The sequence below is a fragment of the Trachinotus anak genome, unplaced genomic scaffold (assembly GCF_046630095.1).
Source record: "Trachinotus anak isolate AG129_WGS33_773 ecotype Australia unplaced genomic scaffold, CSIRO_AGI_Tana_v1 ptg000020l, whole genome shotgun sequence".
In the NCBI taxonomy this organism is placed as follows: Eukaryota; Metazoa; Chordata; class Actinopteri; order Carangiformes; family Carangidae; genus Trachinotus; species Trachinotus anak.
In genome coordinates this window covers 8,497,230-8,569,318 of record NW_027273871.1, presented here as the reverse complement: position 1 = coordinate 8,569,318, position 72,089 = coordinate 8,497,230, and the positions used below count along the sequence as shown (strand labels likewise).

Sequence of the window (72,089 nt, the reverse complement as noted above, 5' to 3'; positions counted from 1 at the left end):
TGGTTTCATGATAGGTTGAAGTAATTTGAGCTAATTATGCATAAAGTCCTCTGCATGCTTTCTTTCTCACTTCATTGACTGATGGATTGAAACTTATTTACAGGCCTAAATACTCATCATCAGAGCAGGTTTCTATGGTGAGGTCCAGGTCTGTTGATAAACTCTGCTGCCTCGTCTCTCTCCATGTTCTTCACGTTGTCCGTCTTGTATTTCTTTCTCCCGTCATTTCCTCCATATGCGTAATCAGTCCAGATCTTTAAAACGTGCATTGTTTGCAGGCATGTGTGAGCACATTGCTGAGCCTGAGTCAGCGAGGTAACGTAGGCCGGGACACGTCAGAGCCCAAGTCACTGCTCACGCCCACTAAACAGACGTAGAAAAATGCTGCTGGGGTAGGAATAAAGGTGAGTGGAAAACTCCTCTGACTTTCTCTGGTCCCACAGCAGCCACTCTCTGGCTGAGACACACCAGATTTTGACAGCCTGCAATTCACACCGTCTGATGTCTGAAACCTGAGAACAGGTCCATACGACCGATATCAATACCACAAAAACCAGAGCTGGGCCTCATTCAACAACATTTTCATATCCTTGTCCTAAAACTCTTTCGATGAGTTTTTTTTCATCCAAGTTCGATTCACCAAACTTTCTGAACTGGACAAAGTTGGTGTAAATTGCTCGTTTCAGACTGATGAACGCCACCTGTTCTAGCACTTCATGTCCTGCTGAGGAAGTTTCATTCACAAACTGTCGAACAGACTAACAAGAATTTCAAGTCCTGCGGTCAGAAAATAAACCACAACAAATCAGAATCAGTATTAGACCCAGAACAAAATCATCTACTGTCTTTGTATTGTAATATAGCTCTCGTATGAAACATACTCTATAAATAAAGTTTTTATTATTATTATTGTTATTATTATTATTATTATTATTATTATTATTATCATCATCATCTACAGTATATTTGTCAGTGACGAGTCATCTGTGGCATCAGAGCAGAGCTGTGATCCCCGCTGCAGATCCAGGCTGCAGCGGGGGGTGTTAACATGGATGAGACTGGACAGGGACCTGCGTAAAGACCCCGAGGCAGCTGTCACAGAGACAACGTGCAAAACAAAAGCCTCTTAGTAACTTGATAAGACATAATCACAGTGAGGATATGGTGATAAGAATATTCATTTTGCAATAAATTTGTCACATATTTTAATTAAACCAATTTCTGCATAATATTTAAAGTCTAAATTCATTCAGATTAAGTGACAGTAATTCTTAAAGCAAACACGTGTGTTTTCCCCTCTGAAGAAAGGTCATGTGGACAAGTACAACAGCTCTGGATCCCTCTCACTACAGATGAAAACCAGGTGAAATCACAAGTGAAATCACAGGTGAATCTCTAAACCATCAACTTTTAGTGTTCAGTTGGTTCCATTTCCACTGTAGTGGCTGCAAAACCTCTGTGGATTATCTAAGAAGAGGGAGGCTGGATCTTTTCATTAATCTGATCAAACTCACTTATATTAAAAGCAGTATTTAAGTAAGTACTTCATGTTTTACAACAGAGGGAAGACAATAAAAAGAGGACACAGACATGATCATGTGTAAAAAGCAGGACACACAGTGCATGAAACACAAAACCCATTGTGCAGATTTCAACCCTGAGGTCTGATTTTGTAAAATCTGTGGACTTGGCTGAACAGGAAGTGTAGTCATGTCCTCAACATCCTGTCCCGTCTCTACAGGAGACTTTTCTGAGCTTCCTGGTGTGTCTGAAAACGGATCTGTCAGACTGATGTGTATTTGTGTTCATGAGAAGAGCTCTGAAACTAATCACACAGCGCTCTGCACCATAAGAGGACAAAATCAAACTGAGAGCTGTGATGAGAGAGACATTCAATGCTTCCCATGAAACTGAGCTGTAATCACATCCTGCTTGTTTCTGGTTCAAGAATGGAAAATGAATGATGCTTTGCTTTTTTCATCTCCACATGTTATCACTGTCAGTGAGCAGGAACGATGTGTTTGATAAGGAGACACCCAGATGGATGCTGCTTTTCTGCCAAACTTCTCAGAGCTCTGTCGTGCCACAGCTAGTCCCAAAGCCTCTGTGGCAGTTTGGCAAGAGAGTTTAAAAAGCTGCATCAGATAAAGCAACAGCCAAAACCTCCCCTCCTGCTTCCATGAGCCGTGGCTTCACCTGCTGCTTGTAGCTCCTCAAACACTCAGGATGGTTGATGAGTCCTGTTCCAGCCAAGAGCGAAGAATCCTGGTGTCGGTTTGAGCAGCACATGACAAAACTTGTGCAGTCTCATTTTTAGACCCAGAATAAAATCTATTAAACATTTTAAAGACACAGAGACCGTTTTTATCTCCTCACACCTCCACTATTGTGACAGCCTCTTCATCTGCCTCAGCCAAATCTTTATTAGTCGGCTCCAGACTGTACAGATCTCAGCTGCCAGACGTTCAACAGGATCCAGGAGAAGTGAACAGTTTTAGCCCTACACTGGCTCCCAGTACACTTTTTTTTTTTTTTTTTTAACTTATTTTAAGATCCTACTGTTGTCTTTTAAAGCTCTTCACAGCCTCCCTCTCTCTCTCTCTATGCTACATGGCTGACCTCCAGCTCGAAGCCTGGAATCCTCGCAATCAGAGCCCTGAAAGTCTGGAACAAGCTCCCTGAGGAGCTCAGCAGAATCACCTGTTTTTAAATCGCTTCCTAAATCAAACTTTTATTGTGGAGCTCTTCCTGATTTTATTTAATTTTATTGACCACCCAGAAAATGTGTCTCCCTGAGAGATTTTACTGGCTTGCACTTTTACTGGTGAAATTGTATTTGATTGTTTTTATTGACTCAATTCTTTATTTTTATGGTTCTATTAATTTTTACTGACTTACTGATTTTCTCTTTGCTCTCTGATTTGCTTGTTTTAACCTTTGCCTTTATATGACCAGCATGTTTAATTCTGCTGCTTTGTGTAAAGCACTTTGTAATGTGGGTTTAGAAAAGTGCATAGTGCTATAAATATGAATAAATAAATATTAAAGTGCTATAAAGATCATTATTACAGGAAGGTGGCTGCTATTTTTGTTTCTGGTCTCAGATTTGTTTCACTTAGCTTCATTTTTGACATTTGTGTTTGCACTCTTTCCTTGATAATGGTTTGGTTGCGGTTGCTAAAACACAACAGTGTGATAGTGAAGTTGAATCACTAAGCTTTACGCTTCCACCAATCAGGATCCGTCAGTCGAGCCTGGAATGCTGCTGGTGACGCAGAGGGAGGAAGTGCTCTGCTCACCACTGTTGGGTGCGTGTGGACGATCAAACTATTTTCTCTCTGCAAGCGTTTGTTCAAACATGTAACTGCATTGTCTCGGGTCCAGCTCTTCCCTCAGGCAGCTGCTGAATGTGTGCAAATAATCATCCAATTATAGGCAACCATCTGAGTGACACGCAGTGCTGGGACCATAACATGGTTTGTTTATAGAACCTTTCTTAATAACACTATTTCTATGCTTTAACGGTTACTTGACGTCAGTTTTTTTTTTTTTTTTTTTCTGGCCTGATGCAGTGTGTATGCTTGTGATTGTCAGTGCATTTACAGTGACTTAGTCGGAAAAGAGATGGATTTATTCAAAATTTCATTTTCCCACCTTAGAGTCCAGGACTCAGTTCCTCTTGGCGGCAGTTTCTAAAGAGCATATTGTCTGTTTGCAGGCGGGAAACCTCGTGGCTAAGCCTAATACTTAGTGTATTTGGGGGATAATGGTAAAATCCAAAGCAAATGTAGTGGAAAAATATTGAATCTCATAAATACAATAAGAACATAATCCCTCAACAGCCTCCCACTTACTGGCCATAAGCGCCACCATCACCTCAGTTGAGTTTTTATTTCCTTTTTTTTTTTTTTCATGTTCTTGAAAAATTCCAGCAGCAATTTTATTAGATCAGCTCTGGAAAAAAAGGAAGCAGTTTATGTATTTGAAAGCAACAAACCTTATTAGGGAAATGAAAAGAAATGTGTGCATTAGGGGAGGCAAACATTTATGCATCAGTATAGCATGTCCACAGAGTATTCCATAGAAAGACACAAGGAAACAGGAACACATTTGTTATTCAGCAGTTGCTTTGTCTCCACATATGCTGAAATACCCCAGATGTTTACACATTATTCAACTGGAGAACTGCACGTCATGCTTATATGAGACATACACCAGTCAGTGTTGTGTTTACCTGAGCGCCGCTTTACTCACCCACTTACTCTCTCCATCTGGTTATAACTGGATCATGGGGTGCAGGTAAATGTAAGGCAGCCCTCTCTTTATATTATTGAATGTCCAGCCTACAAACAGCTGCCTTCACTTCCTCTGGCTGATTAGACCTCGTTAAGTTGCAGCAGAAATATGATGAGTTTATCAGGTTCACCAGACTCCAGTTATTTAAAAGAAACATCTGTACCAACAGATCAGCGATTTACAAACAGTAGCTCCAAGGCAGAGGGCTGTGTGCCCTTAAACTGATGTTGGTGGTTTTTCAGTGGGTGTTTCTTAAAGTAGCTAAAACACGTTTTTATGGATGGCTGGGCTGGTACTCCTTGCTGCCTCTCTAACTGATTCAAATCTACTGCAGGTAACACACTGACTATTGATAAGTACCTCAAATAACCCCACATCAAGTAACCAAACTATCACTTTAAGTCACTATGTCCAAAAGCTTTTTGGTAAACCTGTGAAGGTGCACGAGCGCAACTATGCTTTCCTTCCATCTCCTTTGTACAACAAAAGCTGTGGATTATTGGCTGTTCTTTCCTAAGTTGCCTGGAAATTTGGTTGTTATGCCTTTAGTTCATGTGACACTGCTGAAAGGCAAATTGGCAGTGAGCCAACTTCAATACCAAGAAGATGTGTGAACTCTATACCAAGAAGCTCTCAAAGGTGACTCCAGTAAACTGCACATACCAAGCAAGTTTAATAACTGGGCTGCTCAAAAAAGACCTGGAAGTATCTCCCAAAACACAAAGTTCAGACATTGTGCTCTGAAGTGCAACAGACACACACCAGCTTCATTGTACTGAAGATATCAGGTATTAATTTGAGGTATTTACAACATGAGATGGCTGTGTCCCAATCAGGAGCCACATTCTTCGGAGGATTAGGTCTTCATGGACCTTCGTGGCCGTCTACAGAGGATTCTTGCTGTCCGTCACCAGCTGTGCCCTCCCTTACAGTTGTGTTGCAACTTTGACAACTAGTTTTTAATATTTGAAGGCCTTAGGTTTTAACAGTTGTACCCTTAGCTGTTGAACGGAGCTGAAACCTAATACTTACATTTACGCACTGCTGTGACAGAATGGGTCTTCAAACGCAGCCTCTGCAGGATGCAGTGCCTGACTCAGGCCACAGTTTATCTGTGTACTGGGAACTACTGGGAGCCAATACAACATAAAATGTGTCCAAATATGCACATATTTTAAGGTGAATGTTCATATACAAAATGAATTGTGGATTTACTGCATCAAAGACAAGAAAACCTATGTGCTGCAGAAAAATTATCGATTCATATTTTCATACTCTCTGCTCCTTTGCACAGTAGCTAATGGGAGATGCAGCAGTACCTGGATATTTAATTCACCTGTTTAATTATGTAGCTTCAGGGCCGTCACCTTCCTGAATGCAGTTGCTTTGGCTTGATTTCTTACCGATATTAACTTCATCATAGCAGAAATATGTCACGAATTCCCTTTTGCAAAATTTTTCATTTGAGTTTGTCTTTTTTACCTCAGCTTAAAAGACAAGATTTGGTGAAAACAAATCCAAGTTTTTGTTTCGCAGCAAAAATATCCTCCATTTATTTTTAGCTGTGTCTATTCACTGCTCCGACCTTAATGTGTCAGTCAGCGGGTTCTGGGAGTCTGGTGTCCATTCCACAGTCAACCAGGCATAACGCATTATCTCACTCATTATTAATGGCTCTCAATGACAACACTGCTGTGGGTAATTGTCTTGCAGACACATGATGTGTCACCTGCTACTGTCTCAACAACAATTCATGCGTCCAGCTGGAGCAGTAAAGGAAACTGTCTTTCTACTAAAAAGTACCTCATAGGCTTGTTTGTGCAAGAAGCTTCTTACAACCCAAAGTTGGGTTTTTATTGAGCAGCATTATTGTGTGAGACGGCATCAGTCTTTACAGCAAACGCACCTGAGTGTCATGTTAATGGTCATGTCTCAGCACCCTCTAGTGGCTGCAGTAATAATGACAGGAGCAAAGGGGGACGTGAGGTGACATTCTGGAGTCTTTGTAGTGAGGATGTTTGGGTGGATGGATGGGTCAATAAACACTGGACTTTTTCAGTAGCGATATTTAAAGGTTCTGTAAATGAGATTTTAAACAATAATAAAGAAGTAAACAACTATTTTCTAGGTAAAGACAGACAGACAGTAATGGCGCCTTGTGCGTAGAACGAACTCAAACCGCTCCGTTGTAATCCGAGTTTCTCCGTTTGGGCAACTGGTCTGAACATCTGCATGTTAGTGCACATACATGTGCATGTTGTGCGTTTGAGTTCCTCCTGTTAAAATGTTGGCCCTCCCCACATTTAAACATAGGCACTGCCCACACGCGAGCTGACACAGTGCCGTATGCAGCCTTCACGTCAAAGAGACCTTCCAGAATGTCCTCCACTTAAGCCGCTTTTTTATCTAAAAAGACTCAGACAAAAAAATTAGACCAGAGCACAGGTGGACTGATCGTGGGGACAACTGGCTCAATTCAGTGGACTGTCATTTGTGCAGCCGTGATCCCAGCGGATAAAGCTGAGGTTGATTTCTTTCCCAGTCGGACTGCTGTTGGATCCTGTTTTTGCCAGCTCCATCAGTGTCATTTGTTCAAACACTGTCCAAGCGGTGCCTGAATTTTTTTTTTTTTTTTTTCCTAGTCCGATCATGAAGCCATACTGGTCTGGCCTTACCGAGTTGGAGGGCGGAGGTGTGGCTGACGAAGCATTTGTTTTGGTCTGAGATGCTAGTGTGACACCAAGTGGCAGTGACGATTGTTTACAGAACCTTTTCACAGTTTACCAGGGACATATCTCGTTGTCATAAGGACACTAATTCAGTAAACTCCTATGGATCAACCACTTATATGGTCATGTAGGTTGGGGGACTTGATGCATTTTAGACGTCCATGAACTAAAAGTACAGGTATCACTTCACTTTCTTCTCATCTACATTTTAGCTTTTAGACACTAGTTGATTTTCATCACGTTGACAATGCAGTGAAAACTCCAGAGTTTTGTCTCTGTGCATTCTGCTGCAAGCTTTGCAAAATATCATGACAACTGTTAAACCGCAAAGTACCAGTATGTGATATTTTTGCATTAAGTCAAGATTGGCTGATATCATATACATGATGTAAATTAAACTGTGATGCAAAATTTTAAAAATCAGATGAAAGGATATGAATTTAAGAGCCACATAATACAGGCAAAGATCTGCAGTACATTTCCTGTTTTCAACTCATACCCAAACTTAAATCATGTTTTTTGTCATCATGACAACAAAGTTCCCTAAACAAAGTCATTTTAATCCAGACAGCAATATAACGTTAAAAAGTGACTTATTTTAACCCAGACCATGACCTCTCCCTAAAACTAACCAAACTGTTTTTGGTTTTTGTGCCTAAACCTCACCAAACCTTTACCACAGTGTTGTCACAGAATAAAGCAGCAATGATTTTAATGGGGGAAGCTTCAGTGTGTGATTCCAGAGGTTGTGGAGATGCAACATATATTGTTGTGTTAAATTGGAGGAGTTGTTGAAAAGTCCTGATTCAATTCAATTCAATTCAATTTTATTTGTATAGCGCCAAATCATAATATACATTATCTCAAGGCACTTTACAGGGTAAGGTCAAGACCTTACTTTGTTACAGAGAAAAACCCAACAGTTCCCACAACGAGCAAGCGCTTGGCGACAGGGGGGAGGAAAAACTCCCTTTTAACAGGAAGAAACCTCCAACAGAACCGGGCTCAGGGTGGGCGGCCGTCTGCCTCGACCGGTTGGGTTCTGATGACAGAACATGGTTGTTGATTGAGATCAGTGGTTTAGGAATCAAAGAAGTGACTTTTTTTTTTTTTTTTTTTTTTTTTTTTAAAGCTTCTTCACCCCTTTCATAGAGTCGTCACATCTGTGGACAAAGGTTGTGGATGAACCCACAGAAACACAGTGGAAACACAATGGAGACACAATGAAGTGCTGTAATTCTACACAGACAAACACAATAATAACATCACACACACACACACACACACACACACACACACACACTCACTGATCGTCTCAGGTCTCCAGGGGTTTGCCTTCCAGTAAATGAAGCACCATTTGGCTGTCACAGATTCAGTGGCGCATCATTTTACATCGTGGTCCACGGCGCTGCTCTTGACACGCAGGAGTGCCGTGACAGGGTGAAATTACACTGGTGTGACACTGTGACGCCCGCATGAGAGCCAGAGAACCTGATGCTGACAGATCAGGAGCTGTGTGTGTTTGTGTGTGTGGTCCAGGTATGTTGTGTGTTTACACTAACATTATGGGGACTTGCCTTCGTTATGGGGACAAACAGTAAGTCTTCATAATGTAAATCATTCGGTTTTAAGGTGAAGACATATTTTAAGGTTGGGTTTAGGTTAAGGTTGTTAAGGAAGGTAAAGGTGTTATAGGAAACTGTGGATGTCCAGTTGTCTCTGACATTTCATCAATGAATGTGAATCTGTGCCAACAGACATTTTTATAATATTTGGCTGAACGTGAATCATTTACCTTGATGACTGCTCTTCCACAAGTTTCCTGTCAGACATGACTGTGAAATCAGCTTTTCTGATCTGAGTCAGTCCTACTATCAGTTTTATCTACTTTGTGTACCACAGGTCTTTAGATGACGCTGGCGTTCGCTTATCAAGACAAAAAAAACCTTTGTCTTTTTGTGCTGTTAACAAAGTGTTTGTCAGTGTTTTACACACATGGTGTTGTATATTGGTATTGTCACGCTTGGAAATCGTATTCTACAACAGGAATAACAGGTTGAAGAAGGATTAGAACAAATGTTCTACACACACACACACACACACACACACACACACACACACACACACACACGCATTCATCCTGAAAGTGATTTCCATGAGTTTCCAGAGAAGCTCTGTTATCTCTTTGCTTCAAGTAGCCTAGTGAAAAGATGCATAAAATGATTTGAAACAAATTGTGGTGAAACAAACCAAACAAAGTTTAAATGAAATATGATTAAAATCAGAATATTATCAGTTCTCTTAACTCAAGCTAAATAATTCTGCTGGAAATGCAAAACAGAGGCTGTTTACAGGAAGGAACAGAGCAGGACTGGACTTTTGTATCACATTTAATATATCACATTATTCTGCTCTTTCAAGGTTAGTGTGGCTCTTTACAAACTATATCCACCTGACTTACACTAATGTACAGTCTACTATCAGCACCACTGTGTGTTATATCATCAGCACACAGTATAGCTATAGGTCTGTCTTTAGTCTCTACTATTTACTGTACACACCAACAATGAAGAGCTGATAATAGCTCAGCCAGCCTCTCTTTTCTCCTGGTAGTTGCCTCTCACCCCCCCCCCCCCCCCCCCCACCCCCCCACCCCCCTCCCACCCACCCACCCACCCAGCCTCTCCCCCAGACAGGTGGAGGGGTAACAAGATATGGTGGGAACTTTCTGCCTTTAGGGGTTAAAATGACAATCTGAAATCTGCTGCTTACTGGGTAAACTGGAGTAACGGATCTCCTTTTTCTTTGGTGAGGAGTCTTTGTTTAATTCAAGTCTGTTAGTCAGAATCAGGAAAACTTGAATGTTAGCTACAATTACTCAACTCTGACTTAGGAAAGAGGAAGTTAAAAGTAAAAAATACTAATAGATATTAATAAAATAATAATTATGTGAAACAATATGTGAAAAAATGTGTAAATATAATGTGCAAGGTGGAATAACAATATGGGCAAAAGTGCAAAGGTAAACTGAATCAAAGTGTAATGTGCGTCGACAGTCGGTTTAACTTGTAGTTGAACTGCGAGGACTGATGGGAGGTGCAGACAGGGGAGGAGTTATCACACCTGTGGTGGTCGATCTGAGTCTGTGAGGAAGGTGGAGGACGTCTGAAGCAGGACTGCAGTGTGGCGGTGCTGACGGTGTTATACTGGTGGAGGAATGGTGTGGGTTGCCTCAGCCATTTATCAGTTACCGGAAACAAATAGCTCAGCATTCAGTGTGTGCTCTCCCCCCTCCTCCCCCTCTGCATGATGATGTCACCAACTCACTCATATCTCACCTGAAGGAATTCCAGGACTTCCTGAGAACCAAATATGGTCACATATCCTGCAGGATTATCCGTAACCTGTGGGAGTTGTGAAACACTTTTCTTCCTTCTTCCTGTGTGAAAAACTTGGCCAGAGAGAAATGTTTTGTGATATTAAGTCTGACGTGAATTTTGTTTTGTAGCTTTTTGTAATTTTCAATTTTCAGATTCAATTTCATTTTTCAATAAAAATAAAAGTATTTTCCACTAGTACATTTCCTGGACACAGAATTAGTCCCCAGTCTTACCATATTGCACAATACAGTAATTCATGGCCATATATACGACTATAGTTCCTGTTCGATAAGACATTCTGTGTCTGTAAAACTCTGTTCTTAATGTCAGTGGTTAAATACGTTTCTCAGGCCTGTAGTTTATCTCAGGGTTCAAATTACAGGGGATAATGGGGGGGTCAGACCTACCTCTCTATTTAGACTTGGCCCTCCTAAAGGAAGCAAAAACAACAGTTAAGGGCTTAAAACATATATATATATATATCTTCTTATCTGTGATTATAAATATTACAATATATTTCCCATATTCATCCCTGGAAGAATCTTGTGGCACCCCTAAAGTGGACTGTACCATTTCTGTAACATCTCATCTCCCAGCCTCACACGATCAGTGGCTGCATCCTCAATGCTCTATTCTACTCTATTCTACTCTACTCTACTCTATTCTACTCTACTCTACTCTACTCTACTCTACTCTATTCTACTCTATTCTAGTCTATTCTACTCTATTCTACTCTACTCTACTCTATTCTACTCTACTCTACTCTACTCTACTCTATTCTACTCTACTCTACTCTACTCTACTCTATTCTACTCTATTCTAGTCTATTCTACTCTATTCTACTCTACTCTACTCTATTCTACTCTATTCTAGTCTACTCTATTCTACTCTATTGTACTCTACTCTACTCTACTCTATTCTACTCTACTCTACTCTACTCTACTCTACTCTACTCTACTCTATTCTACTCTATTCTACTCTATTCTACTCTACTCTACTCTACTCCTGTGTGTCACACAAGCGAATTGAGACACTGTAGGTAAATGTAAGTAGCAGTAGCTAACTATATAGCTGGTTTATTACACTTTACTCTCCTACATTCAGAGTCTCTGAATTATACTGTATCAAGTATCTACAGATGAATGCTAATGTTAGCTAGTTTCTAACTTTACTGTTACTGTACAGTTTAGCTAACTAATGTAAGCTAGTTCATAAATTTACCGTAAGATACAGTTAAGCCAACCTATGTTAGCTGGTCTCTAACTTTAGCCTTAAGTTAAATTTTAGTTGAGTAATGTTAGCTAGTTTCTATCTTTAGCCTTAAGTTACAGTTTAGCTAATGTTAGCTAGCTGATAGCAGGCCCTTTCATTTCCAATGTTTACGTTTCATTACCAATATAAAATGTCATATTATCTAATGTTAGCAAACACTGGTGCTCCGTCATGAGCAGTGACACACTGGAACATAAGTTGTTGTAGAGACATGTTTTGATACATTTTAGAATTTATTATTTCATTTCATTTTTATATTATTTTAGTCTTTTCCCTTTAACACTGGTTTTTACAATAATGGTTTTTATAATAGGCACCGTCGTTGTTATCAGGAATTCAGGAGTTCTCACTGGTTGGGACATTGAACAATATTAAAATACATGTGTGGCCAACACCTCGGTTCACTGAAGCACGTGCCTGCACCATACTGGGTTCTGTTTCACCCTGGAGAAATAGTTGATCCACCCTGATTGTCATTGTATAATCCACACACACACACACACACACACACACACACACACACACACACACACACACACACACACAGCACCTTTTTACAAGTCATAGATGTCTCGCAGCCACAGACTATTACGGTGATAATAAACTGTATCTCTGTCACTTATCAAAAAGCTGTTGATAAAAGAAATGAAGATTTCCTTTGATTTCTTGAACATTTCCCACTTTAAAAAGTTTTCTGAGTAATTCAAAATTCAGATCCTCATATAGAATCATGATTCTTGACAAAAAAATATTTGTGGATTTGACTAGTTGCTAATTGGCCATATCACAGGTTTGGTTTGTGCTTGGCAGCCTGTTTGTTGTGCTGTTAAGCCATAAACTGTGTGGAGCCATAGATCCTCCACCCTGAGACATCACTGGAGCTCATTATAATTTCTTGATTTTATCAATGCTGAGTAATGTTTTAGCACAAAGCTGTATAGTTTTGACCTTAAGATATAAAGGATCAAGGCTGTAAACTGTCTGACTGTCCCCCATAAACACACCATGGATAAAGTGATTGCTGCAGGGACCTGTGAATCTGCTTTGTCTGGACGGAGCTTTAAGATGACAAATTGTGGTTTGGCGTCACAGGAAGTGAGGTCATCAGGATATAAAATAGTCTGACACAAGATATTAATGTAATACTATGAACTTTAACTGTTGTTGAACTTTACTGAGAAATAAGGGAAAATGGGGAAACTTTGAGATGATTTATTTTCTTGTTTGTTTTGATTAGTTTTTTTAAATGAGATAACAAACAAGGACAAAAACAATAAAACAATTGTAATTCTAGAGTGTGAAAGTTAATCATTGGCTTCAAAACAATAGTTTGATAGTAAATCTTAACTCAAGGTCTGCTTACACAAATTTTAGTTGTATTTTCTTTTTTTTTCTTTTTTTTTTAAATTCTAAATGCAATTCCCTTTTTTGCTTCCACCACCACATTTCTCATAATTCATTATTTACACTTCTTGGGGAAAACGTATCCTTTGACTTTCTAATCAAAAATTTTAAAATCTGTTATTGATATTTATCCATCTGCATTTTTTAAATTCTGCATTTTGTTTATGATGTACCGTTAGACAGAACATAAAGCTAAAGATTAGAGCAGCTTTAACATTTGTTTCTCTATTTATATTTATTTATTTTTAGTATTATTATTTATTTATTGGACTCAGGGATGAACTGATTGGATTTTGGTGATCAAAGATCAAAGGTCAAGGTCATAGTGTCCTCACAAAACATGTTTTTTACCTTGTGAACACAATATCTCCATAATGCCTTGAGGGAATTTTTTGAATTTGGTAAAATATTAACCTGGACTCAAGGAAAAACTGATTAGGTTTTGGTGGCTAAAGGTCAAAGGTGAAAGTCAGTGACCTCACAAAATATGATTTTGGATTTTAGGAAAGTAGTTTGAGTGGCAGAAGCAGAAAACATGAGGCAGTAATTGTAGTTTTTAACTTAAAGGATAATGATGATGCTAATGAGCTGTTGTGTTGATGCACGTTTATATTTGCAGCCTCTCTTCTTCTACCTGTGAAAAATCCAACAGAACCAAAGAAGAGAAAAACTTTTCCTCTCCCTTTTCGTCCCATCTCCTCCTCCTCTCCTGCCACCTTGAACTTGACACGGTCTCACCTCTGCACATAGTGCTGATAACTGACGTAATGAAGTATAGCAGCTCTGGGTTTACTCAGATCAATTCTTAAGCTCTTTCCTCAAAGAGAGGTAAACAGACCTGTATTAGAGGCGTCATTCCTGAGAACAATCGGAGGCTGTTCACAGGTTCCTCCCTCAGTCAATAAGAGGCCTCCGAGTCCAAACAGCCAATCTAAGGGTTTCATTTTATCACACCCACCATTCACTGCACAACTGCAGTGGAAAGATCCATTCACTCCCTTACTATCATTATCATCATTAACACATCCACCATGATTATCACAACAATACAACAACAGCATCTTCACTGTCCATCCCTTATGCTTCTGAAATCTTTTTATTCCGGTCAATATATTTGATCCCAGGAGTGATTCATAAAAAACTAACAAATGAAAACTAACTAGACAAACATTACTCAACACAAATACTCTTAATAGGGTGTGGGTGCTCACCAGCTTACATTTACTTCCTAACAGGTCAGCCCAGTATTCCTGGCTCTATTAAACCCAGTGCCAGTGCAGGGAGAAGCTGCCTTTATGTGGCAAGGCGTGAAATAAGTGAGGGGTGGATGAACGGTTTTCAACCTTTATACTAACATGTCTATATGGTGGTTTTATATAGTACAAGACATATCATGAGCAAAATAAGCAGCCAGTGCCTCGACTGAGTCTGGGCCTAAGGCTCAAACTTGTGAGCATCTTGATACTCTCTGCTCTTTCACCTGACAGCCTGCAGCAAGAGGGTGGGGTTGGGTGGTGCAAAAGGCCTGATCCAGAGTAAATGAGCTTCCAGCCCCAGTTTTCCAGTTTTATGTGGGAAAACCATGTTAAACAAAATATTAATCATAGCAGAGTGTAAAACATGTCTGGAGAGAAACTGTAATGTAAACAGGTATTTTAACAGTAACCTTAATAAGGTCTTTTAGTTGTCTAACTAACCATAGTTTATTTACCATAACCAACCCTAACCACCCTTTGACCTTAACCATTCCATAATTTGCATGTGTAGACTGTAAAAAGAAAATAAATGAAATACTGTCATTGAATCGGGGCAGGTAATCAAGGGTTGTGATGGGTCAGTAGAGCTCAGTCCATGAAGGACAGGTACATAGAGAGGGCCAGTAAGGAGACTGATGGGCAGCCCACTGGGATTGTCCCAGTCCAAACCTGTCTGAATGAGTTTGTCACAAACTATACAAATAGACTTTTCACTAGATAATTCCTCCCTGACTGAGTCATTTTGAAGAATACCTTTACTTCTACTTGGATCATTATCATGTAAAATCACTGTACCTTTGTTTGAGGACAGTGTTGGCTTCTCTACCTTCTCTTACATTAAGCTGCATAAACAGAAGTTCATTTGAATTATTGTTTCATATTGAAATAGCTTTAAGCTTTGAACAAAGTTCAGGCTGGAAGGTTTTGTTGCAGGACTCAGTGACTGGGACCAAACCAAGCTCTGGCCCCGCACTTTAATTAAACGTTTTGAAGTTTGACCTCCACGAATCAGACGGGCCATCTCCTGACGTGTGGTTCGGTGACTCTCCGTCTCTCTCCACCTCCTCCACCGTCTGCAGTTGGTCTTTGAAGCACAGCAGCAGAAGTGTCCACAGACACCTGAGGCTGATGTGGTGGAGCTGCTGCTCTGAAAAGTTCTCCTCAGTGTTTTCACATTAAATAAATGAATAACTGCAACACTGACATCTGTTAACATTTTACCTCATTAGCACTGTGTGTGTTTCACTGCGAAAACAAAGGCTAACCAGACCCCCCCACCCCACCCCCCAGCAGAGGTTAACCTGGAGCCTGTCTGTTGTCTGTCTGTTGTCTGGATGAGGCAGATAGCATCAGTCAGTGGTTCCTCTCCAGCAAGCAGGAGCCAAAAAGACGACCACTGTCTCAAACTGTCCACTCAGGCCCATAAACGTGTGGGACTGGTTCTAAAAGGCCATAAATCCTGTGCAGGTCGTCTCTCTGAAGCCCCCACACAAATAGTTTACATCTTTTTTGTTTGTGTTTGTTTTTATAACATTTTATATATATTTTTTTCATATAATCATAAACTCCAAAAGTATTTTGTCTGATTTTTTATTATTTAATATCTTTAATAACTTTGTTTACTGGTCTGTTTAGACTCTCTCAGCACTTGGTTACATTTAGAGAAAGATCCTGGACAAGTTTATTTCAGAAAACACAAATCCTGGGCTTTGTACACCTCCCACCCAACCAGACCACCTCTCCTTGCTCCTGTGCTGGTGTTAATAAATCCAGCTCTTTATTTATGCTAAAAAAATAAAGAAAATAAAAGATCTGAACCCAATCTGCCTCTGACTGTTTCTAAGCTCGTCCATCTGAGACCGGGTCTGTTTACCTGCTGGTGGCCACAAAACTAATCCACTGCAGGATGATTTCACTTTAGGACAATTTTCATTCAACATTTTTTCAATCATTTAAATCATATTCATTCAACTTAGTTTCCCACCCCCCAACACTGACAACCACTGGTTTACAGTTAATTTATCTCATACATGAGCCCATAAAGCAAAGAAAATACATGTGATTTTTTAAAATCTCATCACAAAAACAGGTTTAATTGTAATGAGAATTAAAGTGACATTAATTGCTTTAAATTAAACTATTAATTGTTTTTGACAATAGGAGATACTTTTTTGTTGACTCATCACAAGACATTATGAAATCGTCTCCAGGGAAACAGTTGGTTCCACTCACCTGTCCTGTCCTTTATCACAGGTGCAGTGACACGTTGTGTGGCAGAGGTTAAGTACTGTTGTGTACACATGATACAGATTTCTCAGGGATTTCCTTAGAACCTAAACAAGGAACTTATTTCATACAGTACTGTGCATATCAGATGTGTACAGACACAGTATACCAGAAGTCATGAGGTGTGTGCTTCGACTGCAGGTATATAACTGACACTATGGTTCATTATTAACATTACATGATATTAATATTAAGCCAGTTTACACAGAGTCGAGGCTTGATCAGCTGGTATGAGGGGTTCACAGCGGTGGATTCTCAGCTCCAAGGAGCTCATGCCAACAAAATGATGTCGCCACCTCCACCTCCTGCCATCTTGTCATATACAGAAAAGACCAGTTCTCCACCAGCACTGTTATATGACTCCTCAGTTCTGTCCTGTGATTGGTTGTTGGGGGCTGGAGCTCAAACTGGGTATCACTCACTTTCACACATGAAGGTAATTTATAGTCGCCAACAGGTCGGACAGTGGGTTCAGAGTTCATCACTCTTGAGTGGAGGTGACAATGTGAACTCATCACACCACTGGACAGTAAATATGTACAGTCACCAAAGCACTGTAGCATCATTAGCACCAAACAATAATAAGAAAGAACGGGAGAGACAGGGAGAGGGGTGACATGTGATCATCCTTCCCATATGAACTTTATCACCATGGTAACACTGCTTCATCAACAGATGTTGTTTTTGAAGGCTGAGTGGAAACAGGAACATTTGAACCTTGTGTTTCCTCATTGTGCTTGAAATGGGCGACTTGAAATGCATTCATCAAAGAAACGCTGGCACACGTGACGCCTCGTCTGTCTGATCAGCAGTTTTCCTCCGATGCTCTCATCACGCCTTCAGCAGCGCACATGGCCGACATGATCTGACTTGAACTTTAGGTAGGAACAATTCCTCTAAAAGTCAGTGCATTTTCTTTTTTTCCACTGCTGTTAGTCATCAGGTGGAACTTCCTCCTGCAGACACCATAACAGTGCTGTGCTGTGACTTACCTGATCCCACTCAGCTCATTTGCTTTTTATTATTTGTATCATTAATGAAGGTTGCTTTAAATTCACTGGGCTGTTTTTTCTTAAAGGGATAATCTGCTGAATCCCTGATGGTTTTATTGTTTTTATCTCTGCCGTCACTCAGACTTGAGCCCAGGAAATTAAATCTCACAACAGTCAATCAGTTGTTGGTGTTGATTAACAGCTCGTTATCAGCTCCTTGTGATGTGCTGTATTATAGGAGTTAGGGGGCAGGAACAGGGTTAGGGTTAGTATACGTGCATCCTCTTAACTTAAAGCTCCATCCAGTCTACAGGTAGATGTCCATGTGTTTGTGATTATAAAGCAGGTCTAGGTTCTATATTAATACTGTGAAAGTATCAAAGCCTCAGTCCACAGAGAAATGCACACAGCCTGTATTCAGAAACTGAGCCTTAAAACCAGCCGTCAGGACTTCTGGAACTTTGTGATATCACAACAAAGCAGTTGCCACTTCACGTCCCAAGCTCCGCCCACCTGGACCCACCACCCAACCTTGCAGGATTTGGTTTCTCTGAGTGTTTACCTGAAATCTGCTACATTTTTATTGGATCAATCAGAGGAGATGCTCAGATCCTCTGTTCTGATTGGCTCAACAACCTGTTGTAGTGAATTCAGAGAGAGGACTGAGAGAGGAGATGTAAAACTACACTGAGATGGTTTTTGGTTCTTAAAACCACAAATATCTTGTGATGGACACTTCAGATAAAACACAGGAGAAGAGTAAAACATGGGACCTTTAAAATCTTGAGTAGAAAACCTGCTGAGTGTAGAAACCGTGTCCTCACCTGCCCTCTGTGGAAGAACATCACCCTGCCAAGAGAGAGAGAGAGAGAGAGAGAGAGAGGGAGAGAGGAATGAAGAGTGTCAAGTTTCTTCTCTTCCTCAGATGTGGCTTCCTCACTTATTGGGAAATAAATGTTCCCATTTAGACAGTTTTCTCCTTTCATTCCAGGTCGGTCTCTGCTCTGTTTGTTTACTCTGGTTTCTACACAAACATTATAACAAACTGACAAAATTGACAATTGACAAAATTAAATTGTTGTACAGGTTTTGCCTTTTGTTCCAAGCTGCAGGCTGAGGGATTATCTGCTGTTGTCATCTTGTTTGATTTTCTATTAGTTTTTTATTTTGCCTGCTATGTTACCTGATACAGGTGAAAGAGTTTCATCAGCACAACAGGAAAATCACCTGTTTTATCAGGTTATTCAATCTTGTATTCATTTGACTGCCATGTAAAAAAGCAGCGGGTTTCCAGTACAGTCAATCTGTGAGAATTTGGCTGTTAAATGCAAAAATTTGATAGTTTGTGTTTGTTTTGTTTTTGTTTGTATCACCAGTTTATAGTTTGATGCATCAATAACTCTTGTGATTACCTTTGCACGATATGATGCATCAGAGTGATGCAACAGACCAGAGCGAAGGAGCCTCCTACTGAAGCTGAGAAGAAAGAACACGCCTGGAGCAAAATACTGCACTCACAGCTTTTATCATGACAAGTTTATGGCTTGTTTGTCTTCAAACGCAAGAAATAATCTTTCTTACTGTGTTCAACAATATATTCTGATAGATATTCTGGATGTTTTTTGCATCATTTTACACAAGGATCTACACAGTTGCAAGATTTGGGCTCTTCTCCAGAATTTAAAATAAATCTATGTGGATTTATTTGAATGAAGTGTGGCTGTGCAGTTTGTAATGACTGAGGAGCTAAATTCCTCCTTCATCAGGCAGAAACTAACATTTTAATCCAAAATTTCTAAACCTGTGGTAACCTGAACATGATATCAGAGCAACATAAGACATGAAATACTGTAATAAAAAGCATTAGATAGAAAACACCGTATCCCTCTGGAGTATGATAAGTTGATTGTACAGGGGCATTTAAACTTTAATTGTCTACAGTAACTCTGTCTGACAGTGGTGTGTTGACCTTTGGGCCCCATCCATAGAGAAATGCAGCAAATGTCTGGCTGGCTGTGAGTCGAAGCGAGGACTCACTGTTCAGGGCTTCTGAGCCCCTGACGTTCGCTCCTTCACCCTTCAGCCATCAGGTCGCCCCAGCTTGAGCAGTGTGTTTAGCCATATTTAGTAAAGTCTGGAATTTACTGGGCATATAAATGGACAGTGGAGAAGAGCATTATTCTGCTGAATGCACACTTCTTACAGCCATCTTTAAAGCACACAGGAAGTGAGTGCTTCATACTCACTGTGGGTGGAGGATCGTGTTCAAATCATTTCCCATGGTGTGATTTGTGTTTGTTTAATAGAAGGAGACAATTTTGAGCAGAGTAATTAAATCTTAATCACCAATAATGATGTAGTTGACAGAAGTGGTGCTTTGGCTCCAGACAGCTGCTCTGAAGTCACTCATCACTGTGAACTATGATAAACACTGAGTTGTTTGTCCTGCAGCCACAGCAGAGCTGCTGCGACACACAACTGCAACAAACTACTGATTAATGACATTTGGCTTAATTGTACATTGCTCAAGTTGTTGATGAGCTGTTAATGTGAGTTAAACATGTGCCCCTCTACAATCAATCAGTGTCGTCTCTGCAGCCAAAGCCTGATACAGTTTATTCCTCCATGGCAGCTATAACACACACTGTGGCACTGGGTGATATGTTCCTTCATTATTAGCGTGGGCACTGTCATTTATTTTACATCAGTCCTACATACATACATACCACCTACAGTATGTATCAATCCATGTAGAAAAATAGTCCCCAGTCTCCTCAACGTCCAGCTGTCTTCGTACATTACAGAGCCTCATGCAGGTGGCACTGCAATGTTGATCGGTCTTAAAGTTGGTTGAATACTTTGGTCCAGAATGAATTATCTTAAATTAAATGATTGACATTGTGACGTTCAGCAGATGATTGACGTGTAGGTATTTTAGGTCAGTTTTCTGCATCAAATCAACGTTGGTATTCGACATGTTCTGAAACTGAATTTTTGTCGCCAACGTAACAACCTACATTCAACCAACATCTAACGAGCTGGGGGCCGGCTACAGGGCTGTGGTCCCCACAGGACGAATCCCACTGACTTTGGTTCGTAGGTTTTGTTATAACAGGTCCGTCCCTGGTCTGTGCCCCCTCCTTGCACCGAGTTTGGTGCAAACTGGGTCAGTACTTTTTTTGTATAATCCTGCTAACAATGAAACTATATATTTGTGCCCCATGTTTAACAGTTTACATTTTTAGCAGGAACCAATAGGTTTGAAGCACAAGAGACAGGGCAGGGATGCTAAGTTAAGCCTGCTAAGTTAGCAAACAGCTCAGGATCTTCCCTTGAAGTCTAGAAGCTGCTGGATTGCGCAAAATGGTTTTAATATCCTATTTGCCCTCTTGGAAGTTCTCCCATCAACTCTTCTTAGTCTGCACAGTGTATTGTATTAGCTCTGTTATCATAACTTGTCGTATAATTAAAGTCTGCAAATATGTGGGTCAACCAGTGGGACGAACTCGACCAGATCACAAATGTTCCGGTTATAATATTCAGTATGAACAGAATCCACATTGGAGCAGAGTTTTCTCACGCTCTGTGTGTCAGTTCGGTGCCAGTGGATTCAGCTGGTGACTAAATGTTCCAGTGAAGTTTGCCTGTTGCATCAGCGCCTGCCAAACATTTTTCTCTGTTTAGTGCATGCTCCTGGTCTTCTGTAGTGTTACACTGATGTCTTATAGTTACTGTGGGTGTACGGAAGTTACTGCAAAGACATATCAAATATAGAGGTTAGAAATTAAAAGGTTACTAGAACGTATTTTGGTGGTGAAATGAAACTTTACTGATTTGATTTAATGATGTCTGATGAAAGTTAATGATATCTTCATGAGGCTGATGCACAGACACCCCACCCAGCTCCTTACCTTTAATAAGCCCCACCCTCCCAGGTCAATTGTGCCGACTTTATGTTGCTGCTGTGAGTCAACGACAGCTTTTACCTGACATGAACTGCACTTACATGGCGCTTTTCCAGTCTTAGTGACCGATCCGGCTTCAGGGATCGAACCACCGACCTCCTGGTTCGTGGACGACCTGCTCTACCTCCTGCCACAGCTGAGAGCCTCTGTCTGAACAGAGTCATCGGTTTGAAGGTCATTAAGTGTTTGGGATGAACACAGAGGAGTCAAATTTGGCCCCATGTACCTTAAATCGGTCTCCTAAGCCTCCTAAGACAAAATGTCTGTTAATGTCTCATGTAAAGCTCTTTGAATTGCCTTGTTAAAAAGTGGTACACAAATAAACTAACTGTGTCTTATGTCATTTAGAGATAAATGTTAATCTGTTACAGAGTGTTCTTCCTGGTTTCATCCGTTACCCCTTTTCCACCAAACTGGTTCCAGGGCTGGTGCTAAAGCTGGTTCGGGGTTGGTTCAACTGCGAACCGGTTTGCTTTTCCACAGGCGGGTGCCAGCCAGAGAGCTACGTCATCGCGTCAATGTATACGTATACGTCACGTCATTTCCTCAATAGAACAAGCGCCAAATTCAATCACCACAACAAAGATGGAGGACTACGTTGCGGTCATACCTGTCAAGTATCCCGTTTTGGCCGGGAAAGTCCCGTATTTTACCCTTCTTTCCCGCCGTCCTCCCGTATTAGTATTTTCCCGTAAATATCCCGTATTTTAACCTGCGTTATTAAAAAATAATAATACCAGGCCCGGGCGGAGTAAAAAAAAAAAAAAAAAAACATCCCCTGACCTCTGCCCTGAGCTCTGTCACTAGCCTCGCGATAATAAAAGATGGATGGACGCGACAGAGCGGGAACTCCTCCTGCAAAAAAACCCAAACCGTCTGTAAATACCGAGATCGATGGGACCGCGGAAGAGTAAAAATGAAAATAAAAACTGAAAGAAAAGCAATATGAAATGAAAAGAATGTGTGGAATGAAAATAAAATGTAACAAGCAATGTTGAACAGATAATATGCAAATAAGACATTAAATAAATACTTTTCATATATACCCTTTTGTGTTTTCATTCAGGCTGTAATGAATGTTCACAGCATGTCAGTGTCAACACAGGTAGGCTGAAGCGGTTGACAGGTGGTGATTTTAGCTTTCTTGTACACCTGTCTTAAAATGTAAGGGACACTGGAGCTTGGTCGGGGGGGTCAGACTGCTTGCGGTGGGCGCCGGAAAATTTCCCTTATTTTCAAATCCGAAACTTGACAGGTGTGGCTGCGGGTCAAGTGTTGCTGTTGGCTCTTCGAGCCTTTCTTGGGGAGCAACATTTGGCGATCCAGCAGGTAAATACTGCTCGACGATTATGCAGCGAACAGCGATAACGCTCGAGAAGACGGTCAATAATCCCGCCCCCGCTCGCTGACGTAATCCCGAAGCCCCCAACGTAACGTGGTTCTTTCTACGGGCCCAGCAAGGAGTTGGTGCTTGCCTAGCACCGGTTTGAGAGCCAGGAACCGGTGCTTTGTCTGTGGAAAACCAAAGAACTGGTGCTAAGTCTGGCTCTAGCTCCGAACCAGCCCTGGAACCAGTTTGGTGGAAAAGGGGTACATGTGATCCTCACTGGGAAACAGTCACTTCAGAGTGGAGCTGAACAAGTTAGTTTCAATATTGGGCTTTTTTTTTTTTTTTTCTTTCTCATTTGTCACTTTCAATGATTTAGTATCTATGGTGGTTTATTATGGTCTGTGTTCAGGGGGAGGGTCTGGTGCACCTGACATCAGGTATAAATCTGGGCCTGGCACCAAAATGATAAAAATCTTTTATCATTTAGATGCAGCTAATTAAATAACAGGATAACACACACTGCTTTGCAAGGTGGGGAGTAGATGTCAGGGTGATGTAGTGTGGGAAAACAATAGGTTTGTGCAGCAAGTCTCTCTGTGACCCGTGAAAAACCAGGTCCTAACTGCTGTAGCTTCAAATTACAGGGTCCCCAGATTGAGTCCAGCCTGGTTCCACCAAGATCCCACATCTAGTCTCACACAAGAATAAAGCTCTCTTCCCGTGTTTGGGCGGGAAGGACCAGCTGATGGAAGTGCCAAATTAGTGGCATATCCTCTGTCAGCGCTGACAAAAGAAGGTGTATTGCGTTACCGTCTGACGCCTGCAGCTGGTTAAAGCAGCTTTATCACTGCTGGGACTGAAAGCTGTGTGGTGCACGTGGCTAATCTCAGTCTGTGTTTGGTCACATAGTCTAATTTTATCTCCCATATGACACCAATTCACCTTATATCAAAGCAATATTGTAAATACTTAAAGTAGAATAAGAAAAGAAATTCACATTTATTACACAGTTATTTTATCCTGTTTATCCTGTTGTATCTAGATGGAGCCAAGTCACGTGGATATGTTTCTTTTTAATTAGAACAAAATGGTGTCACAGGACATTTGTGGTGGATTGCCTCACAGGGAAAGCCGCTCAGAACAGGGAGGCAGTGTAACACTCTGACATGTGTTATCTCTGCAACACAAACAGGAAATGACGGTTTAGGTTTGGTTAGCTGTGACATATCCTGGGGTGAAACGTTACATTATGATGTCAGGATTATGACAAACACTTGATAGTGAAGCTTTAAATGTTTTTTAAACATGCAGTGACCTAGCTTACACTACAGCTAACAGCTAAAACATTAGCACTGACAACTTGTAACAAAGATCTCTACATAGACGCACAGTGTTACAACCGTCCCCCGTCTCAGCAACAAACAAGAAAATGAAATTCAAGGAAATTAAATCGATGTTGATCCCTTGGTGTTGTCGATCTTTCCATCTCTCTTTGTTGAAAAATCATTTTTTTATTCCATCAAAAAATTTAATCAACATCAGTGTTGATTAGATGATTTATTTCTTGCCTTAAACAACAATCTCTGTCTCCAGGCAAACACATGCTCTCCTGTACGTTTCTATGAAACTTCTATGAGACAAGTCTTGTGTGAGTGTGTTGCATTCATTACTCACCACTACTGAAACTTTATCATTTGCTGAATCTGCTGTAACATGCAATGAAAACACCCAGTCATGGTAAGTATTAGTTGTTTCCTGTGTGTTCATGTGTACAATTCATTTTGTAACTTAGTTGGAAATGTTTTGATCATTCAGAGAAAGAGGGAGAAGCCCAAAGACTGAACATGTTACCTCTGTATGATAACGTCCGTCAGAACAGCTACAGCCACCGTTCACACAGCTCTATTATCTGCTACGTCCCAAATTTCACCTGCTAATTCCAGTATTTCACCAGTCTTTTGTTCAAGACAGTAGATTTTCACTGCATCTACAGCCGCAAGTGAACTTTGTCAGCATGACTAATTTATTTCCTTTTGTGTGACGGGGATGTACATTATTGCAAAAATCTGAAATTTAAGAAACAGAACCAGGAAAAAATGGAGGTTTTCAAGCAGAGAAGAAAGAAGGAGAATTTTTTTTGTGTGTTTTTTTTTTTTTTTTTTATAAATTGAGCATAACTTTAACAAATAATGTTGTAGCCACTGTGATGCAATTATGGTTGAGTGTGTGTGTGTGTAGTTGAGGACACAGTGGTTACTTTACCTGATTCCCTGCTGTTGGTTTCCCCCTTTCCTGAAGTCTCTCAGGTGAGTTCCGCCTTCTTCCTCACACCTGATTGGACCACTGGAGCGATCCCGTGCTCTGATTGGCTGTGCTTCCTGTCTGTCTTCGCTTGCAGGTAGCAGGTCCATACTTGAGCACAGGTAAAACCTACCTGGGAGCCAGAAAAGAGGGGAGGGCTGTGGAATTACTTGGTAGCTTTGAGCTGCATTAGGGCGCAGTTAACATTAAAAACTGTTGTGTGTGCGTGTGGCCCAGATTCTGAGGAAGACATCTTTGTCCAGGTGATTTTAATGGCAGCGAGTGTAGGACTGGCCATGAATCCGCCGCACACCACAGAGGAAAGGGCGGTGTTCACGCAGCTGAAGCCGGTGAGGATGTCGGGAGCGGACGGCGCTGAGGACGCGTCCGTGTTTGAGGACGTCAAACCCGGGGTGAGAGTCTGTGCCGGCCCGCTGGGTGCAGCCGGGCTCTCGGTGAACCAGTGGTCCGGCCCTTCTGGGTGTTTTAATAACTGTTCAATTTTTGTTCATTTATTATTTTTTACCTTCACTTTCAAGCTTTAACAGACTGTGCGTGCAGGGGCGGCCTCGGTCAAAGTAGAAGGTGGTGTTGAGGATGAATAAAGCTGCGAAGACCCGTTTGATGACCGTTGAGCTGCTCGTACCTGAGAGAGGTGGAGGCAGGCAGGCGGGTTAGAGTCCTACACAGGCAGGTAAACTTTACCTGTAGGCTCTGTTTGTAGATCAGTGGCGGTTCTGCTGCACAAATCATTCAAATTAAACTTTATTTGTAGCTCAGTCTGGAACGGAAGAATGATTTTAGTAGATTTAATGTGAAGTTGCTGGTAATTTATGTTGTTTTGTTATTTTAAGATTTTATTCATACATTGGCTTTGATTAACACACAGCGCACTTGCATTGATTTTATTTATTGTTAATAATCTATATCATTATATGATTTAGTTTTGTATGGATACAGAAAAGGCAATGCAGTCTCACTGGTAACATATTGACAGTGTGGGAAAGTGATAACAGGCTTATTGTAGTTGGCCCTGTCAGTAACTGCCTACAATCAAGCTTTGTGTTTGTGCTGTGTACATTGAGAAGTACATATCCTGCTGGCTTTAGTTATTGTGATTATTACACTAAAGCTTGATCAGAGTGCGGCTCAACACGTTTCCACCTCGAACTGTGAGGGCCACCTGCAGAGGCCGTCCAGTCACATGATCACATGATGGACAAGCAGGTTAAAGTCGAAACAAGTCAGCAAAATGGCTTCTTCTCCAGCAAACGTCGCGCTCCTTTGTAAATATCCATGTCCAAAGATGAAGTGCCAGGAATCCTTGTCACTCTGGTGCCAGAAAACGATTCAGGAAGTGAGTCACACGTGGTGTAGCAGGGCGCTGCGCCTTTTTAACGCCAGAAAATAAGTCAAACAAAGGGATAAACAATATTTTATGACCACCTCCTTTTGTCAGACATGAGCACAACAAGGTCACAGCAGAGACGTGACAGCTGCATTAAAGTTAAATGGCTTTGGATTGTACGCTGGCCATGAGTGATCACAACAGAGCGCAAACAGAAACCAGATGCCTTCGGATGGTCCTGGGTTTGGCCTCCTGCCATGTGTTCGGTAAAGAGGCAGCCGACCCCGAGGTCTGAGGCTAAAACCGCTCCTGCTCCTCTGAGGGCCCCACGGGACCAGTACTGCGGAGCCCACAGTGGATTTGTTAGGTGACATATGGTTGTCCAGTTGTTTCATTGTGGTGGCGTTGATGCATGTGGGCAGGACGCAGTCTTTGTCACGTGTTGGACCTGAATGCAACACACAAAGCATCATGTGTGATCTGGGAGGTTTAACACTGTTGACTTTTATGCAAACATGACATGAGCGGCTCACGTTGTGGTGCAGCTGATGTTGAACTGACTTCACCGGCGTTGCCAAATGGATGCTGGTGATCACAGAGGCTAACCAGCATCTCCACGCGTGGACGTTTGACGTAGGCCTGTGTCAGCCTGAGAGTTCACTGTGCAGCAGGGTTATGCAGAAACATCTCGATCGGATCCGACTTGCTGTTGGCAGATGTTACTGTGACTGTAACGTCTGTTTTCAAGTAGCTAGCCACAACATCAGACAGCTGCCATATCAGTGCTGTTGTTTTGTTTTTATTATTTAAGTGTTCAAATATTTAATCAATCGGTCAAACTTTATTTATATAGTACTTTTCATACAGGTTAGTGCAGGTCGACGTGCTTCACAGATGACTGATCAACTCAAAAGAAAAGGACAAACACGGAAGAAACAAAGAAAAACAATAGGATAGATTTTTAAAAGTTCTAATAACATTAGCAAACAAAAACAGACCTAAGAAAATAATTATTTGGTCAGAGAGCTAAAACAGGAATAACAATCCCTGAAAATGTAAAGCTAATTACACCTGTTTGTCTCTGAACACAACAAAAGTTAGTTACTTCACAAGCTGTTTAGTCCTTGTGTCCACTGAGACAGTGTCCTGTGTGATTGATGGGCTGTAGGAAACACTCTGTACCTGCCTGTGTTGCTGCTGATTAATGTAGGACATGATGACTGTCATAAACAGAAGAAGTGCTTTACAGCTTAAATAAACTGGTTGTGTGCTCATGGAATTTCTTGAATCACAATGTAACGCAGCTGAACATGATCAGAGCGGCACAGGTTCGGTCCGTCAATCATTGACTTGATTATCATAAGACCAAATCTTGACTTATTTGTTAGGTTCCTGAGGTCGTCAGTGTCATGCAGGAGTCTTATTAATAGCTCACAATATATTTTAACATAAAACCTTTTCATGACGGTAGCAGAAGCAAGTCTCTCTTAAATTAAAGACCTGTCCCGTTCCTGCCCGGACACCGTCACCTTTCTGTACTCCTTCCTGGCTGAACAAATATTAGAGTTATTCCTTTGATCTGACACTAATATCAGTGTATAGAGGTAAAAATATCTAAAAATCACTCCTATGGTAATCTTCAAAATATTAACCCCTAAGTGACAATGACAAACACCAGTGACAATGCAGAATCCTGCATTTTCCTCCTTCAGTATGCCTTCTCAGATTTACTAATGCACACCTAAATTAAGAGAAAGGAAAAGATCTTAATGATGAACTAAAAATCAGAACACAATTGAAAGGCTATGGTTAACTGTAAATATGGAAATGGAATTGAAAATTTGTGAAAGCTTTCGCTAAAGGATTTATTAAAAGCTGCTCCATAAGTACAATTTACCCTGATTCAAGATGATGAGTCAGATTTGCTCGTTTACTTGCTACTTCTACCTCTTAATGCTTAGGGAAAGAAATACTAATAGGCAAGTACAGTTTCCACACAAATCTGCTCAAGTGTATAATAATATGTGTGGTATCATATCTGATCTCAGAGCAGGGGAAGCTGAGTCAAGGGCAGCTTTATAAGTACATTTGTCTGTAGCTAGCTGTAGTTAGTCACCCGTCAAAGATCCCTCGATTAACACATGAGCAAAAGTGGAGAAAAAGCTGCTCTGCTTAACAAGCTCCAGCTTTTATCGACGGGACACGGTCACACCCGCCAAAATGACACACATGATATGTGTGATGGCTGCTAGTCAAGGTAGCTTAAAGAGGTAATAGCCTCCTGCCACCACCAGTGGGAGGTGAATTACATGATGAATGCAAACTGATCCTTAATGGGCCAGGACGCTGGTCTGAGATCAGATGTGAGGAGATATTTCACTACCATTTCAGTATCGTTCTAGCTGAAGTCTGTTTTTAGCTTTAACCTTTAAAGCACTGCTTGTTCCGACGACACGCCACCGGGTTCTGCTGGAGACAAAATGGCCAACATTCAGCTGCTTTTTCTCTGGTTTGTCGAGGCCGTAACATGCAGTGCTTGGTTTTATGCAAAACGTGACATTGTCAAGAACAAAGAAGTCAGGTTAAGTGAAATATTCACCCCTCAGGCAAATTAATGCCAACCGCTGTGGGGACGGTTTACCTTACATGCTCTTGATTCACCATGATGGTGCATGCAGTCGGTTTCTTCGAACACATTCCTCACAGATCACTCTCCGGCTGCCTGCTTCTTTCACCATCACTCTGTGTCCATTTTCATTCTTTTTCTTCTGCTGTCTTTAGGCACAACAAAATGTTCAGGCTTAATAAAGTCGGCCTCTTGTCTTTTCTTTTTAACTTTCTTTTTTCCCTCTGAGACACTTCTTTGTGTCATTGTGTTGGTGTTTTAAAGATTGCTCCACTCAGTGTCGTGACAGCAGTATGTTGCCCGACCTGTCTGAGCAGGGCCCGCATCTCCATAAACGCCTCGAGCCAAGAGAGAGGATGATAAAAGCCAAACTCATGAGAAAGTCACAGCAGCAGTGAAAGGCTGATGAGTGTAGTCAAACACAGTCACATGCAGGTTTTCAGTTGACTGTAATACTGTTGTTTTGTCAGCGTTGCTTTGTGTCAAAATGCTTCTGCTGCTACTGAGTAGTTTGACTTTTTCATGTTTTTGCTTCACCTGTTGCTACCTACCATTTTTTTTTCTTTAACTGGTGTCAAAGCCTTTTTCATACTGCAACTGCACTAATTAAATTTTTTGGCCCCTCAGGAACATGTAAGGTGTAAAGTAAGATCTACCAAACACGATTCTGTGCACCTGATGAGTGCAAACATTCTTTTAGCTGTTTTATTCTGCACAAACTCCTTTAGCTGCAGAATGAATCAATATATATTTAGTAAAGAACATGAACTCTGCTGTTTGGGGCTGAGCAGGTTGTGAACAGGGAGTTTTTTGCAGCCTCCTGCTGCTTGAAATGAGGTGAATTTAAGTATTGAGACCGAACCAAACATTAAAGAGTCAGGCAGCAGAACCAAAACAATGAGCTGAAAAACTCTAAATACTCTAGAGCTGAGTCTGACATTAAGGTATTGATTAGTGCAGTGACTTTAAAACAGGAGCAGTAGATGCTTCTCTTGCGTAACTTCTCGGAGGCGATGGGGAACATGTTTTGGTCACTAATACACTCGAGGTATTTGAACAGTTTTACAGTAGCAGGTAGCAAACCTCTGGCCATAGGCTATGAATCCAGAAAACTGCTCTGCAGCATCAGCTTGTGATTATTTGTCACACGATCAGTGATTGTTGTGTTGCACAGTCAGAGTCAGACCCAGACAGAAGAGACAGGAGACATTACCTGTGTAATGAGTAAATCAACAGTCAGCATGTAGAGAGGTACAGTCTGTGATGCTTCTGCACTGAACTGACATCACCAGGCTGAGACTGATTAGATTTGATGCAGGGTTACTTCATCTTGTTTTGTCTAAACTCAAAGTTTTTAATGTGATGTAAAACTCTGGGAAGCAGGAACAGAAAAACAGACGGGACACGGTTCATTGTGGACCGAGTCTGTTCATGTTCCTTGGCTGTAATGGCAGAATAAGTAACTGATATGAAACCAATTTCCAGATTCCTCAGTCGTTATGTCACTGAGGGGTTTCCTGTACGGCTGAGCGTAGACGACATGAGAAGTTACAGAGTAACTCCAGTGGCGAGCAGATCGAGTCGCACCTAATGATTCCTGAAGATCAATACTCAGATATGATTTAAACACACGTCTTTCTCTCTTTTCTTTTTACATCCTTGAATTGTTCTGGAAACTCATTGTGTTTGCATCAGTGCCTCTGATGTCACGGTGGTCTGCTGTCATGTCAGCCCTCCGTGAGCGAAAGGTCGCACATCCTCCTGTTGCCGGCGGACATTTTTCATGCAGCCCAAGGATGAAATGGTTTTGGTTTTTTTGACTAATGATTTGACTCCAGTACAAACACATGCAGCTGATTTGCATCAGAGCAAGTGTCTGCTGACAACAAGTCCCAGCTCGCCAGGATCCCACACTGACGGGCGGCGGGAAGAGGGAACATGATTCATTTGTTTTGATCACTTTATTTGATCAAATATATTGGATTTGATATTGAAAATTCAGGTTGAGGCAAAACTGCTTTTAACTTAGGTTTTATTGCTCAGTAAATATAGATATTTTTATTTTTTTGCTAATATAATTGATTTAGTTATTAAACACAAACTACAGCTAATTCTCCTGATACTTTGGAATTGATTGATTTTGGACTTGAATGCCTGTGGTGAGTGCTGCTCTCACTCACAGATACTTTGACTCCATTTGAACTTCTTTTATTTTTTTATTTGTGATCAAATATTCAGATGTAATCAGAGTAAGGTAATACAGCTGTTATGTGAACACCTTAACCAGGTCGTCTTATTTGCTTTAATCACCAGCATGGCTGAAATGACCTGGGTTAACTCGTCTGTGTTTCAAATTACTCCTGGCACAGCTCTGTGTCTTTAAAGGAAAAAAACTGATTGGCAGGTTGGGTTTTTAAGGTGACAGTTTCATTAACAGAAATACATTTTTTCTTTAATCTGCTTTGCAAATTAATCAGTTGATACAAACAGTTTTGGTGCAGATGACATCACATCCGTACAAACATGACCCCAAATATCAAACAGGTCAATAACCTCAGGTCCATGTAAATACCTTCAGTATAAAACAGACTTGTGTGCACGTGAAATCAGATTTTATTGCTGCATCATACAATAAGTATTAAACATGTCAAACCCATAAATCAGTCTGATCCTGCAGCAGAGTGTCGGTTTACCAGAAAGCTGAGATTCATCGTTTGACTCATGATGTTCTCTGCTCGGGTTGTTTGGTCTGCTGATGTCATCTGTACCCATCATGCCCGACCGTGCCTCTGTACCAGACAACACACTCCGCCCGCAGACAGTCGTGTTGTACTGTCTTCTAATGCCAGTGGTCTGAAAACTCATTTACTGAAGCTGCAGGAGCTCTTTAACGAGCGCCACAGTTTCAGCCTCGTTCGCCTGGAAAAACAGCGAAAATGGCTCCAAAAACAAAAGGTGACATCATATCATGGTGAAGCAGAAAAAAAACCTTGCAGTGTCTCTGAGAACAGGTCGAGGTTCGATCGTGGATGCAGATGTGTTTTGACTTTATCAACCAAGTAAACATCTGGATTTTCTTCAGGTTCCCTTAGGCAGTCTGTGATTTCCATATATTCATCATTATGCACAGTGATTATTCTAAGCACTCTGTGACATTTAAAATGAAAACACCAATAGAGGAAGTCTGGATCCAGGACTTGAAGTGCCCCCCCTGAAAGGATATTTCAGTTTCAGTTGTGTCAGGATGATTTAGGTTTTCACGGTGATTAACGTCAAGTTTTGAGACCGTGTCATGATTCATGTCATGTTCACTGCAAGTCACAGAGCTGGAATTAAAGTGTTTCATAAAGTAATCAACACAAACAGAGCTTCATTAGAAGTGTCTGTCCACTCTCAGACCCCCGGGTTACTGTAAACTATAAAAACACCTGAATAATTCCTACTCATAAATCATTAACCATGTGTACAGCATGTTGAAATAACATATCTGTCTGCATTTATGAGTAATTGTGTCTGATAATTAGCCACATTTTATTATCTAAGGAGTAAATGAGTTCATCTCAAACTAAAGTCAATCTCAAACGTGTTTTTGTAATTTTCTTTTTGTTAAAATGTTTTTGATCAAATTGGTTAAGAATCATTATCAGAGTCAAAGTATCAGCACCAACATCAAAAAGGTTTGAACGATATCCAGCTTTACTAATAATTCTTTATTCATAAAACATAGAAAATCTTTATCATCTTCACCTCATATGGATCGTTTGCAGCCGTATTATGTAAAGTAGAGGTCGGATTGTGTCCCACTGAATGAAGCGTAACAAACCATCCAATTAAAGTGTTGCTCTTTTATCCGTGTACCTGCACTTGTAGCTGAAATCTGAATTGAGACACATGTGATCATATATTTAACATCTAGAAGCTGGGTGTTGTGGCTGCCCGGCACTGACCTGCCTTCACTTGTCACCGTCCTGGAAGCCAAAACAAGCCTCCCTATCTCCACCTCCATCTGTGGCCATAAACATCACCTCAGTGTCAGAGGTTTTATTTTTGCTCCGATGGCTCCGTCCTGATTCCTGCTCTGTTGATGAGCAGCGAGCAGTCCCGGGGAGGGGGAGGCTCTATCAGCCCTGTGTGTTTTTTATGGAGATCCAAAGGCGAACGGGCAGCATTTCCCTGCATTCCTGAGAGCCATAAAGGAGAAGTGATGTACAGACGCTGCCCTTTGTTTTGCAGGTAGCAGGAGAAGGGGCTCATAAAGCTGGCAGACCTTGTAGCTTGGAGGCTTTTTGGGGTCAGGGGAATCAACATGTGATGATGACTCCTTCACTTTTCTGTATGTCGCTGCAGTGGGTAGATGTGGGTCAACAGCCTGTTGAGGATTTCATAGCAATATGTTCATTAAGCACTATATGTTTTAGAGAAGATAAGTTAACGGGCTAATCACAGCCTTAAAAACAGAGGAATTAGGCTAAAGAAAAAGGAAAAAAAAGGAAATTAGGTGATGAAACTTCTCATTCAATCTCCCAGAACAGATTTATGACAGATTTAGTGTGGTGTGTGTGTGTGTACTACCAACCAGTTCATACGTCAATGTGTAAAGAGCCCTGATTGGTTAGAAATGTTGTTCTTTAACAGCATGGAGATCACAGAGAAGCCTGTTGGACCTTGAATTAGAGGGTGGACACGTGACCCGAGCCTGATGGGACCTGATGGGGTTTGGACAGAAATGTAGACATGATGTTCGGTTTCGGTCACGTCGGCTTTGAAGGTCATTTACAAGATGGGGTAAACAGGCAGGTTGTGGCCATGGTAACAACAACTGCGTGACAGGGCAGCACACCTGCGTGTGGCTCAGGTCGGGCTGGGACAGAAAACTCCACATGACCTCGCAGTGTCCCATCAGCTGTTGAGGTGAAAACGTGAAAATCAAACAGGACTGGTGCACGACTGAGTTTTATACTGTCACCACACTGAAGGAAAATAGCAGCTTCAAGTCATATGACAAAAACAAACACGGGGACACTCGCAGTGTGAAGTGTTTTCTCTTGAGGCTGAAACACTCAGAGGTGCTTTAAGGATGGATGTGACACTGGTGTAAATGTGGAAACTCCCACTCCGTCCCATAAACCTGCACAGAGCTGATAAGACTGTTTGTTATCAGCAGAAGGATTCATAGCAGAGCAGTTGTACATGTTCTCCAATTATTAACTGACTCAGTCTGAAGATATTCAACTCGTTCAGCACATAAACTGATTGGAGGTTACTTCCTTTTTAATGTTTCGAGGACATTACCAACAAGGCACTTTTAAAAAAACACAAACACACTTCCTGTTTTTAAGAAGGCCAAGATTTCCCCTGAGCTGCTTTATGAAACAAATGTATAGGGACTGAAAGGCTGCAAGTCCTGACCAATCTGTGGTGGAGGAGGAGGAAGAGCAGCTGCTGTCAGTGACGGACTCTAAAGGGTTTATGACTTGTTTTCTTTTTACTCGTGCAGTGTTTTGCTGAGCATGTGTGCAAAGTTGATGACTTACTTTAAAAATGCATGAATTATGTGTGTTTCAGTTGGACTGTAAATGTTTTATAATGTGTTTACAAGAGCTGCTAATTGATCCCATAGATTTCCATGACTTGAGCTAAGCTAAGCTAACTGCTGTCCAACACACCGTCAAACTGCACACAGGCACTGAACAAAAGTTCAGTTTATTTCCCCAACAAGCCGTTTAAAAAAAAAAAAAAAAAAAACTTTTCTCTGCACAGACATCCGAGAAAAGAGAGAAATGTCAGTAGCCAATCACAGAGCAGCAGTTGACAGCGAGAGGGATCAACAGCAGGCCAGCAGCGGACGCAGCCAAGGGCACCCACGGGTCAGAGCTGCCAGCACCCCGACAGCACAGCGCCTGTTTGTGTCCAGTCCTGAGGGGGGCACAGGGGCCCACAGGGGCACATAGGGGGGCACAGGGGCCCTCAGGGGGGCCCACAGGGGGGCACAGGGGCACAGAGGCCCTCAGTGGGAGGAAACAGAGAGGCTGTTTTTGTTTTCATTTTTTCCTCAGTAAATATCCAGGACCTTCATTTCACCGAGTGCTCAGATTGCACTGATGTTGAGCAGGTGTGAGTTCACCAGCGATGAGCGACGCACATTCTCACACACACACACACACACACACACACACATATATGCAAATGTGCTAAAAAGTCATTTTTCTTTCTTTCGCGCTCTCACACAAGAAGCACAGTGACAAATAAGACCACGTGCACTAAATGAGACCGTTTCAGTCTCTCGTTATCAACGAAATTAAAAGCATGAGACTGAAAAAGCACAAAATACATTTGGAGCCAAAATGTTTTGGCTGTTTCTACTCGGCAATGAAAAAACACAATGTGCAGACAGTTGAAATACCTTTGTGATAAAGATTTGTTGTGTTGTTTCCTATGACAACCTGTAGAAACACTGATGAACAGGTACAGCAACAGTCTGACTGAACTTCACACATATTTACTGTGTGTGTGTGTGTGTGTGTGTGTGTGTGTGTGTGTGTGTGTGTGTGTGTGTGTGTAGTAAACATGTTGAAAAGGAAACAGAATGAATGTGTTGAAAGTAGGTTAAAACCCAACAGTGGAAATGGACAATTAATCTGAAGTGTGTGTGTGTGTGTGTGCTGACAGTGCTGGCACTTGAAGCGGCGCTGAAACAGATCTCTCTCTCTCTCTCTCTCTCTCTCTCTCTCTCTCTCCCTCTCTCTCTCCCTCTCTCTCTCCCTCTCCCTCTCCCTCCTTTGTTCAGCTGCCGGACTCGACCTCGGACACATCAGCACCGCGTTAGGTCATTTGTCCCAAACCACTGGAGCCAGATAAACGCTCCGGGTCATGGTTTCTCTCGAGAGAGAGGGAGAGAGAGAGAGAGCAGTTGATCCAGTTCAGCTCCAATAGCTAACTGATAAGTCACAACAGCTCAGGAACACTTCCTGGTGCTGTGATGGTCATATATATATCAAGATGAGTGGATTCCTTCAATCATCAGCTGCAGTGCAGTAGAGCTGAGACCATGAGTGGATCAGTCTATTAACTGGAAAGTAATTTACTCTAATTATGGTTAGTTGGTTTAAACTTCATAGATTCAATTATTTGTTTCCCTTTTCCACATTTCATGTCAGTATAATTATTTTTTTAGGGCGGCAACAGTTAAACTCATTTTATTCCTTTTGTATCTTGTATCTGTATCAATTAACCAAACCACATTATTAAAAGATTTATCAGTAATTAGCTTCATTATCTCCAGTGAATCAGTGAAAAGTCAGCTCTGCTTTAAACCTACACCTGGTTCCACAGGTGAGAGGCTGCGGCAGAGTGAACTGTGTGTGTTTGAGAAGTATTTCGTTTTAGATGGACGTTCACTCTGAATCTGCCCTGATGTTTTCTTCAGATTAGTCTTATTATCACTTTCATAATTAGCTGCTCACTTGTTTCCCTCGTGGTTTTGTCTGCGTCTCTCTCGCTCCTTTGTTCGCTCTCATTTCCTACTCCTGCTCCCTCCCTGTTTCTCCCTCTCTCTGTCTCTCTCTCTCTCTCTCTCCCTCTCTCTCCAGTCCCTCCCCCCTCCCTTCATCCTTTCTGTTGTGCTGTGTATCTGCTGTCATTGTGAGGATCAGATTTGTCTGGCAGGTCTATTTTTACCTGAGTGTTTAGCTTTCTCTGCCTCTTTCTCAGGCCTTCAGCCTTTGTTTTGGTTTGGCTGAGTGTTTTTTTTTTTTTTTTTTTCCTTTGTCGTCTTCATGCATCAAACCACTTCCACCGGCCACACCCATGTAGGGAACTCTCTGCGTGTTTGTGTATGTTTGTGAGCCTGTGCATAGTTCAGTTGTGTGTTGGCGCCTGTGTGCCTGCATTTGATTGCATTTTTGCGTCTGTACATTTGCTCTATTGCATTTCTATGACACATGCATTTATGTATTTGTGCATACGTAGGTATGTGTGTGTTCGGGTGTGCGTGTGTATGCGTGTGTTTGGGGGTGTGTGTGTGTGTGTGTGTGTGTGTTTGGGTGTGTGTGGTCCCTGCAGCAGAGATTCTTTACTTAACGGCTTGTGTACCTCTAAAGGAGTGACTGTCTGCTTCAAAGACTCTGAAAGAGACACACACACACACACACACACACACACACACACACACACACAGAACAGTAAAACAGGATGAAGATCAGATGCAGTTCATTTTCTCACACACTCGTCCTGTTCGGTCTTGTAGCTTGAAAACTTCTCTGTGTGTTTCAGCAGAGGCGCTGACAGCTGTGTCTCCCTGGTAACATAAGAAAACAGTCATCATCATCCTCATCATCATCATATTGTTAAAAACTGTTTGGTGCATGGAAAAATTTGACTTTGTTTTTTCCAGCACAGCCCCACGTACTGCTTCATGGGCCTCATCACTTCCTGTTTCCCTGTGGGGTTTTCCTGGGAAACACCTGTTGTACAGTGAGAGATTAAGTTAGTGGAGGGAAAAGCTTCCAGCTGTGGAGATGCAGTGTCATCCCCTGGTCCCTGTTGATCAGCTGAAGCAATAACAGCAATAGGCAGTCACTGATCACTGATTGATACATCTCCGCTCTCTGTGGTGTAACACAGAGCAACTGTGCCGTGTCACAGCCACATTATCACCACCATCTGCATTAATCTCACAATAATGACATAAATACTCTGTTTGTGTTGATGTTAAACAAGTTTCACGCTGAATAGAAGCTGATGCTCTCATTGGCTCGTTCAGCCTGTTCACATGAGGAGAACAGGTTCATGTTTAACTGAAAGTCTTGGTAGGAGGAGGACAAAGCAGAGAATCGACAGTTGCTGTTTCATTCTACATGTCAAATTCCTCCTGTAAACGTCTCCCTCGTTTTTTTTCCTTTCAGATTCGACTGGAGTTGGACAAGTACCTGCCGCAGATCAATAGCCCCCTCCTGAGTTCCTCGGCTGACACCGGAGACAAAAAGTACAGACGAGAGAGCGCCTCCGTTGTGGATGAGTACTTCTCAGAGGACAAACCCGCCGCCCCGTACAGCCTCAACATCAACGTCATCCTTCCCAACACCACTCACCTCCGCACAGGCCTCTACAGGCACAACACCAAGACCCTCACGCCCCAGCAGATCAAGACAGAACCCGGGCTGGAGGTGCCCTGCTCCATCCCCACCAGCACCACCCAGGCCCTGCCAGACTTCACCTCCGTCTTCAGCATGCCGCCCGTCGTCAACAACGTTTTCATCAAACCAGACATGAGCTCTGGGGGGGCGGTCAGTGTGGCCGCAGGGTCTCAGGAGCAGCAGCCGAACCTGGACACAGATCTTCACATCGGACCCCAAGCCCCCCAGCCGCAGGTCTACCACATGCCCATCACCAGCTGTGCTGACCTCACCATGACTCTGTCGCACAGCAGCCCTTCGACGCACAGCTCCTCAAACGGCAGGACCATGCTGAACCTCAGCGGCGTCGCGTTGCCGACGAGCAGCGGCAGCTACATGATGGCAGAGCACCAGCTGCCGCAGCACCATGGTTACTATCAGGCCACCGCCAATTCGTCCCAGCACACGGCGCCCCACAGCCTGCCACCCTCGCCCCCAAACTCCCAGCCGGGGAGCCCGGACGGCCAGGCAGAGCTGCTCAGCTTAGCGTCCCAACCTCCGCCTCCGTACCAGCAGCTCCTGGGAGGGTTAAAGGTGACTGGGTTGTCCTCTCACGCCATGCTGATGACACATGGCCAGGGCGTCCTGACGGGTCCCAAATACAACAGGCGGAACAACCCAGAGCTGGAGAAGAGGAGGATCCACTTCTGTGACTACCCAGGTCTGTGGGTTCTTGGTTTCACTAAAGAACAGTTTCACTGTTTCCAGCAGGTTTTGTACCAGTGACTGACTGAAAAGTGGAAAAACAAAGAAGCCGATCTCCACTGAAATTCCACTGAATTCACTGGGATTCATTTTCGGTCAAATCCCTTTGTGTTAAACTACAATATATAACACACAGTTGTTGCCAGGCTTGTTTTTTATCTCAGTTTCCTGCCACATGTTGGTGACACACTTTGAACTGTAACTGAGCACAACACGTACCACTGCTCTCACACACACACACACACACACACACACACACACACACACACACACACACACACACACACACACACACACACACACAGTCGACAGCTTCAGCCCTGCGAGAATTCCTGGTCTTTAACAGTTTGATACACAAATAACCAATGAAAACAAGTTGCAACACAACCTCTCCAACCAGTTGGTTCAAAGTTTTATCTTCCAGTGTCACTGAAAATAAACTGAATTCTTAAAGCAAAAGCACAGATGTCAATCTGCCAGTAATGAACTGCCTCTGTTTCACATGCCTAAACACACACACACACACACACCAATGCAGGAAGAGTTACTGCCTCTATATTTAATAACATTCATCTTAAATGAAGAAATTTCATCAGTCAGCTGAGACACTTTCTGCTCGTTTCCTGCAGTTTCTCCTGTTTTTTAATGACATCAGGCAGAAACTGTAAGATTTCATCAAATACCTGTTTGTCTGACTCTGTTTCTTCATGTCCTGCTTCAAACGGTCCAGTCTGGCAGATAAGCAGGTTTGAAGTTGTTTTTGATGGTCCTGGTCACCTTTCTGTCAGGTGAGCGCTCTCTCTGCCCCCTGTCTCATGATCTGTGTGATTCCTCCACAGGCTGCACCAAGGTTTACACAAAGAGCTCCCACCTGAAGGCGCACCAGAGGACACACACAGGTGAGAGACCGTCCATCTTTAAACGCACATCAGTGACCATCAGCTTCCTGATGAATCTGAGTGGTCAGTTCCTCCTGAAGGTGGCGAAGCATAAAGGAATCAGCTGATGATCAATCAGTTAATGCAAGTGAGACTTCCAGCACCCTGCCTGGATCAATCAATCAATCAATCAGACTTTATTTGTACAGCACCTGTCATACAGGTTGTGCAGGTCACAGATGATGAGCAAAAAAAAAGAATGTGATGAAATAAAATAGATTTTAAAAGTTATAATAACATTAACAAAATAACACAGATATAACAATATTACTGAATATCAAATTAAATAAAATGTACATACTTGATGAAAGGCCGGGCTGAGGAGGCTGAGTTCACGCTGTCAGGTCCTGGGGGGAGACTGATCCAGCGGCTCAGAACATAAAAGCTAAACGTTGCCTCACCAAAGGTTTTAGTCACGCAACGCTTCATCTAACAAAGCAGAGGATAATCTGGCTGATTTTAGTTGTGATTCACCTTCACCAACTGCTGCAACAAGTGTCTGGATTTTCTGCTGTCAGCTTTGTATCCTGTAATATGGAAGAAAATCCCCCGAGCTGCACAGTGTGATGACTCTAACCACAGGTCCCGAGGAGTCTGTGGTTCAGGTGCATTTACTCTTTCTGTCCTCATTAATCCTGCGAATCAAACCAGGAACGGACACTTCACGACCTCACCTGTGTCACATTTAAGCCCGAGGTCAGTTGGCTGCAGCTAATTTATTTATTTGTTTATTGCATATTCTGTCCCGGTGCCAGTTTCGATACACCCAGTCACTATAATAGAGATGAGCACAGAGAGGGAAAACAACAGAGCAGCAGCGTTAGTTTGCTTAAGAGTCTTTGTTTTTTCTCCACCACGTTCATACAGGCTCATACCTGTCCTCCCCGGAGAGAGAACAAAAAAAAGGGAGGAAGGGAGGGAGGAGGGGAGGATGAAGGAAAGAAAGGGGGGGGGGGGGGGCACAGTTAACATAAAGGCCAAACCAGTTACTCCTGCTTTTCAGGGGATGGAGGAGGAGGAAGGTGGGGAGTTTGCAGGAGGAAGGGGGAAGGCTGGTTTCGATGTGTTGCCCTTCTGTAAGATGAAACCTGTGGATTCCCTGCAGCCGCAGACCTGGATCCTAGAGTCTACTCATGTGATCAACAGAGAGGGAGGGAGGGAGAGAGAGGGAGAGAGAGGGAGAGAGCAACCACATGAGTGGATGCACATACAGAAACAGATCTCCCTGTGGTCATAAACAGATAAGATGGGACTTTATGAAGCCGGTGGGGAAGCTGGGTTTGTAGCCGCAGCTGTAAAATGTGCAGTGAGAGAGTGAAGAGATTCTATTGTGTCGCTTTGACAGTTTCAACACAAATGTGAACTGTGTTTGAAGGAAAGTCAGTGTGGATTCATGAGGTCTGCAGGGTTCAATAACAACAATAATAATGTCTGTGTAAAATGAAAACTTTGCAGTATTTCACACAGGACATTGTCCAGGAGCCTTGTAGAGAACAACGTGCTCAGGTTAACACACCAGAGCACCTCGTCACTCACTCAATCTCCGGGAGAGACACGGTTCTAAGTTTTGTGGTTGTTTTTGCTGGGCTGCTTTGAAAAGAGTGAAAAAATTGGTTGATTGATTCCCAGTCTTTTTGGCTTTTGACTCAAAACAAAGCTGTGTCTCACTGCGTCCACTCGTCATGTCAGTCGTCTACATTGAGTTTCTCCCTCTCAGGTTGCTCTGATCATCTTACAGCCCTGAGAAGGTAAAATTATTCAGTTATTCACAAGAAAAAAGCAAAACAATTTTATTTTTCTGTCATGATAACCATCTGACAAACCCCCATGGTGGGTCCTGACCCCCCAAGATGGTAACCACTGCAGTAAGGCACACTGTACGTCAGCCCAGCGTCGCTAACAGTCAAGTAACTTCCTGTGTTCAGTGAGTGAAACAGTCGATTGCATGTTCTGGTCACTTTCTGCATCTTACCAACAGACGTGGCAGCACGAGGCCTGCCCCGTCTTGTTTTGCATCCAGTTGATGATGACTCATGAGTGGAGCATGTACAGAAATATCAGCCTGACTAAAGGAAATTAACAGAACCCTCACCAGCGTGTGGGCATTCCACAGATCTGCAGTCATGAACTGCTTCTTCTCTTTTTATGGTCAGCGTTTTCTCTACAAAGCGTGTTCAAACATAAAGATCTGGAATGAATCAACATGTAACATCACACTTACTCTAATCTGGTTCATTTCCTATGACTCAGACAGCAGCTCACTGGTGATAAGGCATCTTCTGAGCCATGGAGTCCCTCAGGGCTCAGTACCAGGTCTTCTTCTCCTTCTGTTTCTACTGTAGATGGCGCCCTAAAGCTCACCTCCTGAAACGTCTTCATGCTTCAGCTCCTGTCCACAGCAAATACTGAGGATAACATAACGCACATTAAAGCCTCTGTACATCGGCTGCTGGTTGACTTGGAGACATAATCATAGATCATAGGATCTGAGTGGAAACCCTGTGCTTTCAGAGGTACTGGCTGTGTCCACTAACACTGACGGGCAGTGATGATTCATGTGTTCATTAGAGTTTGATTAACGGATTTGAAGGTTAATAGAGAAAATATTATATATTTTTGTGAGAGCCATTATTTGCCATCATACACCAGCGATTCCTCCGTTTGTCCTACTTGACTAATGATCAGTGTAACTACGATGAATTCGGATTTAACGCCACAGCTGAACAGCCAGAAGGCACATTTCCACATCACGGCCATATTTCCTAGTATTTCCTGTACGTGTTATATTACACTCATGTTTCAGCAAATAATCTTTGATCTGAACCATCATCCTTCATTTATGACGGTTTCGATTCACTGAAAGAGAGATTGCAGATGTGAGAGTTTTCTTTCTATAGACAACAGTATCAGGAAGGTGTGACAGTGTCAGCTGGAGGCTAAAATATGTTATGTTAGTTTAGTTTCACCAGGTAAACGTCCTATTTTGCAGCCCACCTGTCAGAGGCCGTCGCACTGAGCAGCATCTGTTAACAAGGTTTTCCTTAGAAGCGAAGCCATGCTGCCTGCAGGTCAGGTCGGGGTTGGCGATAAGTTTTGTTCACGTCAAGTGTTCAACTTGTTGAAGTTTGAGCTGCTTATCTAGGTCGGGGTCGGACGCCACGGTGGCTCGTTTCTTTCCTCCCCCAGGCCTGAGACATGCAGGTGAAGTTGCCTGGAAATTGGTGTAAATCAGTTTATCTTGGTTTTAGCACCACGACCTGTAGAGTGTGCACCCTGCCTGCCACACAGTGCATGCTGGGACTGATGCCCAGCCTGCATGAGAGATGTGGTTAAGAATTTAAGGGGTGGGGCGACAGCTGAGTGGTGAGGGCGCGTACCACATGAGCGCAAATGCTGTTAGCGGGCGAGTTGCCGGTTCGACTCCCGACTGGCGTTCCCCCTTGTCCCCGCCCCTCTCCTGTCACCCTCCGCTGTCCTATCAAATAAAGGCACAAAAGCCCCAAAAAATAACTTTGAAACAAAGAGTATGAGAGTCAGACTAGACTCCTCCAGCCTCAGGGTCTGGATCATTTCTCTAACTAACAGAACATTTTACCGTTGGTCACTTAACCACTGCTGAAGTGTAATTGATTACATTTATCAGGTACACACTTCTACTTCATTACATTTAAATATTCCAAATATATAAATATGATGCAGTTCTTCATTTTTAATTAAAACGTGGTGAATAAAATTCCTAAATCTGGCAACACATTGACAAATTACAACATTAAATAATAATATCCAATAATACAATGTGTTATTAATAATATCACAGTCTGAAAGTTCTGCTCATCCATAATGAAAACTTGTATTTTTATCACTTAAAGTACATTTTGCTGATATTACTCTTGTAATTTTACATAGGAAGTATTTGGAACTTGTAAATGAAACTATTTTATACTATATGGTATTAATACTTAAAGGATGTGAGTCTGTTTCACCACATCTCTCATGTCAGAGCAGCTTCAGGTGTCTGTATAAATCCCTGCACCAGCTTGGACGGAGCCTGTCGTTGAAGTCCATCACTACCTGCGGTCACTGGCTATCATAACAATCTGCCCTCCCACTGGTGTGTGTGTGTGTGTGTGTGTGTGTGTGTGTGTGTGTGTGTGTGTGTGTGTGTGTGTGTGTGTAAAGAGCAGAGTGCTATCGGGCTGATTAGTGAACCCTCCAGCCCTCTTCACAAACACTCACTGAGCTGATAAAGCTGAGAGGTCCACAGGGTTTATGGGCGTCCTGAAAGGCCTCACAGTGTTTGCTCTTTGACTCAGTCAAACCAGAGATGGTAATAAAATGGTTTGATTACACTCCTGATATATTATACTAGACTGAGTCTAGTCATTGTGGCGCGAATGGCTTCATGATGAAGAAATAAGACGTTTAAAAAATCTGTAATTCCTCCTCAGGTATTTTTATTTCTCTTTATCAGTGCATTTGCAGTAGTGACGGATGATTTTTAACTGTGGGTGGAAACCTGCTGATGTAACTGATGTTACTTCACTGTGATTCTGACCTTTGTTCTCTGCCTTTAGAAAACGAAATAAGCTTAAGTTCAGGCTGATTCCTGAGTCTTTCCTAGTAAGACCATCAACTAAATACCTTTATTTGAAATGTAAATTGACTTTAGATTAAAGATCCCATATCAGTGGACAGAAATAGTGCTCAGATAGTGCTGCTTGTTTTTTATTCTTGAAGTAAAACAATATTCTTCTTTGAGGTTTTCAGGAGCACAAGTACTTACAAAGGTCAACCAAGTACAATTTTACTAAAGAAAATCTTTAAAAATTAAGAAATAAAATAAATCTGTGGAGATAAACATTTTCTTTGAGTGGGTCCTAACTCCACTTGATTGTAATTTGGAGGTTATAAGAGGGGGTACGTCAGCAGTAATCAGAGCAGCAGCTCCAGGCTGTCAGAGACGCGACGCCGCCTATAGAGTAAATATACATGTTCCTGACCGAGGCTGTTTCTGATGCGCTGCTGCAGATACACAGCTGAGTGTGTGTTCTGTTGTTTGTGTGGCTGAGACTGAGTGTTTGTCCGTTATGATTTATGACGTCTTTCATACATGCACTCATTAGTGTGAGAGAGAGAGAGAGAGAGAGAGAGAGAGAGAGAGGGAGAGAGAGAGAGAAAATAATAATAGTTTGGCTGTTTTCTAATCAGCCACCTGATCAAACACTGCTGAACAAAATGCCTGTAGAGGCTTGTGAGACGACGTCCAGGAGAAGTCCCATGGTGACAGCACACTAAACTCATCAATGAGCCTCCCAGTGATCACAGTGACACAGAATTATATCAAACAGGGAGAAAACATGCAATACTTCTACAGGTAAATTCAGATCCTTTCCAATATTCAATTGTAAAATGACTTTAGACCATTTAATCAAAAACAAACCTGCTGGAAAGTTTTCATCGACACTGCTGTAAGTCAGAGGGATATCTGCCTCGTTAGTCAAAGGTTTATCACATCACAGTCGTTATCAGTGTCACCAAAAGCTCAATTTTTCCACTTCACCTCATAACACAAGACCAGTTTATCTTGGAGACAGTATTTGGAAAAAAAAGCTTAATTTTAGGTCAAAACTATGGATGTAGGGATTTAAACAGTGGTTCTGATGTCAGTGTTTTTCTGACTTTGCAGGTCATAAGTTGAACAACTTAAATCTCCCCAAAACTAAACGCTGCTTTTTAGACTGAAGGGGAATGAAGCCTGTGAGGATGGTTTTCACCTGACCTTTGGCAGCTTGTTTAGGAATATATACCAGTCAAGTGTTTGTTCTGTGTGCGTTATGTGTCGTATTTCACCGGCCTGTTTGCCAGCCCTCGAGGACATTAGTCTGAGCGAGAGAGAGAGAGAGAGAGAGAGAGAGAGAGAGGCGACTGTGCTTTTGACCCCGGCAGCGCAGCTATAGAGCAAAACCAAACACACCTGCGGGTGGAGAGCCTCAGCCTTTTATATGGAGACATTTGTACACACACGTCGGGAGCGGCTCACTCTGGAAACAGGATATTGTCCAAATAAGAGGCTGAAGTGCTGCTGAGCCTCTGATGTGGGGTTTAGGTGCTTGTTGGATTAAAAAAAGACTAATCAGGTTTAACTGTGTGGGGATAAAGGGGATCAGTGGTGCCCCCATAAAAACATGTTTAAAAGCCATTATCATGTTTATATAAAACAACATGTTCTCCTTATTGTAAGTATATAAGTGATTAGAAATATGTATTTTTAAATGGTTGTTGGACTGTTGAAGATGTTTCATATCAAGAGGCGACTTTTTCAATAAAGTCTCACATAAAATCACATAAACGAAGCCTTTCCTGTTAATTCTTATTCTGTTTCTCATGTATTGTCTCCTGTGTCCCCCTGTGCTCTTTGGACCTCCAGCTTCGTCAGTGGCTGTCACTAAATGATTGATGGTCAATAGCAGAAGCTATCTAATCAGGGCTAACGGGGGCCTGTGCTGGTAATGAGCACTTAATGATCCAACTGGCCGAGGACAGTCACACTCCCTCGAGCCCGGCTTTCAGCCAAGGACACGACTTAGAAATGTGACATTAAAAGTCTACATGATGACAGGGATTTTTTTTTTTCAAAATAAAAGCTTACTTCTTGAAAAAGATGTAGGACGCTGAGCAAACGTTACAAGGCAAAAACCAAGAATGACTGTAAATGTTGAATAACCTGATAAGTACAGACTGGATCCTTTATGCCCCAGAGTGATGAACTCTCAGATTCACATGAACTCTCAATTTTGGCTCCGGAAAGTACGAAACCGCAGTTTGAGGAATCTGCCACCGGCCGAGTTTGATTGGTTCGTTATCTCCTTCTCAGTTTCGTTTGTGCTCATGCCTCACATTGATTCCCAGACATTAATTTCCACCTTGGTTATGAAAGATGACGTTTTTTCCTGGTTGTGTGCATACCAGCCTATTCAACAGAGCCTTTTTTCTCCTTGTTGATGATTAGCTCGCTGTTCAGCAACAGCACGTCGTGGCACAGCAGAGAAATGTCGATGTGTGGGTGGGGTAGGGTGAGCTTCGTGTTAACTGTAGTCATTATTCTTTAGTGCTTTGAATTCCCATTGTACACATCCTCTCTCTTTGTATCCTCTGATCCAAAACCAGTTTCTAATTATGAAACAATGGGATATGTTTTATTTCATAGATGAGCAACAGTACAGATACTGTAAGCATATGCAAGAGTTATATACATATATTTTATATTTTGTCAAAGTTTTACTCCAGGCTGTGGTAACACACACTTTAAAACAGACAAGGCTCTTTGCTAAACTTCTTAACAGGTTACAGAGCCACGAACATCGTACATGTAATTCCAGTCTGCTGGGGTCAACAAAGGGGTGCAGCACCTTAAACAGTCGCACAACATTAGTCTGTAACAAAAACAATTATTTTTTTAATGAAACAAAAGTTTCCTTGATTTTTAAAGCGCCACCTCTCAGTATTTTTTTATCTTAAAGGTCTCCGATGGAGGTTTTGTTTACATTCATTGTTTTTGATGTAAAAGCTTGTGTGTTTCCTTGAGGGCTAACAAATCAGATGAATGCATTTCTTTCCTTTGCAGATGATTCTAACATTTAAAATTTTAGCATTGTGTACATCCATGTTTAGCTAGCCTGCAGGGCTACATATAAACAAAACAGGGACCCGGTCACTCAACATTTCTCCACACTGCTACCTGCGGTTTAAACACTCCATGTGGTGCATTTTATGGAGAAGTTTTAGCTGCTAAAACTGACCTGACCCCCCCCCCCACACACACACACACACACACACACACACACACACTCACTTCTCGGGAATTTAATAAAAGCAACAACCTGCAGCTGCGATTGTGTGATGGTGTGTGAATGAAACAACGTCATCCTCTGTTCACTCATGTAAAGACATGAAAACCACTTGGAATCGGACGTTTTGGTTTTTTTTGATTGTTCTGCAGCGGAATATCGTTTCTGTTTCTCGCTCTTTTCTCAGGAAAATTCCTCCGTGAATGTTATTGTATGTCTTAACAAACCAAAGCAGCCTCGACGTGCTGTTAAATGGTTGCGTGTGTGTTTGTGTGAGGCACCTGACCCAGCAGCTGAGCCCATTGTGTCCGATAACGCACTGTGCAATTTTATCTCGCCATTCAGCTTCGTGGACATGAGCGTAGTGTTTACAGAAGGGAGCTGTGAAAACCACAGGCCTACACTGTCTCGCCCACGTGGCTAACTGCCATTTAAAAATGTAGAAATGCTGATTACATTTAGAATTAGAGCTGCACACAGGATCACAGTGTTGGCAGACACACTTTCTCACTCACATTTTCAGCATGAATGGCTGAGTTTTATTGTGAAAGGACAGTGTCTTCACAACCTGGGTTTTATTTACAGTTTTTGCCATAATTCCTGTCATTTATAACATGAGTCGACATCAGAACAACAGACCAACAGGGCAGGAATAGACAGGTTGGTAAAACTAAGACCAAGGATGTGAAACAAAAAGACTTAAAAGGCAAAGAAAGAATTAGAAGTGAGATTAAATTTATTGTGAACAGGAGTAGAAGACTTTGATGCTTAGACTTAGACAGGAAGTAGATCACCAGACACTGGTGGTGGTGATGAGGTATGGAGCTCAAAGGTGGGACATCTTCATAAGAGAGAATCTTCTGATTGGAGGATGTGTCATCTTCCTCCTTAGAGATAGGAAGAAGAGAGGGTTTAGTGATTCTCAAGGAGGAAATGGTTTAATTATAATGTTTTACTGGTTTCAAAATCTGATTGGTGGTGTATTCAAGTACACTCCGACATCAGACAGTTGATAGGAAGATAGGAGACTGAAGAGCATTGCACTGATCTTTGTTGTCGTGAAATCAAATAAAGAAGTAAAAGAGGATGTTGTGAAAAGGTTCATTTGATCAGGGTCATTTTTTGCATTGACGAGGCCGACAACCTTTTCAAAACAATCAAAACAACAAAGTAGATTTTCATGGCACATCAAAATAAACAGGAAAGAAAGAAATCAGCTTCTCTCTAATATTTGTAAGGTCTTGACCTTACATGACATGACATGATTTGGTACTATACAAATAAAATTGAAATTAAATGAATAGAATAAAAGTTTTATTTTATTATTCCATATATATGTTTCTTGGACTGATGCTGAACCAGAAACCTCCTCAATGTGAATCTGGCAAATTCTAGAAAGAACAAATACCAATATGTTAAGAAAAAGAAACTAAAAACTGTGATAATAGTTAAGAAAATGTTCATTGCTAACTCTGTGCTGCTCTCTCCTGCAGGTGAGAAGCCGTACCGTTGTACATGGGAGAACTGCGACTGGCGCTTCGCCCGATCGGACGAGCTCACCAGACACTACCGGAAACACACCGGGGCCAAACCCTTCAAGTGTATCGCCTGCAGCCGCTGCTTCTCCCGCTCCGACCACCTGGCCCTGCACATGAAGCGTCACCAGAACTAACACGAACGTACCTGTACATACACACAGAAACACACAGTCACACACAGAGAGTGCAAACATGGCAGCCACCTGAAGCTAACAGCATTAATCAAGAACAGATCCAGAGCCAAAATCATCCCCGTGGGCCCACATTCACTCTGGTCCTACCTGCTAACAGCAGTCTCCACAGGTAGTTATACACAGGTAGTCATTAACAGGTGGGAAGCCGGTGAGGGATCACATCCCTACTGATGCTTCTGCTTCATTGGTTGGGGTTCAGTGGATGGATCTGAGGGAGATAGAGTGTTGGACAGGTGAAAAGAGGCGGGATCAGAGGACTCAGCTGGTGATTTGTGCCTTCCACACACCAACAGGGAGTGTGGTCGACAGTGAAAAAGGATAGAAGAGGGAAGAAAATCAAGAAAAGAGAAGTTGCAGAAGTTTCTTACTGATTTGGAGATTAACAGATCTGTTTTAGACACAACCAGCAAACGGGCTGTAATGTAATTAGCTGCTCTGTTATCCAATCAGCATCACCTTTTATAGAGACAGGGAAAGTAGGTCCAGGTATTTGTGAACATAACTGCCAGTGTGGCTTTATCACATGCAAAATGTGGAGTTGTGCAGCTTCAGAGCCACATTCACTTTCTCCTCAGTGAGACGGAGCCGATCACCTGCTATCAGTCCCCACGGTGTTTGCTGAGATCAGAACTCCAGAGCTAATCATCTACCAGGGACTCGGGGATGATTTTCGTCTTCCCATTTCTGAGCAGTGTGTTGATTTAAAACATGCACCAGTCCAACTCATACACACACATTCATTCACGTGCATTACTTACCACAAATATTGCTGTCATTTGAACTGCAACATGGATCTGGGGCTCCTTCCCAGCACATCCTGGACACACTGTCTCCTTCTCCAAACAACAACAAAATGAACTGTTTGTTTTCCCTGCAAATCTGCTGCCAGCTTCTTCACCGCCACCACTGTCCCGTCGCCATCTTCTCCCATTTTGAGGTACAAACTTTCAAAGAGAGGTGGAAACGCCTTTGTAAATATTTGTTTATATGTGTGCATATGAGTGTCTGAGAATACAATGAATGTATTGAGATTTATACTTGACATCTTTTTTTTTTTTTTTTTTTTTTTTACATTGAATGTTAATATCAGTAATATTCCATGTTGAAACTTCCTTGTGATAAAGTCTCCTTTTAAGTGTAAACAAATAATCAACAGATACAATCAGAGAACGCTCCATGGAAAAAGTTAATAATCGCCTCGCGGTGCCTGTTGCAGCACAGGTAATACCTGTCGAGCTCAGAGCAATTTGCCAATGTTTGTATCTATGACATTACCCGTTGCCAGGGTGACCAACCTCCTTTGATGACAGTTTGCTGTTTGCTTGCAGTTTCTATTCAGCTCTGTTTTTATCCCCACTTTTTTTCTCTCTCTCGTATTTGTTCAACACTTCAGCTAAAGAAAGGCACAGAAGGGTGGGTAGAGCTCTTATGTAATCATTCCTGATTGTGGTGAATTGGACTGTCACAGATTGCAGAATCAGTCCTGTTAACATTTGATTGCATGACTTCTGCATTCTTTTTGGGGGGTTTAAAAAAAAAAGTCTTCTCCTCCAGCCCACACATTTTTGTGCAGTGGTGTAGCTGTTACATTTGCCAACAAAAGGAATTACAAGATTAAAAAAAAAAACAAAAAACCAAAAAAAAACACATTGCAAAGTACAAATGAAGACTTTGATTCCAGGAACTCAAACTGTCATTATCTGGGGAAAATATAACTAATGAATGGATTGAGAATTTAATTAAATAATATATTTACTGACTCAATCAACTTTATATTTATTAACAACCATTAGCTGTCTTTTGTAAAAGTAGGTTGTAATACTCCTGTATTACCAGTGACAGCTCTGTTTATCCTTTACTTGTCTTATAGTGTGTGAATGAGCACAGACAGCCTGAAAACAGTGTTGATCTTAACCTTTCCAGGGTAAAAAGATTAGTTTTTTTATTTTAACGTCTTCCAGTGGAGCTGGTTCAGTCATCAGTCCACAGAGAGTTGAGAGAGTTTATGTGTTTCCACCAATCAGTATGTTCGTGGCAGTGAGTTACTGTGGTGTGATATTTGAGCCATCTGTTATCAATGAGCAGAATCAAACATAAAACACTAACTGAATTAAATCTTTGATGTTGAGGGCCACACCTGATCTCACCTCATCTTTAGATTTCACCAGTTTTCTTTTGTCTTCTCCTCTTTTCTAGCACTTCACTGTGAGTAAGAATATTAAAATAACAAGAGATGTGTAGCCTCAGTAACAAGTTAAGGAACAAAAACGGTTTTGTGATTTCATGTCTAGAAATTTCTAGCCGCTCTTTAACGTCATTGAAGCACTACTTTCCACGGCAGGAGATGGCACAGATCAGATCACAGGAACATCTTTTACAGTCAGTTTGGTTGATTGTATTGCCATGGCAACTGAGGCTGGAGGATCCACCTTGAACTTCACAGTTAAAACAAGCATGAACGATAGATTGACCCAGGTTTGTCCATCTGTGTTCACTTAGGGGGAAGCACATCCTGTTATTTCAAAACTATTATTGTTTTATTCTTTATTCCCAAGGAAACAAGTTCTCTTTCGAGGAGGGAGCACTGACCACCCACTGTGTACATAACTGTAGTTGTAGTTTCAACAGAAGACTTTGTAAATATTAGTTTGGTTTTATTTCCTATTATAATAATAATATTTGTTTTTTTGTTTTGTTTTTTTAACTAATGGGATTTTAGATCGGTTTTATGTGAATGCTTGTTTAATTTTGTTTGGTTTTGATACGTTGTGTGTAAGAGAATTTATCAGTTTATGTAAGATTAATAAGAACAACAACAATATTTTTTGTTTTCTGTTTGTTGAAGATGCTGCAATGAGAAAATAAAAGGATTCATAAAATAATAGCGGACTGTTTTCTTGTTTTTTCTTTTGGGCTTCAGGCACATTTTTACACCTCAGCTTTGAATACTTTTTTGGTCTTCTGACCCACAGATTCACTGTTTTGTTTCAGTCTTGCTGCTCTTATGAAGCTGGAGCTGTTGTCAGCACAAAAAATCTCTAATAAGGTAAGCTAAGCTAAGCTAAGCTAAGCTAAGCTAAGTAAGCTAGCTGCCCGCCAACAAACTGCAGCCAGACAAAGTTAGCATTTAGCAGCTAAACTGTGTGCGACCACTGTGTGGAAGCTCATGGGAATGTAGTACAGACATGAACTGAGCCAGATAAATTCCTCCTGAGGGTAAAACTAAGTCAGAACTGACTCACAATTATCAGGTGGCCAGAAACATGAAAGATGCTAATGTTGCTCCATGCATGTGTAAACTGCTGATACCCACTTTAACCACTCCAGACATCTTTCTTATGTGCTAGGCTTCTAGAATTGTTGCTGTAAGATTTAAAGTTTAATGTCCATGTATGTTTATTAAGGGAATTGTCCTCCCAGCAGAATCTCCATTGCTTTTCCCTGGCAGTGGATCAAGCTGGTTGTTAGTGCGTGTGTCTGTGGGGTTGAGTTGCTGAGATGTGAATTAAAACCAACCAAACACAAAAGTGCATTAAAAATGTGCTTGATCGGCTTGGTTCAGACCAAAGATTTGTGGGATTTGTGCTTCTCCTGGCCTGAACTCAGAACTCTGTCGCCATTTGTTTTAGGGCTGAAATATTAACTTCAAAAACACATTTGTTTTTGTCCTTGTGGATGTGAGATTTTTGCATGGACCCGATAACATCTTATCTGTTGGGAGATAATACATTGGGTCACATATTTAAAAACAGCTTTTGTAAAAAGAAAAAAGGAGAGGAAGCAGTTAATCATTCCCCTGCATTGACTCTACTGCTCCGTTATGGCTCTGCCGGTTGCAGATACCTGATTGTCTTGGCCTGACGTGGCAGGTGAAAGGTAACCCCGGCGGCAGGCAGGTCTGGTGGGGTAGCGTGATACAAAAGAGCCTGTTGGTTTGACAGGGAGAGAAAGACAACAATTAAGCAAGAATAATAAGACAAGGTACGAGCATATAAAGGCAGAGAGGGTGGAGTTCGCCGCTATATTTTGCTGGCAGAGAAAGTAATCATTATGTTTGTGCCAAGATGCTTCCAGCAGAGAGCCTCAGAAATCTGCCTCATCATCTGAGGCAACGCCCTTAATCTGAACACATAATGTACTTTGCATGTGTGGGCAAAGGTGTTAGTCTCTTTATTATTTATATACATTATGAATCTCCAAGATTCTCTGAAAAGAATATATATTTTCATTCACAAATTTGCATTAGTAGCATCTACAGCTCCACAGCCATTGTTTGTAAGTCGTTTTCTGTCTCTGCTCGATACAGTTTAACCTCCTTCACCCTGCTTTACCCTGTTCATCAGTATGAAACAGTATGTTGTGCTGCCAAGCGTTGCTCAATCCCACAGAACCTTATTTTAAATTCAACTCAAGATCCCAGTCTCCCAGAGTTTCCAAATACTGTGTGTGGGGTGTAATTATGGAAAAAATTTCCCTGCAGAACACATGGAGCATATTTTATTTTGACGTGATGGTGCAGCCATAAAAAAATAATGTTCACTGTTTAAGTATTTCTGGCAATTAGTGCATTATTTCTAATGGTGGAACAAGCAGACACAGATTTACACAGTATTTTGTTATATTTCACATGTATGAATGCATACAGTTATAAAACATAATAATCTGAGCATGTAGCCAGTCAGGGGTCAGAGGTCAGGGGTTAGGTCCACCACTTTGGCCTAGACAGACATATCTACATGGGTTGCCATTGGATTTTTGTACATACAGTCATGGTGCCAAGAGGATGAATCCTAATGACTTTAGTTGTCCCATCACTTTTCCTCTGACGCCAGCAACAGGCCAAAACCTTCAAATCTGGCACAAAATGTTGCACTGACCTTCATGGTTCCCAGATGATAAAAGCTATTGATATAAGTGATTCCCTGACTTTTCCCTCTGCACCACTGAGGTTTTGAGACAAATGTTTCAGCAACAACTGGATTTTAAAGCATTAAAAGAACTTTATAGGACACTGTTTTGTATATTTGCAACCTCTCCTGATGTTCACAGATGTTAACAGACGCTGAAGTTGGCAGCAGCAGTGCTACAGACCTGTTCCCTCCAGGTACGCAGATGTCTCAAGCCTTTATCTACAATCAGTTACTTTTGCATTAGTTGTGTTCAGGTAAACCTTCTTTGGCCTCGGTCTCTTGAACGGTCACCTGGGGGCCCGGTGAAGCTGGCTCCTGGGCTCTCTGCTCATTCCACAGTCGCAGCAGTAAAACTCCTGTTAAAACTTGTCTGACTGATTCTACAGTGCTGCCTGCGGTCGTCTCTGAGGAGCAACCATCTCTCAGGAGAGCAGACAGTAAAAACCTGCAGGCTATGGTGCAGATTGTTGATATGAAAGTCTAAAACACTTGAATCTATCCAGAGCTGTTGCCTGCATCTTTCTAGAGCTTTAGAGGTAATAACTCTTAGTGGGAAACCTAAAGATTGTCCTCGATCTGCGTCAGAGCAGCTGATGTGTTGACCTGCTCTGGGAAATAGAAACTAGGGGAAACATATGTATTCCCCCCCAGTACAATGCATATATGCAGAGACCATCAGTAGTCATGTTCTTACTGCAGAATGTGAATTAGTGGATGTTTCCATCAACCATCCTTTGACGACTTAATTAATAAATGATTATTCTTTACTTTTGTAGCTTTCTGTTGGAGTCCAGGTCTGTAACTGGCAGCAGGTTTGTCTGCAGAGGAATAAGCAGAAGCAGGTCCTGTAACATCCAGGTGTATTCAAATCTGTTTCCCATCAGCCATCATTGCAGCCATTGTTTTCCAATAAGCCACCTTTCCTTTTCCAGCCAACGTCCATGATCTACCCACACAGGTGATTTTTCTCACTCAGTGCTCCTCTCAGGATCATGTGGCTGCGTGCAGACTGTTCTTGAGAAATATCCCACAACCTGCAGCATTTTTCTCAGTAATTCTACAACTTCTCATCATTTCCACTGTAACTTGGTCCAGTTTAAACTCATGCAGAAAGTGATGCAGGGTTGATGAAATGATTATCAGAGTAACTTGTGTGGGAGGAAAATTCAAACAAAGATAAATTTCTTGTCAAGCCAGTTTCGCCTAATGTGACCATGTTAACCCTTTGCGTCTCCGTCTCTGCAGGAGCCCGGGGGCAGAGTGGAGAGTCGTCACAGCAGATTCAGATCACCTGGTCTCTGTCAGTCATTTTGTCTCTGAGTTGTCCTTTTGGTTTCTAGTTGTATTTAGTTTGTCAGGTTTTTGAAGCTAATTATTTCCTTTGTCCTTCTTTGAACAGGGTCAGTTGAACATATTTGAACATGTGAATTTAGTCAAACTAGTAAAACAAGTATTTTCCCCCAAACTTTTAAAATTCTAGAGAATTATTTTAAATTCTCTAAGACTCACCACTCCTCCTCTTGGTAAAAGGTTTGTAATTCTAGAACTATTTCCTAATAATTTCCAAGAAGTTTCTTGAAAACAACTAATTTGATTTGATACTTAAGAGAGGAAGCTATGATCAGTTGGTGCACAACCATTTATTTTATTCATCATTAGTTCATTTCTGAACATCAGATCACATGTGCAAACTCACGCTTCAACATATGTGGAGAATAAAATTTCGTGACTAATATTAAACTCATGTTTACTCAGAGTATTAGTGCTCGCTCATGGGTGATTGTTAGGTTTCTGTAAATAAAGAGAACAGTCTAGACCTGCTCTGTATGAAAAGCACTGAGATAACTTCTGTTTGGTACTTTAAAGATAAAATTCACTTATTTCCTGGAGATTTTCTGGGAAATTATGAAGTCAGGACTTTGTTGATCCACCTTTAGCTGCAAACAGCAAAGTGACACCTTCAACCACTGAACAGCAGCTCACATGTGGTTTTCAGTCTTTAGGATATGATATCAAGGAACTGATATTAGAAAGATCCACTGTTCAACTTGTACCAGGATGTGAGCCGTAACAAAAGAAATCTTCAGGAAGTAGACCAATGACTTCTTTCAGCAAAAGCTAGAAAACATCACTTGACATGTTTGGGATGAAATTCCTTTGATTGTTTCTTCAGGCATCTGCAAGAATTTTTTCTTCCTTGAAACACAGAGGAAGGTGTGTTGACAACACTCTCATTCTCACTCAGTGCATTCAAGGTGAAGGTCAATTCAATTCACAAAACCTCAAATGAACTTCTTCAACATCTTCTATCAACGTGGACAGACCAGTATTGCTGCATATAGGCGTTGTTTCAACTGCTTACATTTATGACAATGTTGCAGACTAAAGCAGTCACGCTATGCCCAGATGACATGTGAGACGATGGAAAAGGGAATCGAGCCAACAAAGCTGTGAAAACAACCCACAGCACCTGCAGACTGTGACTTGTCATCCTGCAGGGATCAGCTGTATTGTTTGCCTGGCAGAGAGATGCCTGGGCAAGACCCACCAAGGCCATGTTGTCTTATGATGCGTTTGCATTGCACAGAAGCTTCTTGCAGGACTTTTATGGGAGCCCTCTGTCTGCACCGGCGGCATCTCAGCTCCGCAGTAATGACATGTTTATGTTCTCAGAAGTGCACACAGCCTCCAAGGAGCCTTATCATCCATGATCACAGCTTTTTGCAAGTTAATCGACCTCTAGACGAATGCAATCAGAAGATCAGACAGCAATGTGGAAACACAACTTGTGAAATGTGTGTCCTCTTTAGTCCTCTGTCCTGTGAGGAGAAAACTCTGGCATTATAAATATTAGAAATAATTATAAGATAAATAATTATAAGTATTATAAAATAAATATTCTTGAGGATAGTCCTGGAACAGCAGGGTCCCAGTTTGCAGAATGATTCCGGCCCATATTTGGGCCACATGCTTGTTTTCTTCTGGCCCAGTAAACGTCTGGTTCCACAGCCCAGATCTGGCCCAGATACAACACGTTTGTTAAATGCTACCTCCACATTTGGACCAATTCACAGGAAATCTTGCTGCTGTCAGACAATACCAGAGAATAACAGCTGGAATCTGCCCAGATGTGGACGTGTATGGGCCACACTCATGCCGAAGACACAGGCCGGAAGTTTTATTTTGTTATCTGAGGTGCAGATGAGATTTTACATAGATGGTGGAAAAGCAAACTTAAACTTATTCCTTGTCTACACTCACTTTATTAGGAACACCTGTACACCTGCTTGTTCCTGCAGTCAGCCAATCAGCCAATCATGTGGCAGCAGTGCAGTGCATGACATCATGCAGATGCAGGTCAGGAGCTTCAGGTAATGATCATATCAGACATCAGAATGAGGAAAAATGTGATCTGACCCAGTTATGTGATCTCATCTCCTGGGATTTTCACAAACCACTGTCTGTGGAGTTTTTACTCAGAATGGTGTAAAAACAACAACCATCCGGTGAGCAGCCGCTCTGTGGACAGAGACACCCACAGAACCAACAGCACTTCAAACCTTGAGGTGGATGAGCTGAAGCAGCAGAGACCACGTCAGGTTTCACTCCCGTCAGCCAAGAAATCTGAGGCTGCAGTGGGCACCGGCTCAGCACCACGGGCCGGATGAAGACTGTGTAACGTAAGCTGGGCTGATGAGTCTCACAGATGTTGGGTCGAAATTTGGCATCGACGGCATGAACCCCTGGACCCAACCTGCCTTGTGTCAACAGTCCAGGCTGCTGGTGGAGGTGTGATGGTGTGGGAACATCTTGGACCTCATAACACTAATGAATCAGGGTTTGAATTGGGCACAACGTGCTGTACAGTGGTGTTTTCATACAGTGTGGGGGTTGTATAGGGGTTGTGGAGCTGTCATTAGTAAATACAAAAGCACAGTTGTGATAAACCTGGATTTGGTTGCCAATACAACACATATAAATAATAATCTGTTTATTGGTATTTCACTATGCATGGAAATCATATGAAGCCTACTGGTAAATGTCTTTCTATAAAACTGGCAGGGAAATTAAACACAAACAAACATGTCAACTCAAGTTAGGACTCGGGCTGCATGTGAACCAGTGCTCCTCTGTGTGGGAGGCAACAACTCTCTGCATCAAACTCTCCCGACTTGTTTTGTGGCCAGAAAGAAGCAGGCAGTGATGATGGCAGGGAGCCGCTGGGATTCGTGACAGTGCAATACACGAAAATATAGGAATGGATTGAAATAAGAGGTGTGCAGCCCTAACCCTAACCCCCGAGCGCTGTCATGCAAGCTGTCAAATCACATAAAGCAGCGACGTTGAGCTCTTTACACGGAGCAAGTCCGTCTCCATCGGTGTCAACGACTGACGCTGTGGGTTAATGATTGGCCCCATCATGACTGCACCAGGCCAATAAACCCATTAAGAGCAAACGGCAAAGACAGAGTTTTATTCAGAGCCGACACACACACACACACACACACACACACACACACACACACACACACACACACACACACACACACACACACACACACACACGCACACTTTGACTTTGTTCATGCACTTTATTCTGTAACTTGTTGTTAATCTGGTTTGATCTCAGTGTTTTCCTCCTGTTTGAACTGTACATGAACAATCCTGTGTAAACTTTCCTCTCTGTTATCATAAGGTCAGAAACTTTTAAAGACACTAATCCACATTTTAAATAAAGACAACTATTGACTCAAGCAGATGTTTACACCTGTAACTTTACCTCACCGACACTTCTGCTCCTGAGCTGGATGTTTGGGCTCCTTCCTCCTCCATGATATTCGGATTCCTTCAGTTCTCCTCCCATCCTGTTCGAGCGCGCCCTCTTGTGGCGAACAGACCACAGTGACTTTCCCTGGCTCTGCAGCTCCAGTGAATCTCCTGGGATCCATTGTGACGCCCTTCAGCCCAGAATGTGGTGTAAAAGTCAAACCTTATGTCATCATCATAATATAAACAAAAATCAACTTCACCTTTTAATGCTCCAAAAATTCCTCTTTATATTTTAGAGTTAAAACATCTTTTTTCACAATGTTAAAATGTATATGATATCCAATCTGCCTGTCAAGTGCTTCATTTAATATATGATGATAAAATGTGTTTATTGCATTTGTTTAATGGCTGCATCATAAAATCTGAATAAATATAGAATTTAAAAAATTATAATAATATTAAGTGTATCTTTGAAGCCTTTTTGTGAAGGTTTTTTTTTAATAATTTCAAGTTTTTTTTTTGTACTTTTACTTTTCACTTCTTTTTTTTCTTAAATGTTTTAATTTGTTTGTTGATCTTCCACTTTGGTCCAGACTGAAGCATCTCACCAACTCTCAGGTCTCATGAAATGTTTAATATATTCATAATACTCATAATATATTCAATGTCCTCAGAGTCAAAAATAACTTAAAGAATCCTCTGACTTCTCATCTACCAGCGATCATGACGTACCATGACGTACAGTATGAATATGGTTTGGAAATCTTGCATAAAACAGATGAATAGAAGCATCACTACAAATCTAAGAAACACCACAGAGACACCAGGCTTTAAATTGCACCAAAAACATTTTTTATTCTATAAAAGAAGAAGGAAGGGAGGGGGAAATAATCACAACTGTACAGGGAGAAACTGACTTTTAAACACCATGAGTCACAGTATCAAAAAGCTCACGTTTTCCTCACTGATCTTTACACATTTGTTCTGTACAAATACAAAAAAAAAGGAAAAAAATATTATTAATAATTGTATTATTATAATGATAAACTGCATTGCACTGAGTAAATATAGTACTGGCCCGTAAGTTACTGCATTCAATAGAAAATACCTAAAATTTCTGATTTTGCAGAGGAAGTGATTCATGGTGAGTTGAGGCACTCGCACACAGACGGACACAAGTCAGTGACGTCACCCTCAGACATGAGCTCTGTCCCTCAGGTCTCTGCAGGGACACCACTCTTTTTAGATGTCGCCGTTTTCAGATGAACAATTCTGCTTCACACATGAACAGAAGATTTAGAAGAAAATACCGAGGGAGAAGAAGCTTTACACAAATAAAACAACAGGAAGCAGGAAAAAAAACAACACAACACATGCATCAGTCTCCCAGCAACAACTCCAACACCAGCAAAATAAAAAAAGACTCTGGGTCGTCATCAACAGGCTCCGAGGAGCAATAACTGACTCTCCTTGATGCGGCACTGGAGGTTTTAGTGTGTGTTTTGTGAAGGAACCAATTTAGCTGCATTTTCAGTGAAATAACAGCAGATGTGCACTGTGGAGTAAATGAACCTAGAAATAAAAGGGTGTTAAGATCAGTGTTGTTAAATACAAACATTTTGACAGGTTGCTTCAGATATACAACAAAAGTATATGTCACTAACTCTTCGTTGTATCTTGCAGACAGTTTAGGATTTATTTGACCAGGTTTCTGTCTCGATAAAGTGGAGGTGATGCTGTGGTGTTCAAATGATTAAGAAATTGCCTGAAAACTCTAATTAATCCATAAATGTTGTTGTTTGAGTTTTCTGAAGAAATCTGAAAAAAAAAGAAAACCAAGCAGGAGATTTCCCTTGTTGCCTTAGAAACAGTAGTTTGATAAAATAATCCTCACTAAAGTCTGTGTATGAACTTTACTGAACTGTGATTACACCAGATCAAACTGGTCACAGCATCAACCAGGTGTCAGTGGACGGCTGCAGAAAGATCCAATGAGGATCAGTCACGTCTGACCAGGGACAGAGGTTCTGTTCAATTAGCTTCTGCAATACAATGTGTTTAAAACTATTTTGTTCAGTTTAAAATGGGAGAAAATACACAAGTATATTTGAATTGTTTTATTTTACTTGGGAAATTTGCTGCAATAAATTATCTGCAGTTTTCTGGAGGCAACAATAAGTTGTTTCCTGGTTCATCTTTGCATCTATGCATCCACAACTTTTTGTAACGTTTCAACAAAACTGACCTGAAGAATCTAAAACCGGCAAAAACAAACAAACAAAAAAAAAAGGTTTTGTTTTAGCCCTGTCTGAATTTCTGTCTGAACATAATTACAGTGTGAAAATGTTTTCTGACCCAAACCAACTCGATGTCACATTTCAACAACTGTTTCATGGTTTTGTGATTTTAAATCAGGTCCAGTGCAGAAAGATCAAGCTCTGTTGTAATAATAATAATAGTATTAATAATAATAATAATAATAACAAATTGATTCCTAATTAATCATTTTCAATGTGATTTCTCAGTGGAGTTTTTTTTCCCCTCAGATCATTATTGTTAAAGGAACCCCACGTTCTCACACACTGACATGCTCACCAACGTCACTATAAGAAAACAGGAAGGCTACTCTCCATGCAACACAAGTGTGCACAACACAAGTGGGACCTTTTTTTTTTTAAGAAACTACGAAACAAATGCATTATTAGATTTGAAAAAAAAAAAAAGAACACATGATGAAACACACTTCATCAAACCAACAGAGGAAGAAAAAAAAAATTTTTTCACATTATCTAGTCAGTGTTAAAAATAGAAATTCACCCGTTACATTTACTCTGCACTTTTTGATTATATACATTTATGTACATGGGTTTCTCTTAATTATTTGTCCTTAATGTCTTTATCAACAGTTTACAAAAGAAAGAAAATTGCAATTAAATGCATATACTCTTCTAGAAAGATGTGCTTAGTAACTATGTTTTTTTTTTTTTTTTGAGTTGAAGCAGAGGGGATGTTAAGAGAAATGGGGACATTGCATTGATCTGCACTGCAAAAAATATAGATCAAAATCAAAACAAGTGACTGAATTTAGTTCAGATTCTTTATAAAGTTTCCCCTGATTTTAAACTCTTGATATGAGCTGATATCCTTCAACACGCAAATCTTTTTGGGTTTTTTTCCTTTTCAAGATTTCAAAATCTGACACCAGGTGCAGTGACTTGTTTCAAGGGATATTTTTTTGCAGCATGCAGACCAAAACACAATCTGCCCTGTTCATGGCATGCACTCAGCTCAGGAAGCCTGCTCATCCGTCTCAGTTATCACACTATGAAAAGTCAGATGTAAAACCATGGAAGCAAATTTGTCTCACCAAAATTTAAAATTTAAAAGCCTGTGAATTTCTAGCACTGATTTGTTTTTTGTTTTTTTGCATTGAAATAATGTATCTCATAATGTATATTATAATAAAAATATAAAATAATGTATCTTTAATGTATCTAGTTTTTTTTTACTCTGAATTCAACCCTTAAAATATTCAATAACAGTTATTTTTCAATGTTCACAAATTCAGAATGAAAAATTCAACCTTTAAAACATCTGAATGATTCATATTCAAGTTGCTCTAATTCCATCTGCCAAATTCAGATCCCGAAATTCAACTTCAAAAGTCTGATTCAACATTTGGGATACCGAGGACAAGGAGTTGATTCTGTCTCAAAAGGACACAAACATCCAGCCAATCAAGTTATCCTCCACTGGTCACGAGACAGATGTTTAATACATAATCACATTTTTCATACTGAATTTGTGAACATTGAAAAATAACAGTGAAATTAGTTACTCAAAATTTCAAGTTGAATTCAGAGTCAAAAAAAAAAGAAAAAAAATCGTCATCATTAAAAAAAAATAAAAATAAACAGTGCTAGAAATTCACAGGCTTTTAAATGTCAGAATCTGATGAGACAGATTTGCTTCCATATTCCATATAAAACATTTTGCTCTCGCTTACTAGCTTTTCAGAGGTGGTTTCAGAGGTGGCTTTGTTCAGCGATCGACAGTCACAAACAGGCTTCTGCACATCCTGACCTCCCTTTGTTTTTTTTAAGGATCTGGTTGCGACCTAGGTAAGCTGCGTATGAGCAGTACAACTACCAGCTAGTGCTCTACTTCTGAGTTCAGAACAGCGCTTGGAGCGAGGTCTGCGTTATGTTGCATAATCAAGTTCAGCCCAGATCAGGAGCTGAAAAACAGCCCCCTTAAGACATGGACACCATGGGTGATCGCAGGGTCACGGGGTCGATTCTGTTTCAATAAATGTGCTGTTTTACATTTGGAGATTAGCACAGGATAGATATCAGGGGGGTTACGTCAGGAAGGTTTTAGACATAAACACAAGATTCTCTGTTAGACTTTATTATTACTTTTTTTTTTTTTTTTTTTTAAATGAAATTCTGTCACAAGTTGAAAGAGAACTGACCCCCACCCTGGTAGAAATGCTAGTGAGGAGAGCGCTTACTTTCCCCGTGGTTTAAACACCAGGCACTGCGGACCCTGACAGCCCGACACAGTACCAGGTTTCTCCCAGAACCACTGACAGACGGCCTGGCCCACTGTGACCTCCGGTGGCAGCCATGTTGGCTCCACAGTTCTGTTGCTCCATGGATTTTAGTAAGGTCATTAAAAAGAGTGAAAATGGCTTGTGTTGGGCGTTTCAGGTAGAGTTTATAAGGAGACAAATGCTAATTTCTAAAAATTACAACCACATTTCCACCAAAAATTCACAAAAGTTTAAAGGTCCCATATAATATAAAGGCAGATGTCCATGTGTTTGTGATTCTAAAGCAGGTCTAGGTTCTATATTAATACTGTGACAGTATCAAAGCCTCAGTCCACAGAGAAATGCACACAGCCTGTATTCAGAAACTGAGCCTTAAAACCAGCCGTCAGGACTTCTGGAACTTTGTGATGTCACAACAAAGCAGTCACTGCTGCTCTCAGCCATGCCCCAAGCCCCGCCCACCTGGACCCACCATCCAACCTTGTAGGATTTGGTTTCTCTGAGTGTTTACCTGAAATCTGCTATATTTTTATTTGATTATTCAAAAAACAGCCAATCAGAAGAGAGGCTCAGATCCTCTCTTCTGATTGGCTGACTGACCTGTTGTTACTAGAGCTCCAGAGAGAAGCCTGAGAGAGGAGATGTTAAACTACACTGAGATGGTTCCTGGTTCTTAAACCACAAATCTATCTTCTGATGGAGATCAACACTTTAAATAAAACACTTATAAAATATAGAATATGGGACCTTTAAACCTGCTTGTTCTGTTCCTGTTTGTGCTGTGAAGCATTTTTATTCTTCCATTAACCTCCAGGTGGGTCACAATGTAAAATACTGAGAAGAAGCGTGCAAAGACTAAAAGTCACCATCTCTTCTCAAGGCGATTTGTCTCCCAAATAAAACTTGACTGTTTTTTAAAACTGCTATCCATGGCACCTTTCACTTCCTGGTTTCAAACTCTAGAAAAGTGTTCTAAGCGCTCGCTGCAGTGAGGATCATCGTTTCTGCAGAAGAGGAAAGAACAAGCCTACACCACAAAGATCAGGTTCTCATTGACAAACAGCAACACATCTCAATCAGAGACTCACAGTTGATCTTGATCTCCTCTGTCAGAGGTTCTGGTTTCGCCCTTACAGATTGACTTCAGTTATTAAGGCTCAACGGGCAAGAGGTAAAAGAACAACAAGTGCCCGGAACACACACTCGTAAAAATCTTAAATTCTGATTATGTGTTTGTCTCAAAACATGCACACTCATCCAAAGACACACACGCACACATGAACAACACACGCAAAAAACACACACTCAGAAAAGCTCCCCTATTCCCTGCGTGAGAGTTTTACTTGTAATCTCAAACTATTTGTGTCTCCTCTGTCTTTTTCACAGCCTCAAAACACAACAAACGGATCTGAAATCAATTTTCTTTTTTTAAAAAAAAGGGTGCCATTCTGTTTAAGAGCGCCAAATATGGCAAAGAAGAAAAAAACAAGACAGAACTGAAAAGGCCTTATTTCAAAAAACATCAGCAACAACGACGAATAAAAAGCAAATACTGTTATCGAAGAAGAACCAGAAAGGTGTGTGCGGGGGAGAACACGCAAACGACAATAATGTGATTGATACAATGAAAAAAAAGAATCTTTATAAAGTTCACAGTCTTGTAGCTCCCTGTACCAGGGGAGGGGGCTTTGAAGGGAGGGTGCAGAGTGACAGGGGCTGGAAGGGGGGGTCAAGTCAGGACAAAATAAACTAAGTTTAGATTTCACCCTCAGACGCCTCAGATATGTTTGACTATGAGGACAAATGTGTCTGATGTGACTTCAGCTGCTGAGCGACCTGCACACACACAGAGTCATACACTGATATGCTCAGAGCTGAGAAGCCTTTACTTTGAAAATCCACTGCAGTTTGGTTGTTTAAGCCCCTTTTTCCAAATGGTACCAGAGACCACTTCCTCAAGAGCAGGAGCTTTTTCTGGGGACAGGAACTGTGGCTCGGAGAGGGGCTGGGTACGGCGCTTAAATCCTTTTTTTTTTTTTTTTTTTTTTTTGGGCACCAACCAAAAAACATCTGTAGCACTGACAGAGAATCAAACACTTTCAGGTGTCAAAGGTTGGCATCAAATGTTCAGTCAGATTTGTAGTTTTATTTCCTGATTCCTGATTATCAGATGGTTTCTGATTTAGATTATAATCAGCTTTTGTTCCTGCAGGAAAAAAAGGCCTAAAAATTTGGTGGAAAATGTGGAAAAGGGCTAATTGGGTCATTTTTGCTTTCAAAAATCCATAATATATGAAATTGTGGCTTCATGTAACTTCCCAACTCTGGATATGTACAGAATTAAAATGGTTGTTTTAAAAACAGCAGCTGAAGAGACATCCGTGTTCAGATTCCCCTTGTCCTTCAGAATCAACACACACATGTTCTCCTCTCCTCTTCCTCCTCTCCTCCGGGTGGATGGATGCATGTGATGGATGGATGAACGTCCCTGCTGCTGCACGTCCTTCAGTCCATCTTCCTCCTTCTGATGAGGGGACACTTTGTGTGACAGGTGGGGTGGGGATGACGGGGGGAGGGGAGGGGCTTGTTGTGGAGCAGGAGGGGCAGTGGACGGTGGTGGTGATGACGATGAAGCACACACACAGTAAAAAATCCTGTAACCTCCACTGTGCGCGCGCACACACACACACACACACACACATACACACAGAAACAAACAGACACATTCCTGATGTTCCTGCGATTTCAAGATGAAGAGGAGGAGGACGAAGGAGGCATAAAATCCTAACAGAGGGGGCGGGGTCAGCGGAGGTGAGGAGGGAAACAGGAAGTAGAGGAGGTTCACTGGTACAAGATGTGCTGTGAGGAACTTTGGGGGGGTTGTGGGTGTTGGGGAGGGGGAGGTCAGAGTTCACATCATGACATGGCGGCGGCGGTGCAGGGAGAGGTGGTCGGACCGGGAGAAGGAGCGGTCACACTCGGTGCAGCGGAAAGGTTTGATTCCTGTGTGCTTGCGGAAGTGTCGGGTCAACTCGTCGGAGCGGGCGAAGCGCCAGGTGCAGCCCTCCCAGGTACAGTGGTAGGGTTTCTCCCCTGGAGGGGGGCAGGAGGCAAGGAGAGGAGTTAAGGGAAAGGAGGCTACAGAAGGAAGGAGTCCTGCTTCATTTGGTTCAGTAAAATCTGTCTCTCTGCATCTTCTACAAAGACTTTTCCACTCTACGATGTTTGAATGTTCGTAGAAAATGCTGAATATATGACGGTAAATAAAAAAGCATTTGTCATTTTTTGCTGCTCAGAAAAAATGTGATGATTTTAATCCACTTTTTGGAGCTTTAAACAACCAAATCACTTCTTTTCTCGTCTTAAACATAAATTTCAACCAGTCTTTTCATCTAAATGACTAAATATGTGGCTTTACCTGCTTTTGTGTTATTGTACAATGAACCAATCACAGCTGCTTCTGGCTTATTTGTTTAATTTGTTATGGTAACCGACAGGGTTAAATAGTTAGAAACCTGAAAAACAAGTTTTCATTTTGTGTGACCTGCTCCTCTAAACCTGGTTCTAATCCAGGCCTGATGGATTTGTTGTGTTGTTGGTGTTTGTGTTGCTCAGGCCTCACCTGTGTGTATCCTCCTGTGGGCTTTGAGGTGGGAACTCTTGGTGTAAACTTTTTTACAGCCTTCATAGTCACACATGTGGATTCGCCGTCTCTTGATGTCCGGCGAGTCTGGATCGACGGGCTCTAAGTCCATGACCGACCTGAGGAAGGGAGTCGATGATGCTGATCACTGATCAAACACAGACACTTCCTGTGTCACCCAATATTTGAGCATATACCGTTAAAGCAGTTCCTGCTATCCAAAAAGAGAAGTTTAAATTCCAAATGTATTTGTTGTATGAAAACGGACATGAAGTGTAGTTATAACTTTAAGGTCAACAACATAGGAAATATTAAGGCGGGATAAAGAAAATAATGGATGTTTAACCTTTATTATGACAGCAGGGACAGGTTTCACCTGACTCTGTTGTGCAGTGATGTGATTATTGTCTCTGATCAGAGCCACCGGGGGGCGGCAGAGAGTCACTGTCCTCAACAGCTGCACAACGGCTTCCACTTCAGCATTACTCTCTCTCTCTCTCTCTCTCTCTCTCTCTCTCTCTCTCTCTCTGTTGTTGAGAATCTGAAAAACGAGACTTGTTCACTCTCTTGAGAGTGTTTCTCTGCTTCTACCTCCATCTCCCTCCTTCTCTTCATTCACTGTCTGCGATGTGATCATGGTGTAAATAAAGCTGATTTGAAAAAATCTCCCCAGCCAGTTTACAGGGAGGTGTGACGGTGAGCTGCATTATGTAACCTTGTTTACACCCCAGGTTTGGGACAGCCCTGCCCAGCAACACACACACACACACACACACACACACACACACACACACACACGACACACACGCAACTGGTAACCGCACCCAGAATTTCTGTTACAGTCAGGCAACCTCACCCACTGGGTGTGGCAGGAGGTCTGTCCTGATCTTACTAATAAACACACTGGACACACACACACACATATACAGACACACACACACACATGTACAGACACACACACACAAGTTTGTGCAGCTCTCCTTGTTAGAACATTGCGTTGACTTCCATTCACTGTGGGCAGGCTATCCCTAGCCCTAACCTTAGACCAGGCTTTGGTCCCCATTAGGACTACTGGTCCCAACAAAGTCAGTGGTTATACCTGAAAAAGTCCCAAACAGGTTACAAACACAAACACACACACACACACACAAACAGTATTACTATACTTGTAAGAGCCATCACTGACACACTAACCTTCACTCTGCAGCCTTGAACCTCACAACCAACAACCTTTCAAATGTCCAACCTTTTCTTGAGGGGGGACCAAGTGTCCTCATTTATCAAGTGTGTACAGTGCATAGACACACACACACACATACAATCTATACACATGCACACACTTGTTTCCCTGTGTTACAGCCAGGGCGTCTCCGCTGTGTTCTGCTGTACAGCAGGGTTATATAAGGTTATATAAGTGTCCAGTCATGGCAGCAGGATCGCTGCAGTAATGTAATTAGTCAAGAGGCTGCAGGCAAAGCAGGAGGTGGTCCACACAAAGACCGCATTTCCCATAAACCCTGCTGTGTATTATCTTTCTCTGCAGCCCTGCTGACTTGTATCATGGGCTTTTGACTCAGATGACATCACGCATGGTTTATGATATTTATGTCCTGTCAACAGTTTTCAGACATCTGATTTGCTATGGAGGTCTAGATATTTTTTATTGTAGTACCACAAGCGGCCACAGGTGCAGCGAAGGCTGATTCTCCAGGCCACATCCAGGTGTTTCCTTACAAACAAACAACAGTGTTGGTGTCCCTAAAGGAAAAGTTCAACATTTATGGACATATTTTTTGCTTTCTGACGAGAAATTTTTATGTCCTCCTCATATCTTTGGTTGGGTTAGCTTAGCATAAAGACTGCAAGCAGCTTGAGTGAGAATATCTTAAATAATATATGTAGAAGCCAAATTAGCCTTAATGGCAAATTGTACCGAGCAACTGAATAATTTCAGAGGTTGGCTGTAAATGCCATGTTATGTTAGCTAGTTATTTTGCTGCTGTCTACAGCTGACCACATCAGCTACATGCTAACATATGTTGATAGAGGACACAATCCACGTGAGTGGAGGATCCAGTTCTGATAATCTGAGACACAGCTGGACATCAGAAACATCAAAAGTTGTCAAAAAACCTACAGCAAGTGAAGCTTTTCTGGTCATTTTCTTCACATCTGTCACACATGTTGCATTTTCTCCAGAAATGTACCATTTTCATGCATGAATGTTTTGTATTATTCTAGATAAGCTCTCACAACTGTGGGAAAAAATTGGTTTTCAGTGTGTGTGCCTAAATATAGCATGTTTAGCATGGACTCACCCTGCGTCGAGGCTCTGGGCGCTGAGGGAGGCCGATCCAGACTCTGTACCGCTCTCTGCATCACTGTCACTCTGATACTCCACCGGAGACGTTGAACCTGGCTTAATACGAACTGCAGAGAGGACAGGACGGGGGAATGATGGAAGGAGAAGAGACAGAAAGAGAGGAAGGAGGGATGTAAAACAGAAACAGTGGTGCAAATAGGAGGAAATTTAGAAAGATGGAAGAAGGATGGAAAGAATTTGGAATGAGGCCAAGTGACAGAGACAAATCAGTGAATGAAATTAGGAAATGGAAGAAACAGAGCAGAGACAAGTGAGGGAGGAAAAGAGGGAGAGGAGGGGTGGAAACACACAGAGGAGAACAGCAGGGGGTTAATAACTTCTTAAAAGCAATGCTTGGATTCCAGCAATTTAGCAGGACAAAGATTTTCTCCAAGTGTGTGTGTGTGTGTGTGTGTGTGTGTGTGTGTGTGTGTGTGTGTGTGTGCAGTTAGGTGTGGTCTGCTGGGCTGCAGAATTGATGGATAAAAACCCTGATGCTGACTTTCCCTGCACGTCTCCCTGTTTCTACATCTTTCTCAACATTTCTATACACGCTCACTTCCTGTCTGGACAAACATCCTGTCCACGTAGTCTTCCTCCAGCGTCTCCCTGCTCAACAACCTTTTACAATGTTAAAGCAGAAGGAAGACAGCATGAACAGATGTTAACGAAAAATATTCTGCAGAAGTCACACATGATGCTAATTAGCAATTAACTGAGAGGCAAATCTCCAGAGGCGATTGGAAGTCTCTGCTGGTTGTCCTCAAGTTTTCGAAAGCTCTTATGAATTCAGACTAGTTTTTGCCGAGGAGGGAAGTCGTTTTTAAGTTATGGTTTGCTTTTGAATTTTTCATTGCTGAGAATTAAGTGCTGGCAAAATATTTTCTGTTGAATTCTGGGTTATTTGGAAGTTTAAATTCATGTTTTAAAACCATATAATTTTATATGTAAAGCTGCTGCAATCAACGGCTGCTCCAGCGTCGCCATCTTGGCAGAGTCTGACTCTACCTAACTTCCAACTCAGAGGTGGAGCTGTGTGGAGCTCAGACTTGGGTCTATGTTGGTTTGTGGCAAACATACGCTCACCCACCTCTCACTCAAAGCAGCCACACCCCCAGTTATAAATAATTTTAGTCCTTCTCTCACTGTTGGAGCCAGACTCTAGCGGTCATTAGAGGAACTGCAGCTTCTTCACTGTTGATGCTTCATGTCTCTACCCAGGAGGCTGATGCTCTATTGTGATGAACCCACTAATTATTATCAGCCAGTTCTAAAGTCGACACTAAATCCAGAGCAGCAGAAACCAGACAAAGTTAGCTGGTGAATATAGTTGAACATTTCCTGCCGAAGCTTAAAGCAGAGAGAATATTGGACGTAGATTCATTCACACGAAATAAATGCTGATGTTGCTCCGTGTCTGCAGGAGCAGCTGTTTGCTAACGAGCTCTGTTAGTAATTGTTTTGCCAACTTGCAGAGTAACATAACAGCAGTGTCTCCACACCTGTGACCACACCTGTGACCACACCTGGCTGTAATGTCACAGTGTCATGGAGCACACCTTTGCATCACAGCAGCAAGGTGAGAAGTTAAACCAGTGAAGGTCAAGGTTCTCAGGGGGTGTTGAGTTTCCTCTTCAAAAGGTCACTGCTGTGTTTAGCTTGTTTTTGTGTTTTTGTGCTAAGACAAGTCAGTCTGGTGGCGAGGGGGGGTTTTAATTATAATTATTTATGGGAATGTGCTGGAAACGGACACACACATTTCTGTTTGTTCTACTTGAGGCGTCCACGAGATCACAGACCGTATTAAAGCCTGATTGTAGCAGTAGTGACTTCAGGAAGTCGGATGTTCCCGGAGTCACACTGATATAATGATACAATCATTCATTCCGTTTGATCAACTTGAATCAATCTGAGGAAATTATGTGAAATACAAGTTACTGAGTTGATATATTGCGAAATTGTCCGTGGTCAAATAATCTGTGCCAGACTCAGACAGCAGCACTAATTTACTGTATGTAGACTTTCGGTGCACTCCCTCTCTCTCTCTCCCTGTGTCTGTCAGTGTCTCTCGCTCCTGCCTCGCACCCTCTTTTCTTTTCCTTAAAATCAACTTCACAGGCTGCTGCTTATCAGAGGCGGAAAAACATTACACAAGCAAACGAAAAGCAATTTATGCATCAAAATCAAACTGTGGTGATCAATTATAAGGTCCGAAAACATTATGAATGAATGCCCCCCCCCTCCTCCTTCTCCTCCTCCTCCTCCTCTT

The 72,089-nt window shown here is 41.7% G+C and overlaps 2 protein-coding genes and 1 long non-coding RNA gene across 6 annotated transcripts in view; 1 reads left to right on the top strand and 2 right to left on the bottom strand.

Moving 5' to 3' along the window:
- Positions 1-22,809: 22,809 nt before the first annotated feature.
- Positions 22,810-25,904, bottom strand: LOC139637433 (uncharacterized). Its single transcript, XR_011694595.1, has 3 exons — positions 25,738-25,904; positions 25,173-25,344; positions 22,810-24,976 (listed from the first exon to the last, which is right to left on the bottom strand). It is a non-coding gene; the product is annotated as an uncharacterized lncRNA (long non-coding RNA).
- klf5l (Kruppel like factor 5 like) lies at positions 25,337-52,464 on the top strand. The gene is made up of 4 exons (XM_071506138.1): positions 25,337-25,624; positions 38,089-39,019; positions 39,903-39,962; positions 49,342-52,464. Exons 1-4 carry the CDS (start codon positions 25,484-25,486, stop codon positions 49,518-49,520), a joined length of 1,311 nt encoding a protein of 436 aa, XP_071362239.1. The 5' UTR covers positions 25,337-25,483; the 3' UTR covers positions 49,521-52,464.
- A 7,625-nt stretch (positions 52,465-60,089) lies between these two features.
- Positions 60,090-72,089, bottom strand: part of klf8 (Kruppel like factor 8) — a 71,458-nt gene continuing 59,458 nt past the window's right edge. For all 4 annotated transcript variants that reach the window (XM_071506381.1, XM_071506382.1, XM_071506383.1 and 1 more), the window contains 3 exons: positions 69,777-69,888; positions 67,438-67,577; positions 60,090-66,908 (listed from right to left, as the gene is read on the bottom strand). In XM_071506381.1, coding sequence (XP_071362482.1) covers positions 66,727-66,908; positions 67,438-67,577; positions 69,777-69,888 — 434 coding nt within the window. In that variant the 3' untranslated portion in view covers positions 60,090-66,726. The remainder of the gene's footprint in view (positions 66,909-67,437; positions 67,578-69,776; positions 69,889-72,089) is intronic.

Excerpts from the sequence above, each read along its gene's own strand:
- klf5l (XM_071506138.1), top strand. The coding sequence starts at position 25,484 with ATGGCAGCGAGTGTAGGACTGGCCATGAATCCGCCGCACACCACAGAG. Across the intron at positions 25,625-38,088 it reads TTGAGGACGTCAAACCCGGG|ATTCGACTGGAGTTGGACAA; the intron begins GTGAGAGTCTGT and ends TTTTCCTTTCAG. Across the intron at positions 39,020-39,902 it reads CCACTTCTGTGACTACCCAG|GCTGCACCAAGGTTTACACA; the intron begins GTCTGTGGGTTC and ends ATTCCTCCACAG.